Source organism: Schistocerca gregaria, chromosome 2, assembly GCF_023897955.1.
Source record: "Schistocerca gregaria isolate iqSchGreg1 chromosome 2, iqSchGreg1.2, whole genome shotgun sequence".
In the NCBI taxonomy this organism is placed as follows: Eukaryota; Metazoa; Arthropoda; class Insecta; order Orthoptera; family Acrididae; genus Schistocerca; species Schistocerca gregaria.
This window is the reverse complement of record NC_064921.1, coordinates 299,617,309-299,689,397: the sequence shown is the minus strand read 5'-3', so window position 1 is coordinate 299,689,397 and position 72,089 is coordinate 299,617,309.

The window sequence follows — 72,089 nt, the reverse complement described above, 5'->3', positions numbered from 1 at the left end:
ACTTCTCTTCTCCCCAATCCTATTCAATACTTCCTCATTAGTTATGTGATCTACCCATCTAATCTTCAGCATTCTTCTGTAGCACCACATTTCGAAAGCTTCTATCTCTTCTTGTCCAAACTATTTATCGTCCGTGATTCACTTCCATACATGGCTACACTCCATACAAATACTTTCAGAAATGACTTCCTGACCCTTAAATCTATACTCGATGTTAACAAACTTCTCTTCTTCAGAAACGCTTTCCTTGCCATTGCCAGTCTACATTTTATATCCTCTCTACTTCGACCATCATCAGTTATTTTGCTCCCCAAATAGCAAAACTCCTTTACTACTTTAAGTGTCTCACTTCCTAATCTAATTCCCTCAGCATCACCCGACTTTATTCGACTACATTCCATTATCCTCGTTTTGCTTTTGTTGGTGGTCATCTTATATCCTCCTTTCAAGACACTATCCATTCCGTTCAACTGCTCTTCCAAGTCCTTTGCTGTCTCTGACAGAATTACGATGTCATCGTCGAACCTCAAAGTTTTTATTTCTTCTCCATGGACTTTAATACCTACTCCGAATTTTTCTTTTGTTTCCTTCACTGCTTGCTCAATATACAGATTGAATAATATCGGGGATAGACTACAGCCCTGTCTCATTCCCTTCCCAACCATTGCTTCCCTTTCATGTCCCTCGACTCTTATAACTGCCATTTGGTTTCTGTACAAATTGTAAATAGCCTTTCGCTCCCTGTATTTTACCCCTGCCACCTTCCGAATTTGAAAGAGAGTATTCCAGTCAACATTGTCAAAAGCTTTCTCTAAGTCTACAAATGCTAGAAACGTAGGTTTGCCCTTCCTTAATCTAGCTTCTAAGATAAGTCGTAGGGTCAGTATTGCCTCACGTGTTCCAACATAACTATTACATAACTATTACTATACATAACTATTACTGTTAAATATCACTTAAGTGAACCACATTGGTGAAAATATTGCGCTTCTCAAATGAAGTACATCATTATCGTAAATTATAATGTTTCTAAAAAAAAATTGTTTACGGCCGGCCGCAATAGCCGAGCGGTTCTAAGCTCTTCAGTGAGGAACCGCGCGACTGCTACGGTCGCAGGTTCGAATCCTGCCTCGGGCGTGGATGTGTATGATGTCATTAGGTTAGTTTAGTTTAAGTAGTTCTAAGTTCTAGGGGACTGATGACCTCAGATGTTAAGTTCCAAAGTGCTCCGAGACATTTGAACCATTTTTTTATTGTTTACGGCGGATCGTGTGCATTGGTTTTAGTATGACGTATGATAAAGGAAAATTTGCTTCTCTTAAATTATTATTTGTGCTCGGTGAAAATTTGAAGCTTTCGGTCAAACAGAATATTTGCTTCAGCACCTGGTCGCCGGCCTTTGAGATAGTGCAATTCCGTAGCCAAGTAGCAGCATGAATGCCATTGTTAAACGTAAGCGAGTGTATAAGCGACATCTATGTGAAGCAAGCCCGCATCTCTTGGTTGTGCGGTAGCGTTCTCGCTTCCCACGCCCGGGTTCGATTCCAGGCGGGGTAGGGATTTTCTCTGCCTCGAGATGGCTGGATGTTGTGTGATGTCCTTAGGTTAGTTAGGTTTAAGTAGTTCTAAGTTCTAGGGAACTGATGACCATAGATGTTAAGTCCCATAGCGCTCAGAGCCATTTGAACCATTTTTGTGAAGCGAGATCACGGTGATAGTGACTGGTGTCCGTTTGGTAGTACTCTTTCTTTATGCCATTTGGACGAACTGACGCTGTAGAGATGACGTGTGTTTACAATCTCAGGCCGAGGGAAAGGCTTTTTCTCCTACTTAGAAGATACGAACGTGAGTGTCAGGAGAGCTCACGTACCTTCCCCAATTAATTCCTTAATTAACTTCCTTTTTAGTTACCGTTTCGTTTAGCTTTTGACCTCCCGCTGTACCTGTGCCTTGACGGGTCCTACCACCCCACTCTCTGGGTACAGCCCTATCCCAAGTTTTTGTCTGCATGTATGGAAGGTAGAAAAGATAAGTCGACGGAAAGTTTAGCTTTTCTAGCTTCACAGGTTAGAATTGTGCATGACCTTGGTGGTGAAGGCGGGCTGCGGCACCTTCTCACGCCTCGAGCAGTACTCGTATACCTGTGAAGCGGTCGGTGACTCCGCATGCCGGCGTGGGCGGCGCGTCCTTGCCACGGCTGGCCTGCCGGAGGTGCGGCCTGCACCAAGGTCGGCAGCGCTGCGCCTGCGCGGTTACTCACTATCCTGTGACGTCACCACCTTGCACGTGGCCCGCAGCCTTACTCTACTCCAGTTTTTACTGCCGCCCCGAGCTCTCTTTATCATACTAGCGCCGCCAGGAATAGGACACAAGTGGCGTCTGTTGCCCCTCCGCAGTGATTGCTACGTAGTTCTCCATCGCGTATTTCTAGGGGCACTGAAAACTCTTAGCAGTTTCTTAGTGTACAAGCCCATTATTTTCTGTTTGCTTGCATCCATAGGCTTGCAATATCTTAGAAAGAGCAACTTTTTTTACTGTTATGAAATATATTTATACACTACGAACGCGATTTTTATCTATAATGGCATTGACTACGAAGTCTTTCGCGACGGAGTCCTTGCATAAAAAGTTCTCGGTTTACATGCCGCGCCAAATTTGGATAAAATCCCAAGCTTTCGATGACTACCTCCGTAGACTACCCCTGACGAAGATGACGGGGGTAGTCATCGATAGCCTGGGGATTTTATCCAAATTTGACGCGGCAAGTAAACCGAGAACTTTTTATGCAAGTATAATGCCATTGTCAAGTGATATCTCACTATGAATGCTTCAAAGCATTGTTTTCTCTATGAGGATGCTGTTCTCGCTATTGGTATAATAGCGATTATTACACGAAGCATTACGCTGCGACCACCACTGAGTGCGGTGCGTGGGTGTTTGTCAGCTTGTGCGGAAGAAGGAGCGAGTTAGGCCGGCCGTGACCAGAAGATGAAAGATGTCGGCTGTCAACTCGAGCCCACACCAACATCGAGCACTGTTCGATGCATCGCGCCGACCCTTCATCTGCCTCATATGCCTTCGTGCAAAACTGACACCCTCATCTGGCGAAATAGTCCATTCCGTCCCCTGTATGCCCAATTACCGAGTGTGGTCTATAGTCCACACCCTGTCAAACCGGCCCTGAAATTTTATTTATACTATATTCAGATCGTTGAACGATCGGGCGCGCGGGTTAGCTGCGCGGTCTAGAGCACCTTGCCACGATTCGAGCGGCTCCCCCCATCGGAGGTTCGAGTCCTCACTTGGGCATGGGTGTCTGTGTTGTCCTTAGCGTAAGTTAGTTTAAGTTACATTAAGTAGTGTGTAAGCCTAGGGACCGATAACCTCAGCAGTTTGATCCCATAGGAACTTACCACCACCACCATGAACGATGGCGGTTCGTGCAGCTCGAGACAGGGAGACAGGGACGGGGATTGCATTGTTGCTGGTTCGAGGCGATGGTTGCGGTAAGCACATACAAGTTCTCTGCGCCTGAAGAAAGCGTGTATTCTACAACTCATGTCTCTCGTTTGCTTGCGCAGAATATGTTGCTTCCCACCACCATCAGCCATAACAACTTGCAACAAATGGAACAAAAAAAAATATCACGGAATAATTTGCTACGATCACTTTTAATGCTCGCATTGATCACGACATTACCGGCCGGTGTGGCAGTGCGGTTCTAGGCGCTTCAGTCTGGAACCGCGTGACCGCTACGGTGGCAGGTTCGAATCCTGCCTGGGGCATTGATGTGTGTGATGTCCTTAGGTTAATTCTAGGCGCTTAGTCAGGAACCGCGCCACTGCAGCGGGCGCAGGTTCGAATCCTGCCTCGGGCATGGATGTGTGTGATGTCCTTAGGTTAGTTAGGTTTAAGTAGTTCTAAGTTCTAGGGGACTTATGACCATAGATATTGAGTCCCATAGTGCTCAGAGCCATTTGAACCATTTTGATTACGACATTCACAGCGGAGAACGGTACTGAACGTTCGCTGGTTGTCGGTGTATGCATGACGTAGATGCGCAGAACAGGTCTAAACCCACCATCGTTCGTGACTCGACCTATGGCGAGGGTAACAAAGTTTCAGGCGATTTAGATTCCACGTTAGTATTCTAAACATAAGTGATAAGTACACCTTTCTTGTATCTATAGTACCGTCGGCAAGGCAGATAGCAAAATAGCACATTGTTTTGTACGCAACTTTTGCTTGAAATTATATATAAAGAAAAAGAGTATGTATGTGAGAAAAAAATCTAATGGTTTACATGCCTTGCTATCGTAGTTGAAGCTGACTGCAAGAAAGAAAACGAAACTGCACATTTTTGGAGCACATTATTTTCTTTCTCGCAGACGGTGTTAAAAAACTTGTCCAATGTCGTTTAAAAAATTATACAGGCTATGACAGTCTGAATGTTGATTAGCGTATCGTCTACTAACTTGAAGTAAATCTGTCTAGAACTTTGAGACTTTTGATAATAACATTTCTTCGTTATATTACATACATATTTATGTATTATATGTATTAAAAATGTATAGCCTACGTCAGTCCGAATCTTCATTAGAGAATTGTGTAAGAATTTGAAGTAAATCAGTCAAATAATTTTCAAGATTTTTGGTAAAGACGTAAAACAAAGACTTATCTTAATACGCTGATCAGCCAAAACATTATTACTACTGCACACTGCGGCGTTGGATGGCGGCTGGTTGAGTTGATGTCACGTGACGCGCAACAAAAGCATGCACGTGTAGCAGACACGGCCAGAGAATTACCCTAGCGAAGATACGGGCTGCAAATGGGGAAATTCATTAAGATAAGCGGCTTAGACGAAGGGCAGATTGTTATTACGCAGAGACTGCGAATGAGTCTCTCGGAAACAGGGAAGCTGGTAGAATGTTCGCTTAGTGCTGTCGTGGCTGTCAACGGAAAGGGGCAGAACTACAGTGAAACTATCAGTAGGCGCCAAATGGTTGGACGTCCACGACTCTTCACAGAACGTGGGGCTCAGGGGATTGTCTGTCCTGTTAAGTGGGATAGATGGTGAACTGTGGCATCTCTGCCAATTCTGATGCATGCACAAGTGTTTTGAAGCATATCGTTCATCGCAATTGTTGAACGTGGAGCTCCGCAGCAGACTACACCAAGTGTTCACATGTTGACCCAACGACACCGTCAATTACGATTCCAATGAGCACGGGATCGTCTGGACTCGACAGTCGATCAATGGGTTTCTTCGGGTGAACTACACTACTGGCCATTAAAATTGCTACACCACGAAGAAATGCAGATGATAAATGGGTATCCATTGGACAAATATATTATACTAGAACTGACATGTGATTGCATTTTCACGCAATTTGGGTGCATAGATGCTGAGAAATTAGTACCCAGAACAACCACCTCTGGCCGTAATAACGGCCTTGATATGCTTGGGAATTGAGTCAAACAGAGTTTGGATGGCGCGTACAGGTACAGCTCCTAATGCAGCTTCAACACGATACCACAGTTCATCAAGAGTAGTGATTGACGTATTGTGACGAGCCAGTTGCTCGGTCACCATTGACCAGACGTTTTCAATTTGTGTCAGATCTGGAGAATGTGCTGGCCAGGGTAGCAGTCGAACATTTTCTGTATCCAGGAAGGTCCATACAGGACCTGCATAGTGCGGTCGTGCATTATCCTGCTGAAATGTAGGGTTTCGCAGAGATCGAATGAAGGGTAGAGCCACGGGTCGTAACACATCTGAAATGTAGCATCCACTGTTCAAAGTGTCATCAGTGAGAACAAGAGGTAACCGAGACGTGTAACCAATGGCACCCCATACCATCACACTGGGTGATACGCCAGTATGGCGATGACGAATACACGCTTCTAATGTCCGTTCACCGCGATGTCGCCAAACACGGATGCGCCCATCATGATGCTGTAAACAGAGCCTGGATTCATCCGAAAAATGACGTTTTGCCATTCGTGCATCCAGGTTCGTCGTTGGGTACACCATCGCAGCCGCTCCTCTCTGTGATGCAGCGTCAAGGGTAACCGCATTCATGGTTGACTCAGGGATCGGGACGTGGCTGCACGATCCGTTACAGCCATGCGGATAAGATGCCTGTCGTCTCGACTGCTAGTGATACGACGCCGTTGGGATCTAACACGGCGTTCCCTATTACCCTCCTGAACCCACCGATTCCATATTCTGCTAACAGTCATTGGATCTCGACCAAAGCGAGCATCAATGTCACGATACGATATACCGCAATCGCGATAGTCTACAATCCGACGATTATCAAAGTCGGAAACGTGATGGTACTCATTTCTCCTCCTTACACGAGGCATCACAACAACGTTTCACCAGGCAACACCGGTCAACTGCTGTATGTGTATGAGAAATCGGTTGGAAACTTTCGTCGTGTCAGCACGTTGTAGGTGTCGCCACAGGTGCAAACGTTGTATGAAAGCTCTGAAAAGCTTATCATTTGCATATCACAACGTCTTCTTCCCCTCGGTTAAATTTCGCATCTGTAGCACGTCATCTTCGTGGTGTAGCAATTTTAATGGCCAGTAGTGTACATTTTTTGTTGCAGGCTGGTGGAATGCTATGGGAGACATTCTGCTGCGCTTGCTTGAGACCTAAGGTAGTAATCGAAGATACGCTGACAGCTGCGTACCATCTGTATCCCTTCATGCTTGAGGTCTTCCCCGATTCAACAACATAATTGTACATGTCTCGGAGCCAAAAACCATGCTACAGTGTTTTGAGGAGCATGATAGTAAAATCACATTGACCTCTCGGCGACCAAATTCGCCAGATGTAAATCCTATGGAACACATCTGATTCGCTATCGGGCGCAGTTACCGAGTTCGTACACCAGCGGCCCTTTACTTACGCGAGTTACATGACTTTTGCTTAGACATCTAATGCCACATACCTCCACAAACCTACCAACAAACTGTCGGATCCCTCTTACGCGGGATCAGAGATGTATTACGTTGCAAAGACGGACAAATAAGGAATTCATTATGTGGTCATGCTTTGCCTGATCAGTGTACAGTAGCACAGATTAATGATGTCTCAATAAACGTGAATGTTCCCATGTTTCAGTTAGTGTTGCCAACGTAGTGAGTTTTCCACAAAAACTGGTGGTTTCTATCCTCCTTTTAGAGGCGAAATATTGATTGTAGTGGTTGGTGGATTTTATAGTGGTTTAGTAGAATTCCGTTTCAGTTACTGAAAATACGATCTCTCAACCGCTAAGCTACTTATATGTTTCGAAATATGTTATTTCTACTTCAATTGATTTCAGGAGTATTTAACTTTTACTGCGAAGACAACACTAATGCATTACAATGTGTCATCAAACGATCAGTCACACTCGATACACTACACGGGGATTCCCTGTAGAATGATCAGTGTTTAGAAGCACCTAATTACAGTTCATTTGACGAGCGGAGGCGACTTGCGCAGGTGCAGGGAGCGCAGCAAGCGGTTTCAAACAATGGGTCCTCACTTACTTAATTGTCGCTTCGAATAACCACTACGCGCTTGTTGGCTCACGCAGGGTGCGTCACGTCAGATGCGCAGAAAAAGTAACTGGACTTTCGTTTTTTATTGGTGTGCACTATACAATTGTAATTCTCAGTGTATTATACTATTCCACGACTTCGAACTAAAGAAGACACTTCAACGATTCGATTTAATGGGCATTGGTACAGATAAAAACTCTGTCACGCTTGTAGTAAATAATGTAGTATTTACGAAATTTAAAGAAGAGGTACCACACCTGATTTTAGTAAGTTGTTTATGCTGTTCCTTGCAACTGGCTGTTTCAGCAGCTGCAAGGAAATTTTTACAGAAAAAAATTGGGAGTTTTTAATTAAACAAACATATGATTGGTTTAGTCGCTCCTCTTCCAGACAGCCTCTCTATAAGGACCTATACAATACCATCAACAATGGACAGAAACCGTTAAAAATACTTCAAGCGTGCCAGACAAGGTGATCATCAATAGAATTTTCTGTATCAATAATATACACATTTTTCCGTAGCTAAAGTGCGTGAAAAGTGTCACATGGCAGAGTTATTGCACGCCCTGTGTGCGAACGCATATATTTCATTTCTATTTCCAATTTTAATAGAAATAAAAAGAGCCAATAAAATGTTCGAGAAGAAAGAAACATATCACACCAAACTCTTTGATGAGTTGACGTACCTGATCGATATGCTTGTCAGCAAAGTAACGTTACCTGCAAATAAAGTTAACATTTTTACTCAAAATATTCGTGATTTCTTCGATCGAAGATGTTATCTGGGATTCCGCCTTGAAATGCTGTTGCGTGAAATGAGAGAAAAAAATTTACCACGTGAATAAGAAGAAATGTTGCGTAATTGGTGCATAACATTTGCAGTAAATCTGATTGAAGATAGATGGAAATTCAAAGGATGAAAGAGGATGGGGCCAGCCGAAAACCAGATGGATACATGGAGTCATGGAGGACCTGCAGAAAATCGGTTGTAAGGAATGGAAAGCTCGACCACTGCGTCGTGAGAACTGGTGAAGAAGTCAAATTTCGCGATGAATTATAGAGCCACAGAAGAAGAAAAGAAGAAGAAAAACGTAATTAGCAGGAATGAAAATTAAGTGGAGGTGAACAGGACCTGTAGGCGGACTTGTGGATGTTATTTGGACTAATGAAGTTCTTTTCTGAATTGGAAGAGACTAAAGAACGGGAAAAAGACCAGCGACAGATGTGCCGATAACATTACAATACACGCTGTATCAAGTTGTATGCGGAGAGCTGAAAAGTAGAATGAACACAGAAGTCTGAAGGATGCCTTTATCCGGCCGTGGATGTGAAATAGCTGATTATTTTTATTATAATTAAATGTTTCCCTGAGACATTTAAGCCTCTTTTTATTATCTACCATAAGGATCGAAGCAGACGAAATGAATTAAAATATATGTTGCGGCCCGGACTCGAACCCGGGTCTTCTTGCTTGGTAGGCAGATATGCAATTTTTTTTTTTTCGTTGCGGACGTCACAATGACATCCTTTCAAGTTCATTTTGTTGATCCTTCCACTCAATTTTTTTATTACAGAGACCAACCGGCTCTCGGACCGAAGACGCTGAGCTACCGTGCCGGCCCGTTACGCCACTACAGGACGATGATTAACTTTCCTGCACGAAGTACCTAAAGTAAGTAAGGGAAAATGGATTGAAGTTTCAGTTGGGGACGACACTCAGCATAAAAGCAAGAAGACCCGGGTTCAAGTACCGGCCGCAGCACAAATTTTAATTCATTTCGTCTGCTTCGATCATTATTATTGTTGTTATTATTATTATATTTTAATTTCACATGAAAGTAAAGTGCAAAATTCTGTAGCACAAGTTTTCAATTACATGCCTCTACACGAGTTTGACGCTGTTAGCAGCAAACCGCAAGATTCCACCACAAACTAATATTTACGTCTCGTTGATTTGTTACTCTTATTAGCGCAAGCATCCTCCGAGGGCAGTGTGTGAATCCGCGCCAGGAATGTCAGACTCTTCACGTAGGCAGTGACGGAAACAGACGGTTCCTCTTTTGCGAGCGTTCAAAGGGATGAGTTGGAAACAGGGCTGTGGGAGCTTTTAATTACCCTACAAATATTTCTGGCGCTCGGAGGTAAACCTCGGGCGGCGAGAGGGCTTTTTACTGCCGACACCGGCTGTCGGCGGTCGTCAGCCGCCACAAAACAAACCTTCCGGCAGCTCCGACGCCGGTGCTGATAGTCACACCACGCACTTTGCTGTGTGTGTGTGTGTGTGTGTGTGTGTGTGTGCAGTAACAGGACCAGGCACACACGGAGGCGGGAAAGGACCACTCTGTCTGACAAACCTGCAAGTAATTGACGATAATACTGCAGATATTAACGGTGCCTTCTTTGATGTGGTGCATAGGAGTAAGGCCGCAGTATGATAGCAGTACGATGGACTGATGTTAGAGCAGGAGGATGTTTTGATCTTCTGATTACACTACCAGATCGTCTTTTGTAGTTTACACTGCTTGCCAGGCCGCAATGAGGAATAATATTTATCGTAGTCGTTGTGGTTTTTGAGGCACCTTGGGATGATCGTGTTCAAATACAAATGATTAAAGCAAGATGTATATTGACACAAAAAAAAGAATTACTTTCATGCCTGAGGACAAAGGCCATTTCCCAAAGCTGATGCTTCAGTCATTCTAGTTCAGAAGCCAAGAATCAGGTAAGGCATAGAAAAATGCAGGACTTTTAACTTCCAAAATGTGCAACAACTCGCGTGTGTTAAAAAAGTATCGGGAATTTTGTAATTTCACGCGATTTTTCATTGTTGTGTTGGTAACATGAATGACACGTATCTGTACGCTGGTAGCCATCTTGGATGTTTGGTGTGTCGTCATTTGTCAAGAATGATATATGTGCTTGATTACGAGTGCCGATCACTGATTCGTTTTAAAAAACGGATCAGAGAATTTGCATTAGATATTGCTTTAAAAACGAAACAGAATTTACCGGAAGTTAGAAATGTTGAAAATTGCTTGCGGTGAGTCTGATAGTAGTGAAACAAGGGCTCACGAGCAGTACAAGTGTTTCCAGGATGGATGTGAAGAAATTGAAGATGATGAACGTTCTGGACGCCCCAGCACATCAACAGCCAATAAAAACGTGGAAAAAGTGAAGGAAATGATTATGAACGATCGCCAAATCACAATCAGAGACGTTGTGGTGATGTTGGATATTAAACACATCACAGAAAAATCTGAACCAAACGTGTTCAATTTCGAGCAAAAACCGCAGCTAATGGGAGTTGCTCAGTAGTGGCTAATGGAGTCAACAACGATATAGAACTACTGAAACGTTTCATAACGTGGGGAAAATAATGTGTGTACTGGTGTGTCGACGAAACTAAGGCTCAATCATCGCGGTTGGAGGCATTCTGGATCGCCATGACCAGAAAACGCTGGGCAAGTGCGGTCGATTCTGAAGATTCTGTTCACTGTTTTCTTCTTTTTTAACGGCATAGTGCATCACGATTTCTTTCCGAAAGTCAGATGATCAATAAGCAATATATCCTACAAGTTCAACGCCGTTTGTGAAAAGCAGTCGCAAAAAACGCCCGACTTTGTGGCGAAACAATTCACGGCTTTTGCAGTACGATAATTCAGTTGCTCACACATCATTGTTTGGTCGTGAACAACGCTGTAATGATGCCTCAGTCTTCACATCCGCCAGATACATACTGTTGTGAGATTTTACGTTCCCCACAATAAAGAAAACAGTAAAGAGACTCGTTTTAGAAGCTTAGATGAGATTAAAAGCGCATCGTTGAAAGACTTAAGTGCTGTTCCACAGATTTAGTTCCATAAGTGTTTGGGGCGTTCGAAGAAGCATTGACAAAAATATCTAATGGAGACTACATTTAAGGCGAGAACATTAATGTAGACGAATAAATAAACTACTACACTACTAGCCATTAAAATTGCTACACCAAGAAGAAATGCAGATGATAAACGGGTATTCATTGGAGAAATATATTATACTAGAACTGACATGTGATTACATTTTCACGCAATTTGGGTGCATAGATGCTGAGAAATCAGTACCCAGACCAACCATCTCTGGCCGTAATAACGGCTTTGATACGCTTGGGAATTGAGTCAGACAGATCTTGGACGGCGTGTACAGGTACAACTGCCAATGCAGCTTCAACACGGTACCACAGTTCATCAAGAGTAGTGACTGGCGTACTGTGACGAGCCAGTTGCTCGGCCACCCTTGACCAGATGTTTTCAATTGGTGAGAGACCTGGAAAATGAGCTGACCAGGGCACCAGTCGAACATTTTCTTATCCAGAAAGTCCCGTGCAGAACCTGCAAAACGCGGTCGTGCATTATCCTGCTGAAATGTAAGGTTTCGCAGGGATCGAATGAAGGAGGGTAGAGCCACGGGTCGTAACACATCTGAAATGTAACGTCCACTGCTCAAAGTGCCGTCAATGCGAACAAGAGGTAACAGAGTCGTGTACCCAATGGCATCCCATGCCATCACGCCGGTCGATACGCCAGTATAGCGTGCGTTCACCGCGATGTAGCCAAACACGGATGCGAACATCATGTTTCTGTAAACAGAACCTGGATACATCCGAAAAAATGACGTTTTGCCATTCGTGCACTCAGGTTCGTCGTTGAGTACACCATCGCAGCCGCTTCTGTCTGTGATGCAGCGTCTAGGGTAACCGCAGCCATGGTCTCCGAGCTGATAGTCCATGCTGCTGCAAACGTTATCGAACTGTTCGTGCAGATGGTTGTTGTCTTGCTAACATCCCCATCTGTTGACTCAGGGATCGAGACGTGGCTACACGATCCGTTACAGCCATGCGTATAAGCTGCCTGTCATCTCGACCGCGAGCGATACGAGACCGTTGGGATCCAGCACGGCGTTCTATATTAACCTCCTGAATCTACCGATTCCATATTCTGCTAACAGTCATTGGATCTCGACCAAAGCGAGCATCAATGTCTCGATACGATGTACTGCAATCGCGATAGGCTACAATCCGACCATTATCAAAGTCGGACACTTGATGGTACGCATTTCTCCTCCTTGCACGAGGAATCACAACAACGTTTCACCAGGCAACGCAGGTCAACTGCTGTTTGTGTATGAGAAATCTGTTGGAAACTTTCCTCAAGTCAGCACGTTGTAGATGTCGCCACCTGCGCCAACCTTGTGTGAACGCTCTGGAAAGCTAATCATTTACATATCTCAGCATCTTCTTCCTGTCGGTTAAATTTCGCGTCTGTAGCACGACATCTTCGTGGTGTAGCAGTTTTAATGGCCAGAAGAGTATATCTGATTTCCCTCATACAAACTGGGTATGCTGGGCAGTAACAAATGATCCGTTTTCGTGAATAAGCAGGAAACGCCTCTCAGCGACCTGAGAAAAGTCTTAACACTATCTCTTTTTCATCCAGTGTCTGAGGCTTTCATTCCACCAATGACGAAACGTTTTACGAAGTTACGTAAACTCTGCAGATATTTCTTGGAAAACATTCTTCACGGCCAGCAAATTGCTTTCTTCTCACGTTAATGAAATTACAAAGGAGGGGTGCCGTCAGACGAGCAGAGTGGCAGGTAATTAGTAAAGTCAATAAGGCGGATGTCATTAAAAACGCGACAGCTCCTCACAGGACATCGGCGTCTAAGCGAGAGCGCTGCTGGTGTCAAAGTTCCGGGATGCCGGCGTCTGTTGCAGGGGAAAATCCTGGTCCGTGATACGAAAGCAGACCGCACTGAGCCACAGTAAACGCTAGATGCATTCGGAGTGAAACTATTAAGTTGTAGATAGAAATAAAAGTCAAAAATTAAAGACGTTACAAGGGATTCTATACAGGTTGTAACCAAAGGATATGATCAAATTTTCAGGAGACATTCCTCACACGTAGTGGAAAAAAATATGTTCTATGGTTATGGAGTATTTGTATATTTTCCATTTTAGAGTTCAGTTTATTCGACTCTTCAACACATCAATCATGGGAAACTGGAAAATTACGTATTAGGGTTGGGCCGTGTGCGGCTTGCGTTGGTGCCGTTGGTAGGTTGGCATCGTGTAGTAGGGATAGTGGCGTCTCGTTTTCTTCTTGTGTTTACTGGCGCCACTACATTACTAGCATTGTCTGCCCTCGAGTGGCAGCAGCAGCGTTTATCGATATCTAGTACTGTGGTACGATCTTTGGAAGGACGTCAAGTGTTTTCTAAGTCGTGTGTGTCGACAGTTCGGTTGGGACGGAGCAGCAGTGAGGTCCGGCAGCGCGAGGACATGCAGGGAACACTGGCGGCATGCAGGCACTGCCGGATCTTGGGGCTGTAGTTGCGAGGGCCACAACCTCGTTGTCCAGAGGACCAAGGACGTTTGAGCTGAGTGAACATTAACCCAGTAGTGAAACCTCCACTATTTTGAGATCACGCCGTTTGTTCGTGCGTTGTTGCTCGCAGGGTCGCTGAGACGAAGAGCAACAAGTAGAGTGTTTGGAGTTGGCGAAATTAAGTAGCCATCCTCCACTTCTTAATTTTTAATCATTGAATTCCTTGTGTTTACTGATTAAGTTCAACCAGCGGTATTTTTCTGCCTAGTGGCTGCTGACGCCCCAGTTACCTGCCCTGGAGGTTAGCGTCAGTGTACCTTTTCCTCGCCTTGCCGCTGCTGTCCGGTAAGGCGTGTAGTTCGACAGCCTCCTTGATTGTGGTTCGGATATTTTGTTCTTTGGACTACCTTGGTCTTAGTGGTTCCTTCTGCTTCTGGATGTTCTAAATACCGGATTCTGAAGACTCAGTGCTGTCCGGCGGTTCCGCTTCGCCTGGGTTATTCCATCGTTATGTTGGTTACCGTTTAAACTGTCACTAGTTTGAGTTGCCATCCGGTTAAGTGAATACAACTGTTGGCTGCCGGTTTCATCACTTACGAAGTTGAGCGACTTTCCCAGGTCTATCCTTGGAGCACTCTCTGAGGCCCACTTCTCTCTTGGTTTGATCAGATTGTGATGATTGTTTTCTTTTAATTAATTTTGAGTTATTACTATTGGGGCCTTCAGCTGACAAATAATTTGAATTTCTGGTCAATAAGGCCTTCAGCCGTGAGCTTACTTCAGAATTTTTTATTAGACATTGTGTCTTAATAGTAAAATTTGATAATTGTTCCTTATTGTCAACCTCATTTGCATTTGGTTCCAAATAAAGAGTACATTATTTTTTTTTTTTAAAAAAAGAAACTGGCCAACCAACGGTAACCGAGTAAGGCCCCGTCCACACGAAATCTTGCCTTATGTCCCACGTCTCAAGGGTAATATGAAACAATCTCTATAATAAAATGTTCAATATGTCCTCCGTTAGGAAGGATACGTGCATCAACTCGGCGTCACATTGGATCGCTTGAGAACTGCATATGTTTTCACAGCCTTCCACATTACAGGCACGAACATTCTGTACATCTTGTACCAGGGTTCCGTTCATAAGAGCTTTCAAATGTTCCTACGGATAAAAGCTAGTGCGTTTGGGTTTGCAGAGGGTGGAGGCCAAGGAACAGATCCGCCTCTACCTATACGTCCGTCACGGAATCTGTTATTTTGAAGTCTTCGAACATTAACACTGAAGTGAGGAGGAGCTGCACCGTGCGTGAAGTGCACTGTTCGTCGCGCATGTGAAAGCACGTGTCGTAGCAGAATGGACAGAGTGTTCTCTAAGAGAACGTGGTAACTTTCCCCGTTGACGCTGGTTGGGGGAACTGAGGCCTTAGCGAATAGTCACCAACTACGCCGGCTCAAACGATAACAAAAAATCTTTGCTGATGACGTGACAGCGGAATTTTAAGAGGATTCTCGAAAGCTCATACCTACTAATAGCGAAAATTTACTATCTGATCAGGTTGAAACGAAGCTTGTTGTGCGAACAGCACACTTGGATTAAAGTGATAGTGGACATGTTGAATTAAAAATTCACTGAAATGTACCCGTGCAGGAAAATCGGCTGGTGATAGTGTCTGTACACGTTGTACATGGTACTGATACAACAGGTTCTCGTGTGAAGTAGGTTGACACTAGGGTTGTCAACAGCACGATGAATTTAGTTCTTCTGTTGAGGTGTCCTCGACCTTCTACACGTTCTCCAGTAGCGAGTAGAAGATTTAAATGTCCCATGTTCCCGAGGACGACGACCAGTTACCGGTATTTCAAACGTCCTCCTGCCGGGGCACCGTCGTTCTGGAGATCTGTCCCGATATGAATGTTGAGCGTCACGGCCATTACCACCTACTAACGTGTAAAGCAAAAGGGCATCTGGCAACTCCGCATTTGAGCATACTTCCATTGCACTGTACCGCAAACCAAGTCCATCTACATCTTCATCCATACTTCGCAACCACCTGATGGTGTGTGGCGGAGGGTACCCTGAGTACCTCTATCGGTTCTCCCTTCTATTCCAGTCTTCTGTGTGGACTCTAATCTCTCTGATTTTATCCCCATGGTCTCTTCGCGAGGTATACGTAGGAGGGAGCAATATACTGCTTGACTCTTCGGAGAAGGTATGTTCTCGAAACTTTAACAAAAGCCCGATCCGAGCTACTGAGCGTCTCTCCTGCAGAGTCTTCCACTGGAGTTTATCTATCATCTCCGTAACGCTTTCGCGATTACTAAATGATCCTGTAACGAAGCGCGCTGCTCTCCTTTGGATCCTCTCTATCTCCTCTATCAACCCTATGTGGTACGGATCCCACACTGCTGAGCAGTATTCAAGCAGTGCGCGAACAAGCGTACTGTAACCTACTTCCTTCGTTTTCGGATTGCATTTCCTTAGGATTCTTCCAATGAATCTCAGTCTAGCATTTGCTTTACCGACGATCAACTTTATATGATCATTCCATTTTAAATCACTACTAATGCGTACTCCCAGATAATTTATGGAATTAACTGCTTCCAGTTGTTGACCTGCAATTTTGTAGCTAAATGATAAAGGGATCTATCTTTCTATGTATTCGCAGCACATTACACTTGTCTACACTGAGATTCAATTGCCATTCCCTGCACCATGCTTCAATTCGCTGCAGTTCCTCCTGCATTTCAGTACAATTTTCCATTGATACAACCTCCCGATACACCACAGCATCATCTGCAAAAAGCCTCAGTGAACTTACGATGTCATCCATCAGGTCATTTATGTATATTGTGAATAACAACGGTCCCATGACACTCCCCTGCGGCACACCTGAAATCACTCTTACTTTGGAAGACTTGTCTCCATTGAAAATGACATGCTGCGTTCTGTTATCTAGGAACTCTTCAATCCAATCACACAATTGGTCTGATAGTCCATATGCTCTTACTTTGTTCATTAAACTACTGTGGGGAACTGTGTTGGACGGCTTGCGGAAGTCAAGAAGCACGGCATCTACCTGAGAACCCGTGTCTAAGGCCCTCTGAGTCTCGTGGACGAATAGCGCGAGCTGGGTTTCACACGACCGTAATTTTCGAAACCCATGTTGATCCCTACAGATTAGATTTCTAGTCTCCAGAAAAGTTATTATACTCGAACATAATACGTGTTCCAAAATTCTACAACTGATCGACGTTAGAGATATAGGTCTAAAGTTCTGCACATCCTTTCGACGTCCCTTCTTGAAAACGGGGATGACCTGTGCCCTTTTCCAATCCTTTGGATCGCTTCGCCCTTCTAGAGACCTACGGTACACCGCTGCAAAAAGGGGGGCACGTTCTTTCGCGTACTCTGTGTAAAATCAAACTGGTATCTCATCAGGTCCAGCGGGCTTTCCTCTTTTGAGCAACTTTAATTGTTTCTCTATCCCTCTGTCGTCTATTTCGATATCTAACATTATGTCATCTGTGCGACAATCTAGAGAAGGAACTACAGTGCAGTCTTCCTTTGTGAAACAGCTTTGGAAAAAGACATTTAATATTTCGGGCTTTAGTCTGTCATCCTCTGTTTCAGTACCATTTTGGTCGCAGAGTGTCTGGAGATTTTGTTTTGATCCACCTACCGCTTTGACATAAGACCAAAATTTCTTAGGATTTTCTGCCAAGTCAGTACATAGAACTTTACTTTCGAATTCATTGAACGCCTCTCGCATAGCCCTCCTCACGCTACATTTCGCTTCGCGTAATTTTTGTTTGTCTGGAAGGTTTTGACTATGTTCATGTTTGCTGTGAAGTTCCCTTTGCTTCCGCAGCAGTTTTCTAGTTCGGTTGTTGTACCACGGTGGCTCTTTTCCATCTCTTACGACCTTGCTTGGCACATGATGATGCTACGCGCTTAATGCTCCGATAACGACCACGGGAGACCAAGTACAATAATACCGTGGCGGTCCGGTAGTAGCTTCTTTCCACTGGAACAACAAACACTGGGTGTGAAACTAAGAATTATAACTTACTGTACGTTCTAACCAAGCGTAATCAAGAGAGTATTTCGAAACTTTCACCTAAAAAACTGTTCGTTCTGTTTCTGTGAGGTTCTCATGGTTAATGTTACTGTGAAGATGAGTAGAGAATGACCTCTAACATGGAAATAAAGCAAATCCGATCGATGTTCTTGTAACACATTTTATCCCTATGTGGTGTAGAAAGTTTCCTGGCAGTTTGGCTACACCTTTTTTTTTTTTTTACACCAAAGTCATTTAAGCGAGATATGTCGCGATCACGTATTTCCGACGAATTGGTCGTGCATACAGGGAAATAGTTTCTACTGCTTTCATCGTTGTCAATAACTGTGTTCCAGTAAAATACAAAGAAGTTTTAACTTTGCAGAAGATAAGAAGTTATCAGGTAGTGAGACAGGGTTATAGCCTAATGCTACGTTATTCAATTTCTGCGTTCAGCATGCAGTGCAGTAATTAACGATGAGATATGGAAAGGAAATTAAGAGAAGAAATTGAGAATGAAGTATAGGTTTGTCGGTTACATTGTAATGCTGTCAAAGGCGGTAATGGACTTGGAGTAGCAGATGAGTGGTATGGGTAGTGTCTTGTAAAGCTCTTGTAATATGAACATCAACGTAAGTGAAAGGTGCTGAAAACGAGAAAACTGACAAAGTAAGTAAACGGTTCATTATTTTATAAATAATCGCCTTAACTGTTAATACATTTATCTGAAAGTGAGCCAAGATCATCAACGAATACATGGAAAAATATTTGCGGTTGCCTGAGCCATGATTGTATACACGTGTGCACCTCTTCGTCCAAAGCAAATTGACGGCTGTGAATGTTTTCTTCGGGGCTCTAAAAATATGGAAACTGCATAGGAAACATCGGGACTGTATGGAGGACGTGTAACCTAATATTCTGCAGCGTACTCGGAATAACTTTGCTAACATGTGCCTGGGTATTACACTACAACAGAATGATGCCGTCCGCTTACATTCCTGAGCGTTTGGACTTGACGGCACGCTTCAGTTTTTGCAAAGTGTTCACGTACCGCAGTGCGTTAATTGTGTTACCGTGTTCCAGAAAGTCAATGAGCTGCGGACCCTTGCAGTGAAAGAAAAGGTGGTCATGACTTTCCCGGAGCTCGCATGCCTGTTGTTTCGACTACGCTGCAGAAGTTTCGCTGGGAAACCCTTACACATCCTCCATAAAACAATTATACATCCGCCATACAGTCCCGATCTCTTCTCATGCGATTTCCGCAGTTCTAGAGCCTTGAAGAAATACGTTCGTGGCCGTCGGTTTGTAACATGGTGGGCTTCGGTTTCACAGTACAAGTAAAGGAAAAAAATCTGAAAATTCTTAATTTGTAATTATTTTGCCATCTGATGTGTGTCTGACTGTCTGTCGCCCCCTTGTTAACGCATTTTTCCGCAAGAAAGAATAAAGGTATCAAGCTGAAATATATGTAAGATTCTCTATCGAGTTGAAAATATGTAAAACACAAAGGTCTAGGCTCCTTTGAAGGTGGATAAAATTTAGGCTTACAAGTTAGTGAAACCAAAAGCTGTGGCCCTATTTGTCACATATTTTGATATTTTCACACTCACTAATCAAAAACTATTGATGGCTATCTGTATACAAATCGGGCCTGTTGGTTAGCGATAAAAACGCGTACCTGGGAACCTAGAAGCAGCGGGCTAGAATCCCGGTCGGTCCAGGGATTCTTACTCCTTCGTTTTAACGTAGCCTTTACCTCTCAACGATGTGATGGGTCGCCAGAAACAGCATGTGGTTTGAGTTCCACGTTCAACTATAGCTCCTGTTTCCCCAGTTGGATACCTGGCGTAGGTTAGGGACACGCAAGTTGCCGAAATAGTGTCCAATAGAAAGACTTGCACCAGGCCACTGTACCACGCGGAGTTATTATTATTATTATTATTAGTCTCTCTCTCTCTCTCTCTCTCTCTCTCTCTCTCTCTCTCTCTCGGGCTGTATATCTTCTTACTACATACGTCTCGTTATGATCATAGATATAAAATGAGATAAATTATGGATTACACTATGGACATATACTGATGGTCGTTCTTTTCGGGCACCATCTGCGAATGAAAGAGGAAGTATCTAATATGTTCCTGGCGCAGCACGCATCATTCCATACAGGCTTACACAATCTGTATGGTTTCTAGGGTACAGATGAAGGTTGTGGGAGAGGAAGTAAGTCTGTGGAGGACTGTCAAGGGATGGAGAGACTGACAGTTTGCTCAGCCATGAGAACACTGCCTTTTAAAAGAAATACAAAAAGGGCAGCCATAAAACTGCTTCAGTGCCTCAATCAGACAAGATGAGTTTTAACTTTAACAATATCCTTTTAACTGGAGGGACTTCTAAACGTAATGAGAACTGCAGGCCGCGTATTGCTCCCGAGGAATTCAAGGATAGAGAAATTAAGAATAAAAATCATTTGTTAAGGAGAAATAAATGCAAAATTAGAGGACCTTCACGCTTATCTTCCTCAGATATAAACGAGAAATAATCAAAATAAAGAAGTCTTCAACCATTAGTACAAAGCGGAGAATCCGAATGAAATATAATGACGTTGAAACGTTGAATTTCACGTACAACTACTAAGACAGTTATCGGTTACGAGGACTGGAAGAAATATTACAGACCCGTCACGGGAAGGCACAAGTACCGTGGTAAAGGTCTCCGGTAGAGTCTGTTGGACATCTGACAACACGTATTGAATATTGAACATAAACTTCAACTATTAGGTAAATAACTGCGTAGGGTCTAATGAATACTCATCAAACGCCATGTCAACAAGTGCTTGTGTAACATTACTTGCACATCCTATAATCGCGTATTAAATAGAGTAACTTCGCCGTGAGTGTATGTTGCAGTGTACAAAACCCGTCCCGGAAGCGCCGTGAGGTAATAATCGCGAAGCTTGTGCAATGTTTGCACCACCTCTATCTCTGGAGCTTATCTCCATGTAATATGAACGGACGTAATGCCCTGCTATCGACATTGCCGGGGCGGTAGAGCTTCACGAAGAGGGATGTTCTACAGTCGAGCTCTAGGCAGCTAGTAATTCTACTCTAGAAACTAGAAGTCGTGGAAGGAATTGACAATTTTCTCACTAGTCATGACGAAGCGTCGCCCATGACAATACAAGGTCGCACGTTTCGCGGCAATGTCACACGTGCGTTAACACCGACTGTGTGAAACATTACCGGGTTACTTAACGTGGTGCAATCACCGCATCAGTATCAACACAAACATATAACTTAATTTTGTCCACTGTTATCAGCGTTGTTGCCTGGAGGCTCATTCATCACGTCTCTGATCTGTGAAGGGCAGTCAAATGAAAACCGGGCACCCGCCACAACGGGGCAATGCAATGGCTCCATTCAAAAGTAATCTCCACACGTGTTAAGACAGTTGTTCCAGTGGGAGACGAGACGATCAGTTCCTGGTTCATATAACGCTGTCGGCCGCTGACGGATCCACAAGCGCACTTCCTCGTCCGACCGAAACCGACGTTCATGGACGTCTTTCTTCAGGTCGAGAAAGATGTGAAAACCACACTCTGAAAGATCTAGGCTGTACGGAGGATGTTGCAATGTTTCCCAACCAAATCGCTGAAGCGTAACCTTCCTAGAATTGACAGTGTTGGGGCGGGAGTTATCGTGCAACACGGTGATTCCGTACGACAGTATCTCGACAGCTCAAGGGTGAACGGCAAATACAACAGTGGAAACGTCCCACATCTTCCACGCCAAAGAAATCCAATACTGCTCACACAAGTTCCAGTTCGGTCACGATGACCTTATTCTTCGACTGTAGGGGTCCTCTGCTCGTCGAGTTACTCGAGCGTGAAATCACAATCAATGCAAGAACTATGAAGGTACTATGCAGAAACTGCGACATGCCATAAAGTTAAAAGGCCCAGAAATACTGTCGGACGGAATCATCCTGTCGCACGATTACAGCTGCCCCTCCACTGCCAATACTCAGCAAAGATTGCAACATCCTCCGTACAGACCGGATCTTTCCCCTTGTGATTTACACACGTATGTCGACCTGAATAAAGAAAGTCTGCTTCAGTAGAACGAGGAAGTGCAAGAGTAGATGAGGTTGTGGATCCAGGAATTGGTCGTCTCGTCCCTCTGTAGGATAAATGTCTTAAAATGGTTCAAATGGCTCTGAGCACTATGGGACTTAATATCCGAGGTCATCAGTCCCCTAGACGTAGAACTACTTAAACCTAACTAACCTAAGGACATCACACACATCCATGTCAGAGGCAGGATTCGAACCTGCGACCGTAGCGGTCGCGCGGTTCCAGACTGAAGCGCCTAGAACCACTCGGCCATTCTGGCCGGCTAAATGTCTTAAAGCGTGTGGTGATTACTTCTGAATGCAACTACTCCATAGTCCCATTGTGGCGGGTGTTCACTTTTCATTTGACTGCCCCTTGTACATCATGTTTTCAAAAATGATTTAGATTTGTCAAACTCCTTAAGTCGACACCTGGGCTTAAGACGATAAGAACGCACTCTGTAGTAAAAGTCTACTACACATATTACTAAAACTAGACGGTCAGGTATAAGGAAAGTTTCAAAGATCGACCGAGGTGGCGCAGTGGTAATGGCACCGGACTCGAATGCGGAAGGACGCAGGTTCATATTCCAGCGTCAACAGCCAGAACTACGTTTTTGTGGTTTCCTCTATTCGGTTATGCAAATGCAAATTGTCTATTTGAAATCAACACGACCGATTGTATTCCCCAGTCTGAGTTTGTGTTCCGTCTTTAACGATTCTGTTGCCGTCAAGGCGTTAATCCCTAGCGTTCATTCGACCAGAAAACGAATTAATCCAGCAGAATATCGATAAGGAGATGCGTTAACATCATGGTACTCAAAATTTTATGTCCTGATTCGACAAGCTGAAAAACTGCTACAACTCAATCAATGATTGACCACCAGTGCATAGAAAAGCAAGTGAAAATTTCACTTCTTCTTGAATAAGCATTAAATATTTCGAAGACGGATGAAATGAATAGGCAGTTCGTGACTAAATTCAGCGATCATAACGATGGAGAGTATCAGACGGGTGATTAAGAACTAAACATGGAAAGTAAAAATTTTAATGAAGACCTAATTTAAGATTTCTGCTGTGTGGAAAATAAAAGTACATAAGATGGCAGAATGGTGCAGGCGAATAAAAGGCCTACTGTTTGTGTCAAATATTTTCCTATGGTTTCTGTTACTTTTCATAAGGAACACAGAGTTATTTGAAATTAATATGTGAACTGTGCATAAGGAAGAAATGGAAGCATGTGAAATGGGGTGCTACAGGAGTCTGCAGAGCAGAATGAATGAAGATATGCAAGAAAAGAAGTGTATCAAACACTTAGAAGAAGAAAAGATAAATAGATGGGCAGAATAAGTTGGGGAGATTGTTACACCTTGGAGCGATTTTCAGACATTCGCCTCTAGCCTACCCTTTAATATAAGTTTTATATATTTTCTTGTTCCATTTTGAAATGATAGTATTCACCTGGCCTGTATTGCAGTTCTTTTCTGAAGTTACAAAAATTACTCCGAAAAAGAAGCGTTATTCCAGATGTGCAAAACAGTTCCAAGGTACTACATGGACATGTACCTAGGAGCACGTATTCTGTTCTAATTTGAAGGTCTTTCAATCGGGGAAAATCTTGTCAGTGGTGTACATGCGGTACATTATTAAACTACTATACTCCGAATATAACTGAAATCAAGTTACAAGTTGAAAACATTTTGAAACAAAACTCACTGGTAACTAACTCAAATTTCCATTTTCAAGACAGCGAAAATTGTTAAGACATTTAAGAAATTCAGTTCATTTGCAGATATCACGTGTTCCATTTAAAGGTATAAGATGGCTTTAAAGTCCAAAAGTTATGTTACTAGTTTTAAATATACACTCAATTTTATTGACCATGAAACTCGGTAGCCGAGGAATTAACACTAACGTCCAAATAGCTTTAATACATTGTACAGTACTTAAATATGTAGAACTCGTAGTATCTACAAAACATAACCACCGGCAGGGGTGGCCGAGCGGTTCTAGGTGCTACAGTCTGGAACCGCGCTACCGTTACGGTCGCAGGTTCGAATCCTGCCTCTGGCATGGATGTGTGTGATGTCCTTAGGTTAGTTAGGTTTAAGTAGTTCTAAGTCTAGGGGACTGATGACCTCGGATATTAAGTCCCATAGTGCTCAGTGCCATTTGAACCATTTGAAAACATAACCTCATGTCTCACAAAAACAAAATCTGTAGAAAATACCGAAACTGCTTAAGCCAGTTACTAGTGGTGCGCATTCGATCAGGTGCTGAAATCAGTTGCTACGCTGGAACACCGACAAGGATACATCATGTGTTCCTAGGTACATTGTCCACCAGGAACAACACCTCACCTACTAAAACATCAGAAGTTCTTAAACAGGGTATGGAGGGAACAGCGAATGAGAAAAAAAAATACACGGACTAAAAGTACTGGAACATTTACTGCATATTAGAAGGGATGCTGGATTTAGCGCATACGAAGGACTTCATCAAAGCATTCAATAAAAACAGTTACCTATTGTATCTACTCATTATTCAGACTGTCTAAGCTTACTGTCATAAGTAACATTATAATTATTACCATTTCTGTTCTTAAATGTACCAATTATCGGAGCTTTAGCTAAAATGCAGTCTGTAAGTAGGCTGTTTAGGTTTTTATATTGGTAACGCCACGTAGCGCACTGTATGAAAATAACTGGCTGTGCTGTCTGCAGTCTGTGGCTGGGTGGCATTGTTGTAATATTCGCTATTTTAGTGTTGGGCTGTTGGCTGTTAACAGCGCGTAGTGTTGCGCAGTTGGAGGTGAGCCGCCAGCAGTGGTGGATGTGGGGAGAGAAATGGAGTTGTTTTGAGAGCGGATGATCTGGACAGTGACAGTAAATTTGTAAGGATGGATGGCATGAACTGCTATACATATTATGACTTTTGAACACTATTAAGGTAAATACATTGTTTGTTCTCTATCAAAATCTTTCATTTGCAAACTATGCCTATCAGTAGTTAGTGCCTTCAGTAGTTAGAATCTCTTATTTAGCTGGCAATAGTGGCGCTCGCTGTATTGCAGTACTTCGAGTAACGAAGATTTTTGTGATGTAAGTGATTCATGAAAGGTATAGGTTATTGTTAGTCAGGGCCATTCTTTTGTAGGAATTTTTCAAAGTCAGATTGCGTTGCGCTAAAAATATTGTGTGTCAGTTTAAGTACAGTCATGTACAATTTTTCTAAGGGGACGTTTCAAGTCTTCTACAACAAATATCTGTGCCAAGTTATCCATCGTTGGGAAACATGTGCCGCACTGAATACGTAGAGAAAGGCTAAAACCACACCATGTTTCACGGTCACAGCTTGATTGTGTCGAGGTTATAATTAAAACATTATGACTTGTCTCGCACTTTATTCTGTCTGGGCTCTGGAGTGGGTCTCACACTACCTTTGCAACCGCTAATTATGTCTACCGCATCCAGTGACAAAGCTTTCTACGTTGTTGGTCGTCAAAGCTCCATTAGTGGCTGCACTGCCGAGTGAAACTCGCAGTGCTGCATTCCACGCGTCAGCTGTGGTGCGTGGGCTGTATGTACCCCGTCACCCAGCGCGATCTTTGCTCTCAACTGTCGTGGTAGACTCACCACCGCGATGAAACGTCATTGCGGATGAATTGCTGCTGGTCTTAGACATCTCGAAGAGACACACCCGTATTAACGGCTCTGTGCTCTACCCTTTAAATATCACATCAAGCGGCTTATGAGTACTTTTCTTTGGCGCAGTCACTGAGTTCTACTGATAAGAGAGGCATAAATTCAACGGGTCACCGACTTTGCTCACCGTTCGAACGGTTATAGCACGTACTTAGCTGCAACAAATGCTTCTCTACTACAGTGTGCTTTACGAGGTTCAAAGTTTTACGAGCTTGTTGCGCAGCACGCTGCAACGACATCCATCAAGCAGCGGTGATACCGCAGCCTAGAAGTCTCCCTGCACAGCGTTTGAGACTCGTAATTTTTTCCTAAAGCTTCCATCAAACACCTGTATCGCTACGATGAATACGTTTCTTCGAAAGGGAACAACGACACATGGAAGTAAATTCGTGGTGCGGTATAATCCGGGTATTCTCAGCTGAGGCGCCATTCGCTAAGCGTCCCCCTTAGTTGTTGATATCGTGTTTAAGAATGCTACAGATCAGAGAAAAGATTCTTGTTCTGTAGACCGATTTATCTCTTTCTCGAGTAATGGATATTATTATAACAAATGTAAGTACGCACTGATCAAAAGTGTCTGGACAACACTATGTAATACGGAACTGACCGAGAGGGGGCCCGCTGATGTAGAAGGAGGCGGGGAATACAGTGTTGTCAGTAGAGAAGTAATAAAGAGTACAATGGTTCAGTTAGGAGAGCTAAGCGGCTTCGAACATGGACCATCACTGAGTAATGTGTCCATAACGAACATTCCAACCCGTCTGAAACTAACCACATCGATCGTTTGTGACGTGATTGTGACGTGGTAACGCGAAAGAAAATGCGCATCCAAAACAAAACCAGGTATACCTCATGTACAGACGGACGACAGCCAATTTTCTTTTTTTGTTTTAAAGAAAACATGAAATCGGAAGAAAGTACTGTGAGGCAGCACCCAAGCTTGCATTATGTCTCTTCGTAGGGAGTTAAAAAGAATGGGGTACAAAGGTCGTCATCAGTCGCATATTTCTGTATTTTGTGCTAAGAGAGGCTTGATGTGGTTTAAAGAGCGATACCACGGGACAGTGGATGGCTGGAAACGAGTGATTTGGACTGGTGAGTCACGCTATATCCTGCGGCAATCAGATGGAATGGTTCGAGTTGGGTGACTGCCAGGCGAACGTTAGCTGCCATCACGTGTAGTGCCAACAGTGTAGTGTGGAGGAGGTGGAGTCACGGTATAGGAATGCAGAGGTGTTTTTCGTGGTTGGGATGTAGTCGACTTATTGCCTCAGAGAAAATGCTGAATGCAGGAAGATACGAGCGCGTTTTACAGTAATGTGTATTGCGTAAATTAGAGGAACAGGTAGTCGACGATAATTCTATCAGTAGTGCAATGCATCCTGTCATAAAGCGGCATCTGTGAGGCGGTGGTTTGTGGACAATAACATTCTTGAAATGGTCTAGCCTGCTCAGACTCCCGGCGTTAACCCAAAGAATACCTTCGGGATAAGTCAGAAAGTGGACTTTGTTCCAGACACTAGCGTGAAACATAAATAGCTTCTCTGGTTTTCACAAAAAGTTGTAAGTAGGCTGTTTAGGTTTTTATGTTGGTAACACCACGTAGAGCTCTGTATGAAAATCACTGGCTGTGCTGTGTGCAGTCTGTGGCTGGGTAGCATTGTTGGAATATTCGCCATTGTAGTGTTGGGCAGTTGGATGTGAACAGCGCTTAGCGTTGCGCAGTTGGAGGTGAGCCGCCAGCAGTGGTGGATGTGGGGAGAGAAATGGCAGAATTTTGAGAGCGGACTATCTGGACGTGTGTCCATCAGAAATAGTAAATCTGTAATATTGGATATCATGAACTGATATATATGTGATGATTTTGGAACATTATAAAGGTAAATACATTGTTTGTTCTCTATCAAAATCTTTCATTTGCTGACTATGCCTATCAGTAGTTAGTGCCTCCAGTAGTTAGAATCTTTTATTTAGCTGGCAGTAGTGGCGCTCGCTGTATTGCAGTAGTTCGAGCAACAAAGATTTTTATGAGATATAGGTTATTGTTAGTCAGGGCCATTCTTTTGTAGGGATTTTTGAAAGTCAGATTGCGTTGCGCTAAAAATATTGTGTTGACCAGAATAGGTAAAGAACGAAATGTCTGAGTACGTTCAGTTCTGCTCAGCTGTTTGAAAATAAAATTATGTAAGAGGTTTATCAGCACTGTAATTCATTAATTTTTCTAAGTTGACGTTTCAGAGTCAGAGACGTCTCTCCAGCAAAGTACAAGCCGTTGTAAAGGCGAAGGATGGACACACTACATATTAATGCCCACTGGTAAGTGTCCGGATATGTACATATGGAGACGGGGATAGTGTCGCGTATACAAGAGATATAAGGGCAGTTTGTTGGTGGAGGAATTAGTTGTAACGTACTCATGTAATTCACGTGAAAGGTTTCCGACGTGATCATGGTCACACGAAGGAAATTATCAGACTTTGAACCTGGAATGGTAGTTGGAGCTAGATGCTTGCGACATTTTATTTAGGAAAAGAGTTAGAGAATTTAATATTATAAGATTCACAGCTTCAAGAGTGTGCCGAATATACCAGTACTTAACGACCGAGAGCAGCGGCGTTTGCGTAGAGTTATAGAGTTGTCAGGGCTAACAGACAACACTGCGTGAAATAACCACAGAAATCAATGTGGGACTTTCGACGAACGTGTCAATTAGGACGGTGCGGCAAAATTTGGCGTTTATGGGCTAAGGCAGCAACGACCGACGCTAGTGCCTTCGCTCAGATGAATCCAGATTCCAGTTAGTAAGAGATGACGGTAGCGTTCGAGTGTGCCGCAGACCCCATGAAGCCACGGAACCAGGTTGCCAACAAGACACTGGGCAAGCTGGTAGTGGCTCCATAACAGTGTGGGCTGTGTTTACGAGGAGTGGAATGTGTCCTCTGGTCCAACAAAACTTATCGACTGGAAATGGTTATGCTCCGCTCATTGTAAAATACTTGCAGCCATTCGTGGACTTCATGTCCAGACACAACGATGGAATTTTTATGGATGGCAATTTGGCATGTGACTGAGCGACAGTTGTTGGCGATTGTTTTGAAGAACATTCTGGTGAGTTCGAATGATCTGGGCACCTATCGAACTTTTATAGGACATAATCGAGAGGTCAGAGAGTGTGCAAGAGTGGTGGAAAATAAATAGTACTGTTATAAGGAAGTCTGGGGAGGAAGTGTTTGGGTTAACATCTGGGAGAGTGGTTCCAAAAGATAAGGAAGCATGGTGGAGGAATGAAGAGGTGCAGAAGGTTGTGAAGGAAAAGAAAGATGCTAAGAGGAAGTGGGATATGTCCGGAAGTGCTGAGGATGGGCAAGCATAAAAAAGTGCAAAGAAGGTGGCAAAACGAGCCGTGGGTAAGGCTAAAGCTGAATCAGTAAGAGAGGCATACGAACAACTACAGAAAAATCAGGATATGAGACAACTGATACGGATAGGCAAATCAAGAGATAAAACTTCTAAGGATCTAACAGCAATAAAACAAATGAAAGATGAAACAGGAATAATTCTGCATGACCATGGAAAAATAATCCAAAGGTGGGTGAATTATTTTGAGAAATTGCTGAATGAAGAAAATGTAAGAGTGAAAACTGAGGAAGGAGGGGCAAACAAAGGATTAACGATGGATATAAGTAGAGATTAAGTCGAAAGGGCAGTTGAAAAGATGAAAAATGGGAAGGCAGATGGCCCAGACCAGACCCCCGTTGAGGTATGGAAGTGTCTCGGTAAAGAGGGAATTGAGCACCTTTGGGATTTAATGAAGAAGATTTGGCGACAGGAGGAGATTCCAGACGAGTGGACCAATAGTGTACTGATCCAAGTATTTAAGGGGAAAGGTGATATGCAAGACTGCAGTAACTATAGAGGTATTAAACTGATGGCGCACACGATGAAAATTTGGGAAAGAGTTACAGAAGCAAGATTACTAAAGGAGCCTGTGGTGTGTGAAGCACAGTTTGTGTTCATGGCAAATGGTTCAAATGGCTCTGAGCACTATGCGACTTAACTTCTGAGGTCACTAGTCGCCTAGAACTTAGAACTAATTAAACCTAACTAACCTAAGGACATCACACACATCCATGCCCGAGGCAGGATTCGAACCTGCGACCTTAGCGGTCGCTCGGCTCCAGACTGCAGCGCCTAGAACCGCACGGCCACTCTGGCCGGCTTGGCTTCATGCCTGAAAGAGGAACGGCTGATGCAATACGTACTTTAAGGCGGATAGTGAAGAAACATGGGAAGCTACAAGCCGATCTACACATGGCTTTCACTGATTTGGAGAAACTGTACGACAGAGTCCCAAGGGACGAAATATAGAGATGCATGAGAAAGCAGTGCTTGCCAGAGAAGTATATGAGGTTAGTGAAGGAAATGTACATAGGAGCAATGACACAGTTGAGTAGTAGTGTGGGCATGGCAAAGGAGTTTCCAGTAAAAGTAGGGTTACATCAAGGGTCTGCGCTTAATCCCTACCTCTTTGAGCTGATTATGGATCTGCTGGTGAAACATGTGAAGAAGGAAGCGCCGTGGAATATGATGTTTGCGGATGATGTGGTCCTTTGTGAGCAGAGCATCGACAGACTTGAGGAAAAGTGGAGGATTGGAGAAAGGCACTAGAAGAAAGAGGGATGGAAATTAGGAGGACAAAGTCAGATATTTAGCACTGAAGGTGCTGAGGTGGATGTGTGGGAAGAACAGGATTAGAAATGAATTTGTTAGAGGAGCTATGAAAGTGGGACACATTGGGAAAAAGATACAAGAGATCAGACTAAGGTGGTATGGACACTTACAAAGAAAAGGGGAACAGTATATCGGAAACAGAGTTGAAGATATGAAGATTGAAGGAGCGGGAAGGAGAGGAAGCCCGAAGATGTGGTAGAAGGATAAGGTATCCGGTGACCTAAGGGAGAAAGGATGGAAGAAGGAAGAGGCAATGGATAGAGTACTATGGAGAAGAAGGATCCAGAAGAGCAACGCCGACCCTACGTGACGTGGGACAAGGCGACGATAAAGGAGAAGAAGAAGAATCGAGAGATCAGATCCTACACCGGCACATTATCAGCTTTAGAAGGAGCATGGATCAATATTTCTGCAGAGGACTTCGAACGACTTGTTGAGTCCATGTCGCGTCGAGTTGCTGCACTACGCCTGCAAAAGGACGTCCAACACTATGTTAGGAGGTATGCCATAGTTTTCTCATCTTAGTGTACTGACAGTGTGGGGAAGAACGGAGTGGTCTCGAGGAGGAATCTGGACGGCATGAAGTGGCGGATTGAGCGGCGCGAGAGGAGCGGGAGAGAACGAAGAGCGAGCGAGGACCAGTCCCGGGCCAGAGGCATGCGGCTCGGCTGCCTTTAGGTAGCGGCAAGGACACGCCGCGAGCCGGCGCGGCCATTACACAACGCCGGCCGCCGGCAAGGCAGTCGCGCACACCCGCTGCTTTCACTGCCTCTCAGCAGATTCCCCGCTGTCTCGCTGCTCAGGATCCTCTGACAGCAGTCAGTCCCGTCTGCTGGCTGGAGCCGTATTCGTGCATGCACCTGCCTCCTACCTCGCTAGCTGTGTCCAAACCAGGCGATTCTGTCCATGTCTCTCGTGTCAACGACGTGGTCTCAGTTTCAGATACCAACACACACACTTATATACAAAAAGCATGGACGTTCACACGGAAGAGTGCAGAAAGCTTACGAACTTTGAATGAGATCGTAGATCCTAGTCGGCTCAAGTTCATCAAAATAAGGCAACGATTCGCGTACTTAAAAGGAACCAAGGCTATTAAGGGGACATTTCTTTGTTTTTTCGTCAGTCTTTTGATCCATTTGATAGAGCCTGAGACGATTTACTCCACTGTTCCAATCGCTTTGTCTTAGAGTAGCACTGACACCTAATGTGACCAACTGTTTGTTGGATGAGGGAAGACTTATACACTACTGGCCATTAAAATTGCTACACCAACAAGAAATGCGGATGATAAACAGGTATTCATTGGACAAATATATTATACTAGAGCTGACATGTGATTACATTTTCATGCAATTGGGCGCATAGATCCTGAGACACCAGTACCCAGAACAACCACCACTGCCCGTAGTAACGGCCTTGATACGCCTGAGCTTGGATGACGTGTACAGGTACAGCTGCCCATGCAGCTTCAACACGATACCACAGTTCATCAAGAATAGTCACTGGCGTATTGTGACGAGCCAGTTGCTCGGCCACCATTGACCAGATGTTTTCAATTGGTGAGAGATCTGGAGAATGTGCTGGCCAGGGCAGCAGTCGAAAATTTTCTTCATCCAGGAAGGCCCGTACAGAACGTGAAATATGCTGTCGTGCATTATCCTGCTGAAACATAGGGTTTCGCAAGGACCGAATGAAGGGTGGAGCCACGAGTCGTAACACGTCTGAAATGTAACGTCCACTGTTCAAAGTCCCGTCAATGCGAACAAGAGGTGACCGAGACGTTATTTCCGCAGAGAGGTTATTTCCGGAGAGTGTGGGAGTCCTAAGGATGCCTCTGATGTGATCGGACGTATTTTTGTGCGAACAATTTAATTTCCGCTTTGTTAATGTGAAAAATCAAAATACTGAGTAATTTACTAAAATGTGAAAAAATTACATTTACGTAAAAAATGATGCTACACAAATATTCACATTTATTTAGTTCAAACCAACAGTGAGGACCTGATATGACATTTTTCAGCTTCAAGATACAGACCTCTAGACAAGAAGAACTGGAGACAACTCAATATGACAAGCTGAGTAGACTAGAAAGTTTATTGTAACCTTCGCTCCTCTCATTGCTTAATGTGGACAATAGATGGAATCGGGAAGGACGGAGGTGATTAGAGTCTCCTTATGCAGGATTCGTTTCACAAGACACACGACACCGTTATTTGCGGAAGCTGAAGTTCCCGGCATGCTCGTTTTGTGGGCTCCCGAGGGCCCCGCGTGAACACATCTCGGTTACGCCCGACATTTTCATCGGACATACGTGTCCGAACAGGGCTCTTCTCTTCGCACATGCAACCAACTTCCAAGAATTTTGTATGCCAGTCACAAATCGGTCTTTGCGAAGCCGGCTTCTTGCTGAATCGACGGCGGAATGGACTTCGAACTCGAACGAGGATTGTCTTCGTATAAATTCCAACATATGAAATGATTTCTCTTGTGGTGTAGTCTCCATGTTGCTACACAGAATAGCACAGCTGTATCAAAACCTAGAAACTTTCTCTATCAAGTACATCCGCAATATTTTTCTATCTTTTATAGTTGGTCTGTAATAGACGATTGAATTCCGTTCTTTCTTTTTGAAACACCCGACATACAAGTGGAAGAGCTCATCAAAGGAAAGAAACGAGAAGACATGGAAAGAGAAGGTGAAACATATGAAGACGAGAAAATACTTTGAGAAGGATTTGTTGTAGCATTGAAAGACATAAGTGGAAACATCGAGTAGACCTCGGTCTTTCGGAATAGATTGGGATCCTTGGGAGACCTATCCATGAAAAGCAACATATGCAAGATATATGAGAGAAGCCAAAATGCGCGCAGACTTTAAGAAGTGTGTAATAATTTCGATTCCAAAGAATACACGAGTGAATATTTGTGAACTACCAGTTTAATAAGTATGGTTGTGAAATACTGATATAAATTATCTACAAAATGAAATACCTACAAAATGAACGGAATGACTGGTAAAAGATCTCGGAGAAGACAAATCTCAATTCCGGAGAAATGTAAGAAGACGGTGTGCCACCTTATCTGAGTGGTCAGCGTGTCTGACTGTCATGCAGCGCAGCCGGATTCGATTCCCGGCCGAGTTGGAGATTTTCTCAGCTCGGGTACTGGGTGTCGTGTTGTCCAATTCATCATTTCATCATTGAGCAAGTTGTTCAATGTGGCGTCAACTGAAAAGACCTGCAACTCGGCGGCCGAACTTCCCCAGTAGGGACTCTCAGCCAGCAGTGCTATACGATCATCATCACATCGTAGGGACACAAGAGGCAGTACTATCCTATTACTTCCCTTAAAAGATAGACTGAAGAAAGCCCATTTAAAGTATATAACATCTGTATATCAACGGAAAGCTATTGATAATGGTATCTGGACTACACTCTTTGAAATTCTGAAGGTAGCATGGATAAAATAAAGCTAGCGAAAGGATATCTACAAGCCGTATAGATCGTCTGACATGAGATATCCTGAGGTGTCAAGTAATCGTCAATTTAGTAATGGACAGAACTGGGGAGGGTAAAAATTGTAGAAGAAGACGAAGGGTTGACTACAGCAACCAAATCCAAAACGATGTAGGTTGCAATAGTCAAGCAGTTATTAAGGATCTTGCATATTATACACTAGCGTGGAGGGCTGCATCAAAGTAGGACAGTCTTCGGTGTAAAGGAAACAACGTGTTTGGTCATTGTAATCTTTGTTTATTTTTCTGTCTTAGTTGTGTTCCTATCTGAGTTAATGGTGACTAGTTTCTAACATAAAAAGTTTCTTTGCGTGGCCATCATCCCTAGCAAGCACAGCGATATTCGTTTTGTAAATAAAAACTGCCTTTTCTTGCTACAATGTATTTTATCTGATCAAGACGCGTTTCGCCTTTTACTTTGAGGCATCTTCAGTTGAACCTAGAATGATGCAGTTTTATTTTGATAAGCGATATTTGTAGATTATGAAACAGTTCACGTCTTGTTTTTTACGTAAATAAATTATTACTTACTCTAGTTTTTGGCTTGTATCTGCATTTCATCTTATCTAGTCACATGCTGGAGGTCGCACTACAGCTTCACTTGTGAAACATAAGCACATTTTCAATTTACGAACTTTTTTCTTCATAATTTTCGTGTTCTTTGGGCTAACTGCTGTGGAGCATTGGTCTCCTGTTACTAGTTGTAGACATTTTGCCGAAAACCGTGATTTAAAGTCGTAACTAGTGTGTTTACATTTTATGCCTCTTCCTGTTTGGTTTGTTTATGTACATGTTGCCTACATAACGAAGTATATGCTGAAGACTTACGTCTGTTCGACATTCATACACAAACTCACTGAAGAGGTTGAAAGCAACGCTTCAGTTGTAAATTTCTTTATTTTCACTTGACCGGTTTCGGACCGTTATAAGACCATCCTCAGGTGTCGTACTGGAAATAGCAAAAGACGGGACTCCCTAAAAAGTTTTAAAATCTTTTAAAAACAACTTCGAAACCGCCGGTCAGGCTAGCTGCTATGAAACCTATGTTAATGCGCAAGTGGCACGAGAGTACTACGGCTGACTGCCTGGGTAGGGAAATATACAAATGATACCACGACACTTACGCAGTGATGTGGTCCCCGAGCGCCGTGTGTGCCAGGCGCGGTGTGCTGCCTATGAGCGCAGAACAGGGAGTAGCGGATGCGAACGAAGAGGCAAATTAGTAAACCAGAATGGCAAAAGTGCTGCCATATATTGACGGAGAGATGAATGCGGGCCCACTAGCCCGGCCATTCACAATTTGCATTTAGTGGGTTACATTTAAAATGAAGAAAAAACAATAAAAATACATAAGAAATACACGATAGAAGTTAAAAGTGCAATATGCGTAGTAAAGGAGCGCATTGAACAGGTCCATACAGAACTGTGATAAAACTGAGTGGAAAGTGCGATATAACATTATTATATAAACCGTTAAGTGCAATGAAAATTTCCTTTTACATGAGTGGCAAACACGTTTTAAATTTAGTGGGGGTATATAAGTGGCAACGTGGAACAATGCGCCACAGTCATCAGTTAAAAGAACATGCAGATGTGCCACTTCTATTTACAAGCTCTCGTAACTGATCAACAAGGAAAGCAGCGAAAGCTTACAGACTATACTGTCAGAAAGTAATATGCCAATCAGTAGCTAGCAGCAATAGCATTAAAAGGACACATTAAAAGTGGGGTCAATTTAAAACTGCCAACCAACAGTCGACAACTAATCGAGGCTTACATTAGATAAGGTACGAGACGCACTTTACATAATGAAATACTGGTAAATTTTTAATTAATGAGGGCACAGAACTCACTGGTATGTCTCCGGTAATTTTCAGTGGTACCTGTACGAGTGTACCTCTCCAGATGTGACAATAACATATGTAGATAAATTTTACAATGACAGTAGATAAAAATGTTTTACACAGTATCTATTAAGTTCTTTTAAGAACCTCTAAAATCTTTATAAAATTCATAAAATTCGATCGAAAGATTTGCTGCTAGGCGTACTGCTATTGTACCTGGTCGAATGACATTTCTAATTGTTTCAATTAATACTATGTACCTTTAACTCAAACGTGAACGCTTGACACTGCGATGCACAACACCTCTCTTGTAGTGTCTGCCACTAAAGATCACCTTGATTTTTCCGTGTTTACTAAACGAACCTGCGATGAAACGAGTTGCTCTTTTTAGGATCTCCTCTATTTCCCCTATCAGTCTTACTAGTAGAGGGTCTCATACTGACGAGATGTACTCAAGTATCGGTCGAACGGGAACCCAGGTAAATGTTAGTCCCACTACTGTTATTAGAATTTTGTTTGTGAACGTCAGTAGTTTTGTCTGTGTCCGTAATGCTTGAATCTTTACCCAACTTATATTATTATTTCTGTAAATCTCCTGCTTTTCTTTGAATCTTCTATGTTCTTCTATCAAAGCAACTTGGTAAGAGTCCCAGAATGACGAGCAATAAATACCGGCCGAACCATGGATCATGCGAATGCTGCTCCGACTATTGTAATTACTAGAGTTTTCTTTAGGAAAGCGGATAGAAATTTTTTTCATTTTCGGGGTACAGTAATGGTTGTATTCGTACTGAATTTATAGTACTATCATTCAGTTACATGCAAGCTTTTTACTATATAGGTTCGCGAGCGGCACGCCCCACTTGCTCTTAAAATAAACGTGTGCACCGCGTCCTAATGTCCCCTTTGCGTGCGCCATGTTTACGTTATTTCATATTGCGTTAGAGATACCCCAGAAGCAGAGATGTTGCCGTCGACCTGCTGCAGACTGAAGAGTCGTCCAGTGGAGGAAAACCGGCGAGCTTCCTGCACACGTGTTGTCTGCAAAGCAAGCAGACGCGGTCTGCAAACATCCTCGCACGGACGGTGGGCTGCTGCAGCAGTCCTGTGTGTTAAAGCAGTACCCGTGCGTGCTCGCAGAGAAATAGGACGCAGCTCTGTTGGCTAACACTCTGATCGAGTGGAATGAGGCAGCGTAGAAACCGTACTCCTGTTTTCTTTGTAAGTCGTCGGTCTTTAATGGTGCCCTCCATCTTTTATTATCTTGTACTAATCTTTTTAGCTCTACGTAACTATTACAGCCAGTGTCTTCTACAACGTGTTTTACTTCAGACTCCATTTCTTTTGGTCATTTCAGCGGCAGATGAACTGTTGCTTGATAACAGACTTTTGTGCTGTACCACTGAAGAAATGGCCGCCTACACGATGTATAGTAAAATACGACATACGATGATTCGTTTGCTAGTGACAAGGATTTTTCATAGTAACAATTATTTAAAATAAAACTAGAAAGTGTTTTTTATGTGTGTGTTTTCTTTGTTGCAGAAAGGTCGCAGGGGTCAGCGAGCGAGGCTGTCCAAACCAAGGAGATGCTCTAGGCTACACAAAATCTCCTGAGGCGGTTATTAATCAATAAAAATTGTAGGATGAATGATGGACTGTCATGTTGTACTTGCTTCTTCTAGACACGATTGAGTCAATTACTATGTCTTGCTACATGGCATTGGACTGTATGCTGTAGTGTTTAATAAACTAAGCTGAAGCGAGCTTGAAGTCAAAAAGTGATATTTGAGTTTTGTATCTTTCATGAAATAATCATAAAGTATATTCATAAATTGTTTCTCGATGGAAGTTTAAATTAATTGCTCAAAAATATTCAAAGCAGTATTTAAATAGTGAATAGAATTAAAATTAAGAAGTACAACATCTGGTTTTGAAATAGTTTGTGGAGATACGTTTGCATAAGAGTATTAGGTGTTTAAATAGGGTGAGCTATCAAATGAACGCGAACAAGAAAATTTTTCCAGTCGATTGAAAATAACTAAGAAGTATTAAAACAGAAAATAGTTAATTTCGTATTCGAATGTTAAAGTAAAAACCAGAGATTAGCTAATTCAACGAAGTGCAATTTTACGTATTACCTTTGGGCCTCTAAAAAAACGCGGATAATCACAACTAAATTTACGACATCAGACATCAGACGAGAACTGACATTTTTGTGCCCCATTCCATCTCCTAATGAACCTGCAAAACTTTTAAATATTCCAGTGTTGTACGCGTAGCAATACCTGTTCCAAGAAAAGTTCAAATTTATTAATTATTACGACGTCGTAACATGCAATTTGCTCTACAAGAAATATCACTCCGTTATTCTCGTAAGGGTCTTCCACGGATTTGTTCCCTCGCCTATACTATTTATTATATCTTCATTTCGTTTTCGTCATTTGGATTTGTCCTCTCAGTTTTTAACGTCCACTGACAGCTCCAATTTCAAATATTTCCAGTTTCTCCTTTCCCGGATTTCTATCAGTCCATACAACGTTGTGCAATAGAAGCACACTTTCAGCAACTTCTTCCTCATTTCCACATATCTGATATCCAAAGAGTATTTTTACTGAAGAAGTCTACCCGAATCTCTGCCTGTCAGTTACCAATATCTTCCACGCTTCGGCTATCTTGATTGGGTAAACAGGAGAATCAATTTACTTGTTTCACTATTGTGTCATTTCCTCGTTCGATATTAAGCAAGTAGTTATTTTGCTTTCAATTTCTTTTCACTTTCATTTCTGTATTTCAACATCGTTCGTTTCATCTATCACTTATTTTGAGAATGATTTCATCAGTGAAAAAGGCCTTGCGCATAATGATCCCATTAGGTACGCTGAAGGCGATAGAAGTTAATAAAGCAGTGTCTTTGAGAAAAAAAATCATAACACGGAAAAATAGTTAATGTAGACTAATGCAATTTCTGAAAAAATTTGTCTAGGTAACAGCGGGTGGCGCACGAAATATATTACCAATTGTTTCTTTCACAATTGACGACGCACATCAGATATCCCACTGGGATCTCTACAGCACTACCACAGCAGTGTGATTCAAGATATTGCAGCTAGGAGACTAGTAAGCAGCAATGGCTGACAATGGAAGACTGATCACACAGCAAAGGCCGGCAATTGTGTTACTTTTTCATGAAACGAAAAGCCTTGTTGTTACTCAGACGCGTTTTCGACAACAGTTTAACACACGGTGGGTCCCTTGCGAGAAGACCATTCATAGTTTGTACGATAAATTTGTACAGGAAGGAACAGTATTGGAAGTGAAGCGACCTCGGCCTAAGCCTGTTTGTTCGCCGGAGAATATTGAAGGGGTACGAGTTGCTGTACATAGAAGTCCCGGGAAATCGTGTAGAAAGGCAGCAGTGCAACTGGGAACATCCAGACGCTCCGTTCAACGCATTCTTAAAAGTGATCTCCATATGTACCCATACAAGATGACCTGTGCACAGAAGCTCACTGAAGAACACAAGCAGCAGAGACTACTGTTTGCTAGTGGGCGGAGTATAGGGAAGAAACTCTCAACAACGTTTGGTTTTCAGACGAGGCGCATTTTCATTTAGACGGTGTGGTTAACAAACAAAATGTACGCTTTTGGGCCACTGCAAACCCACAAGTATTTCATGAACGACAACATTATGCTCCGAGGATTACAGCGTGGGCAGCAATTTCCAGTCACGGACTTATTGGACCCTTTTTCTTTGAAGAAACTGTGAACAGCGTGCGTTATTTGAGCATGCTTCGCAATAGCTTCAGTCCACAGCTTCTTGCTACTGCCTTGCCCTTCAACACGCAGTGGTTCATGCAAGATGGAGCAAGGCCACATACTGCAAACACTTTGTTGGAGTTTTTACACAAACATTTCGATATGCGGATCTTTTTACTCAGGTTTCCAGGTCGCTTCAATGACGGACAAAATTGGCCCCCCAATAGTCCAGACCTCAATCTTTGTGACTTTTTTCTTTGGGGGTAACTAAAGGAAAAAACTTTCCCGAAACGTCCACGTGATTTCATGGAGCTCAGAAGACTTATTCTTCAAGTTCGCAGTGAAATTACGGAAGACATGTGCCGTAGGGTAATCACTAACTTCAGTGTTTGTATGAAGGACGTTGGGAGACGAAATGGTGGACATATTGAACAAGTGCTGAGTTAGAACAAATCTCCATGGACGGCTGTTCATTGTAGTATATGTTCCTTTCAGATTATACTGACAATAAAGTTTATATTCAAAAACAAAATGGTAACACATTTCGTGCGCCACCCTGTATTTAAGTGATTAGGATTGAAAGATCAAGGGTTAATTTTTAAACGCGAAATAGGCCGCTGCAAATGTGAAGTGCTGGTAAATTAAATACTGGTGTAAACACGAGAATGTTGAATACTTAGACGCAAACGTGCATGAATTGTATCGTACAGGTGCCGGATGTCAGTTTGTGGGATGGAGTTCTGAGCCACTGGCACTTCGTCGGTCAATAGAGGGACGATTAATGCTATATGTGGATAACGGAGGAGTCGTCCGATAATGTCTCACATGTGGTCGAGAGGAGAAAGATCTGGTGATCGAGCAGACCGAGGTAACATGTCGACACTCTGTAGAGCATGTTGGGCAACAGCACCGATGTGTGGGCCAGCGTTATCCTGTTGGGAAGCACCCTCCGAAATGGTGTTCATGAATCGCAGGACAACAGGTCGGATCACCAAAACTGGAAATTTGTGGTAAGGTCTTATAGGACCAAACTGATGAGGTCATCGGTCCCTAATCTTACACACTACTTAATCTAACGTAAACTAACTTACGCTAAGGACGACACACACACATCCAAGGCCGAGGGAGAACTCGAACCTCCGACGGGGGGAGGCGCGCGGACCGTAACAAGACGCCCTAGACCGCTCGGGGATCACCAGATCGACGTACAAATTTGCAGTCAGGGTGCGTGGGATAATCACGAGAGTCCTCTTGTCATATGGAATCGCACCGCAGATCGTAAGTCCAAGTATAGGTGCAGTGTGTCTAGCACGCAGATAGGTTGATTGTAGGCCTTCAACCGGCCTGATGCTAACCAACGCACGTTCATCAGTGGCACCTGGGAAGAACCACCTTTCATTAGAAACCAATGGACCAGCAACCAGCCCTCCATTAAGCTCGCGGTTGACACCACGGAAGTCGCAAATGGCGGGTTTTGGGGACAGTGGAATGCACGCTACAGGGCGTCTGGCTCTGAACTGTCCTTGAAGTAACCGATTTGTAACAGTTCGTTGTATCACTGTGGTGCCAACTGCTGCTGAGATTGCTGCTGCAGATGCGGTGCAATAAGCCAAAGCCACACGCCGAATACTATGACCTCCTCTATCGGTAGCGCCAGTGGCCGGTCGTGTATTTAAAGCAAACCTTATTTGCATCCTCAGAGTGGAACTGTGTGACTCTTATGTGACTGGCGCGAAATCTGTGTACACGGCATCTTGCAGATGTAGAAACACGCCTACCAACTTCTGTTCTCGTCGCACAAATCCTTCTTGGTGATATGATTTTTTTCTATCAATGTATATTACGTCACACAAAAAATCTGATAATTATCAAAATGTTGTCCCATTATACTTGGAAATGACGTACAGGAAACTCTTTTCGGTGTACATGTTGCTCTGAGATTGGCAAAGGACAAAGGTTAGGAAAAGGCGGCAGGCTATATCAAGACAGAAGATAGATGAAAAAAAAAGAAAAAAAAGCAAGCTTGACCAGTATCTCATCAAAATGGTTCAAATGGCTCTGAGCACTATGGGACTTAACAGCTGTGGTCATCAGTCCCCTAGAACTTAGAACTACTTAAACCTAACTAACCTAAGGACATCACACACGTCTATGCCCGAGGCAGGATTCGAACCTGCGACCGGAGCGGTCGCGCGGTTCCAGACGGTAACGCTTAGAACCGCTCGGCGACTCAAGGCCGGCAGTATCTCATCAGTCTGCGACATTTTCAGCAGATTGCTTCGTAAAATTTTACAATTCACTGTAAAATTGTTATTGCTAGCACAAGAGACGTACATTAAAATGGAAAGCGCTAGCAGAAGGAGCACAAGGTATTTTTCTCAAATTGTTATCACCACGACGTTAAGTTTATTTTGAGGGCATGTGCTATTCTGCGATTGGAAAAGATGGGAAACGATGGTGTCATATCAAAACAGTCAGAAAGCTGATGAAAAATAGCATGGTTAACCCGCATCTATACCAGCCGCTGGCTTTTGGGAAAAATCGATTATCTAAATACGAAAAAGTATTTCAAGGTAGGATGGTCATGGACCCAGGAACAAATGTGCTATCGAAATTTAAAAGTGTTGCATCGAGAAAATATTGTCAATACTGAATTCAAGAATCTGTCTGTTACATTATTACTGTGCTACACGCTAGCAATCAGTAAATGAAATCAAATTAAGCACGAATATTGTCAAAAACCAGGTACAAGTTAAATACTTTCCGAAATAAAACCTGTGGAAACTAACACAAATTTCCACTTTCAAGCCAGGTGCAATTGTTAAGACGATAAAGAAGCTGTTCATATGCAAATCTCATATGTTGCATGGTAAAAGAGCTTCTTCTGTTTTAAGGTGTTCCACCGTCCGTACATTATACAAAGTGGTACAGTTGCCCCTACCGCTGTCGTTTTATGCAAGTTGTAAATTTGTATCGGACCTTTATTAAGTACGCGCGAGATTTTCATATTGTCTTCGCTACGCACAAACTGTTAGTCCTGCAAAAAAAAACCAACATTACCTTTTTGTAGTAAACTTAATGTAGTTAAATTTTATACTAGGATATATTTTCACTGGAGGCCACTCTTTTCGAGTTATTCCAGAAAAACGTACAAACTTGACCTTCAAGCACGTCTCCGCTTTCACACTTATCCCTCACCAGTCAGGATTTATGTTACGTTGTTCATGGAACTCCTTCCTATCACTTTACTAAAATTTTCGACTAAATGAACTATTTTCGGTCTCTATTGATTGGGCTATTACGTCAGCAGTATAGCCAGCTATGCACATGCACAGTAGTTTCGTGATCAGAAAGTCTTGCGAATACTGTTGCTTATTTCATGCTATTATACTTCACAAAAATGTTTGGCAAAACGTCAGTTTTACAATTTGCAAGTGCTCAGCTAAGCCGGTGGGGTGATAAGGAGGGTCATTGAAGACCAGAAACATCGAATGTGGCAAATAATTTGTGCAATCGGAAATTTTTGTACAGTGGTAAGAGGAGTGCCATGAACAACATACTAGAAATCCTAAATTGTGGAGGCTGAGTATTGGGATGGATGTGCGTTTAAAGGTCACTTTTGTACGTTTTTTCTTGAATAACCCTAAAACTAGGCCTCTAGCGAAAACGTATCCCGGTACAAAATTCAACTGCATTATATTTCCTACAACAAGGTCCGGTTCATTTTTTCTGCAGGACAGACAGTTTGGTGCTTAGTGAGCGAGAGACTATGAAACTCTCGCACACGGTTTCTGAAGGCCAGATATAGCATTGCGGGTTGCATAAAACGTCATCAGTACGGACAGCTCAATCATCCTGTATTACAAGTTTCAAAATTATTGCCACAAAACGCAGTAACTTAAGAATTAGCTATATATTCCAAGTAGCCTTAATATATGAACGGTACTTAAATATGAGGAACTCTACGTAATTACGATTGCCGCATGAAATGAAACGCCGCGCAGGGTAGCCGCGCGGTCTCAGGCGTCTTGTCACGGTCGCGCCACTCGCCCCCGTCGGAGGTCCGAGTACTCCCTCTGGCATGGGTACGTGTGTTATCCATAGCGTAAGTTGGTTTAAGTTGGATATTAAGTAGTGTGTAAGCTTAGGGACCGATGACCTCAGTAGTTTGGTCCCATAAGATCTTACCACATTAAAAAAATAAATAAATAAAACCTCGTGTCTTAGAGCATCAAACACTGCAGAAAATGGCGGAAACTGTTTATGGCGGTCTATAGTGCCCGTTGATTCATCTGATTCTAAAATTGATCACTAGAATTATATACCGACCAAAATTATTGTGTGATACTATGTACACTATACTTGCAGTACAATATTTGCCGTATTGGATTGCAAAGTGCCAGTAAAGGAAACAGAAGATACTTGGATCAGAACTGTTATTACCACTCACGTGTCGAAGGAATGAGGAAACATTTTTAGAGCTGTTATTGCTTCATCTGTAGGGAAGAAAAAGGCACGATAGGAGCAACCCTTGCGACACCTATGGGAATAAAGAGCTCCCGTATAAAAAGCAAGTGTGTGTATGAGAGAGAAAGAGAGAGAGAAATTTTATTGTCAGGAAAAAAAAAACAAACAGAATGAATGCACTAGCAAATGAGACATGAGACTGTTGGAGCAGACTCCTTATATTACTCGCACGCCGAAGAAATGGAAAAAACATTACAAGTTTTATTATTTTTGTTTCATTTGGAGAGTGGAAAGATACTAGGGAAGCACTGCTGCACCAGCGTGAGTAGGCATCGCTATGGTAGTGCTGTGCCTGTGTTGCTAAAGAGAACGATGCAATGTTGCTTCGGATGTAAAGGCACCTCCGAAAGAACAGGCACTACGGCGACTACAGCTTTCACGAAATACATGAAATGCATTCGTAGATGCAAATACGGGCAACCATGGAATGACGACAATGTAAATTTGTGCGGTACCAGAACTCGAGCCCGGATTTCCAGATTATCGCCTTCACCGCTTTGACTATCCGCGTACGCTCCACGGCCAGACCCCAAACTTCCATTATGTCGTAGTTCCTGCGTCACAACCTGTACTCGTACACACACTATGTAATTCCCGTACAGGGCAGGACATCTTAACCAGAAAGTGACTGTCTGGTATCGCCCGGTAAATACGATATTGCAGTGCCTGTGTTGTTAAGAAGAAGGATGTAAAGTTTCTTCCGAGATGCACGCATGCAGGCATGCAGAAGCACCACATGTTCTTCTTAACAAGACAGGCACTATTTATCCTGCGGTATGAGACCACCGACTTTCAGTTAAAATGTCCTCCCCTGTACGGGAATTACATAGTGTGTTTTGTATCCCGCCAGGATAGGCGGCGCGTGGATTTTCTCCTGTGAACTGCTTATGCAAAATAGGCTGAGAGTGAAGGACGCGAATAGGAGGAAAAGGTGAAGTACTTCAAATGGCTCTGAGCGCTATGGGACTTAACATCTCAGGTCATCAGTCCCCTAGAACTTAGAACTACTTAAACCTAACTAACCTAAGGACATCACACACATCCATGCCCGAGGCAGGATTCGAACCTGCGACCGTAGCAGTCCCGCGGTTCCGGACTACAGCGCTTAGAACCGCACGGCTGAAGTACTTCCGTACTGCGTATAGGTTACAGGCCTTTCACTGGTGTATGAAGATATACAAATTATAATATTTCTTAACTTTGCGTACAGATGAGCACGTAGGTGCGAAGCCTTTCATGTATCAGAGCTAATAGCCACTACAAGCTACAAAAGCACATCTGTAATGGCTCGCCCAGTATGAAATAGAAACAATATGGTTGGACGTCTGCTCGGAATCAAATGGGCAGAATCTGGAGCGGCGCTAGTAGAACTGCACAGGGCGCTGTCATCAGTGTCGTAGTGCGAACCTAAGAACTTGTACCTACACTGTGGCATCGTAGCTATCGATACCACAGTGTGTGTAAGAGTTCAGGTTGTAACACAGGAACAACGACTTATGGAACTTTGGGTCTGGTCGTGATAGCCTAAAGGTATGGCAACCGCTCGCGGTAAGCAGGAAATTCGGGCTCGAGACCCGATGGGGCACAAATTTTCACTGTCGTCATTTTATTATAAATCTGGTGGTTGTGTGAGTAAGCAGGGTCCGAATTCAAAACCAAACGCCGTCATTAGAGAGAGAGAGAGAAAGAGAGAAAAGACGTGGTTTGCAGTAAAGATGAGGAGACGCTTCACGACCAAGAGACAGGAGAGAGCACTGTACGTTACCAGTAAATAAGCTGCTCCTTGCAGCAGATACGAAGTTGACGGTGTTGAGTCACCCGAGACCGCAGCCAGCAGAAGTTTAGCGCGCGGTCCGCCACACGTGGACGCTTATCGGAAGGGTTTTTTCCTCGCTCCACCGGCAGAGCAAGACTGTAGCTGGCGGCTGGCACTGCAGTGGCGCGGCGCCGCTGGTCGTTACGGTTTTAGTGTACGCTTTGCGGGGCTATAAAGTCAGGAGCGCTCCGTGGAAGCACGTCGGCAGCAGCAGGAGCCGCGCGGCCCGGCCAAAGCGCGGACATAAAGCGCTTAAAAGTTTTATTCCAGCCGCGCGCATTTGGGGGCGGGCCTGCGCCTTTTGGTGTGTCAACCGTACCGCGGGGCACGCGGAAGCGCGTAACGACTCAGACGCCGTGGATGGACACGTGAGGAACGCTCAACGACGTCCAACTGACCTTTACTGGCAAAGGGCTGGAGGATGGCGAGCAGTTGTCCGTATTTGCAAAGGCATTCCGATCCTTTCGACTCTGCTTGAAGGGAGACGTGAACAGATAAGGCACTGCGGGTCAATGGAAGCGTCCGATTCCACCCGTCTGCTTTGACCCATGGCGTAATGGTTTTATGGTGTGTGAAATCATTAAGTCGCGTACTTTATGAGTTGGTTGTGTTTGTAGATGTCGTCTTGTTGTGTTTGATGGCGCCCTGTGTGTGTGTGGTTTTGATTTTCGTAGTTGTAGGTGTTTATTTTTTCGTATCGGTACCTATGGTTAACCAATGTAGGTCAAAGGAAATGACAGATCCTAATTTCGTAGTTTTATGTGTAGGTATTGGTGTTTTGTTATCGTCAGCTGTCGCCAAGGTAAAGGTCTGATTCCAATGCCCGTAGTGTTTGCCACAGGCGTTGGTGTTTTGGTATCGTCGGTTGCGGTTGACTCCTGTAAACGAGGTATGGAGAGCTTTGGAATCGACACAAACAGATGGGAGGCAGGGGCTAGCATGAGACCAAAGTGGCGTGATGATATATCATCTGGAATGTCGAAGCATGATGAAGGCTTGTTAGACAGATTAAGGCAGAAAAAGGTTCGCAACGCTACCACTATTCCTGCCTCAGCAGCCAGATACACTTGTGACAATTGCGGCAAGAGATGCCGTGTTGCCATTGGCTTGACAAGTCATATGAAAAAATGCAACCCATAAACACACAGACACTGCCACAATCATCTACCAAGATGTCGTGGCCAATACAGGGAAGTGTCCGAATCCTGTAGATTTTGTAATTTTTTTGTTCGTAATTTTGTGTGTTTTGAGATCGTAGTGATTTTTTTACTGTTATATTTAACTTGTCCCCTACCGAAAACCCCTAGTATCCGCGGTTGTCCCGTTAGTTTGACTGTATTTTAAGAGGAAGATGTTATTGTCTTATATATACGTATTTTCGTGTTTGTTGCCGTGTGTATGTAATGACATCATTGGCGCCATATTGGAGACGCTTAGAATAGCCATTTACGCCGTATTGATGACGTCATGGGTCAAAGCAGACGTGTGGAATCGGACATTTCCGTAATCCCTGCACTGCAGACCCGGTTGTAGGCGATTCCCTATCAGGACCGCATTTTCACGCAGTGTATCTACAATGCAGCCTTGGCAACTGCACTACAAAGGTACCCGCGACAGAAAAAAAAGTTTCACAAAATTCATAAGAAAATGCTTTGTTTTGCTGTTTTATTCTACAATCGGTTTCGGTTACAAACCATCATCTGGTGCGAAACTCGAACAAAAACACCTTAGGTATTACGAAAACGGAAATAGCGAAATGCATCTATTGTCATATTCATTGACAAAAATACGTCAATCAGATTCAAGCTGAAAAGTAGAATTGTATCGTGTAATAAACCGACAAGAAGACATTCGTACATGTAGATGAGGTATAAACAGTTCAACTGTTGGCAGTTGGAATCTTTGGCAGTTGACTTGTTTATATCTCACCTACACATATGCAGCTCTTGTTGATTTATAATACGCTGTAATGTTGGTTTTCAACCTGAACGTGATTGACGCATTTTTGTCAATGAGTGTGTCAAAAGCTGGATTCCTATGTTTCTGTTTTCGCAAGACACTGGCGGAAAAAGTAGTGCAACTGGAAAGACACCATCCGATGACGGCATATGCCACCTGGGGGATGATAAATGTACTGAAAATGGTTTCAGCGTCGCTTGCCAACATTTGGCGTAATGGCACAGCCGGCCGCTGTGGTCGAACGGTTCTAGGCGCTTCAGTCCGGAACCACGCTGCTGCTACCGTCACAGGTTCGAATCCTGCATCGGGCATGGATGTGTGTGATGTCATTAGGTTAGTTAGGTTTAGGTAGTTCTAAGCCTAGGGGACTGATGACCTCAGATGTTAAGTCTCATAGTGCTTGGAGCCTTTTTTTGTAGTGGTACAGCTACTAGAGCGCGATCTGTGTCTACCCCTTAATTGGAAATACTCATAGTCAGAGGGCTCAGTGTTTTTCAAACGTGTGGAGCAAGCAAGAAATTTTGGAAATTTGTGGTAAGGTCTTACGGGACCAAACTGCTGAGGTCATCGGTCCCTACGCTTACACACTACTTAAGGACTTTAACTTACGCTAAGGACGACACACAACCCATGCCCGAGGGAGAACTTGAACGTCCGACGGGGGTGAAGCAAGCAAGCAACCAAGCCACGGAGACATTAACATCTACACGGATGCTCTGCAAATCACATTTAAGTGCCTGGCAGAGGGTTCATCGAACCACGCACTAGTGCTTCCTACAACCAACTGAGCGAGTTTCAGAATGGTCAAATTGTCGTCTTCCGAGGGGCGGTATGGTCCTTTCAGACTACCGCTACACAAGTTGGACGTTCTGCGTCAGTCATGCAACGGTGCTCGTATCAGTAATCAAGCGAACATTCTCACATCCGTTCTGGACGTCCACACAGCACAGACGCTCGGCAGTATCGTCGTTTTGTAAGGACAGCAGAGGCAGATTGTACAGCTATTATGGCACAGATAAGACGGTTTGTGCGCCCAGACGTGTCAACACCAACTGTGGCGAACCGGTTATTAACAGCGGGACAACGGGCACTCACACTTTAGCCCATCTACCACTCAAGCCACGGCATCGACGTGCACGGTTCAGCTGGTGCCGCAGAGGATCACTTGGAAGACAAAAGACGGTGTTCAGCTATGAAAGCAGATTCTTCCTGCACTCAATTGCACGTACGACGTATCCCTGATGAGTGCATTCGCCCAAGACACACGCGACTCTATCTTTGGTGTTTCTAGAGGGGCCGCTAACCGGCCCACCAGCCCTCAGTACCTGCAGAATATTGCTAGACCCGTTCTTGTGCAGTTCTCGCTGCAGGAAAGTAATGTGATGTTCGAACAGGATAATGCCTGCCCACACACTGCCCGTGAAACTCAACGTGCTCTGCGAGATGTGCTGCAGCGTGATCTCCAGACATCTCCAGTCGAGCACGTGTGGCATGTGATGGGAAGAGAAGCGCCTCGTGCGACTCGTCAAGCAGCAACTCTTACAGAACTACGTGAACAGCTCGAGTAGGCGTGGCATAACGTGTCCCAGGACAGTATTCACCATTTGTACGATCGACTGGATGGCAAAATCAGTGCCTGCATTGCTGTCCTTAGAGGCTATACAACAAACTAATGTGGATGTTTCAGTATGGGCCGATACCTGGTCTTTCAGTATCGCTTGTGCGATTGATCTGAAAACAATCATTTCGTGTATACCATACGCACTGTTGCAACGATAAATCTTGAGTTAATTGGAAACCTCTGAATGGATGTACTAATTGTCTTCTTCCGGTAGTGTATTTAAGGTCTTTTTATTCCAGTTTCGTACCATATGATGATTTGGAACCCAAAACAGTAATACGACAAAAGAACTAAATATAGATTTTTGTTATGAATTTTGTGAAACATATTTGCGCTGTTGACAACTGCCCAAAGAAAACGTTTGGAAAAAGTATTTGTTCGAATACTATGGTGTGAATCCTCTCATAACCATATATCTCAGTAAGAAATTACAATGAAATCCAGACCTTTAGCTGGGTACAGGCGTTGATAAATATCAATGGGGACCACTGAAAGTGTGTGCCCCTACCGGGATTCGAACCCGGGAACTCCTGCTTACATGGCAGATGCTCTATCCGACTGAGCCACCGATAACACAGAGGATAGTGCAACTGCAGGGACTTATCTCCATCGCGCTCCCAGTGAGACCCACATTACCAACTTACTGTCCACACACTACATTTGTAGGGCCCCTGCCCACTATACTCATTACTCGTGACAGTCAATCTACCGATTCCCGTAAGGGTTAGGGCAATGTGAGTGCATCCTCACTGAAGAAGATCGTTGGCCGGTAAGCCTTATCTGTATGAAGATGGTATTTGTTCTTTCGGACAGGGGCACTACAAATGTAGTAGTAGTTGATATTTACCATCGCCTGTAAGCAGATAAAGGTCTGGATTTCATTGTAATTTCATTCTTCGAGAGCTGCAAGACCTTCAATGGTATCTGTTCTTTCTGATACAGCGAGAAAATTAAGTAACAATTATATTTTATTCAATTTATATATAAATGACACGATTGAAACATAGACTAAGGAAACAAAAGACAGCCTAGGAAAAAAATCTATATAACGACCAGTATACAAAAAGATAAATGTATGCCGACGAACAGACTAAAACACCCCGCAAGAAGATGAATGACAAGGAAATATTTTTAAATTAGTCAAGATTATAATTTCGAAATATCTGTATCAGCGTCGTCAACAAACGGCAGGTCGTTACGGCCCGGAGCCTGGGAATGAGCGCAAGGAATCGACGAATCTAGCAGGTTGTTCGCGTGCTACTGTCGTGAGCATATACGAGATGGAATGTGGTTGAACTCCTGTGAAACCACGAATGGTCTAAAAGGCGTTGGCCGTCGTTAATCGGTTAGCATACTAAAGCGTGCGTACATGATATGTTCCAAAACACCGGGAATAAAACAGATTTTCCGGTGCTTATACCTCGGGTTCAATTGGTCATAAAAAGATAGCGTCAATTGGTCTGGATAACTCTTGAACTAGGGACCTTTTGTGTACCCAACAGAAGGATCTTATTTAGTGTCACTGTCTTACAGGGTCAAAGTATGAATATTACACACATTCTCCCACCTAGGCAAATGGAGCAAATCGGTTGGTTCTTTACGCATTTGACGTTGTCTACGGTGGGTTTCACAGAACTTATGGATGGTTCCTCGGGAGACCGAACAACATTTTTTTAATTATTTTTTCGTCGTCACCCGTGGACCAAAACCCAGCTGAGAATTACAAGACTACTATGAACAACAAATGTCCGACATTACGTACGATTTATTCCTAAGACTTCGATCTCGAAACAGTTTTGGAAATTTTCTTGATACCTTTATCCTATTCCAAGATACAGTGGTTCGAAGTTACACTAACTCTAGACGTAAAATCCGGTAAATGAGGTAAATTTATAAAGTGACGTAGCACGGAGAAATATGCTGCAAAGTGTCTTTGTTATGATTTGGGAACCTCATGGTGTGATACTGAAGCACACGCAGAATTTTTACAATGTAAAATTCGAACTGAGGTTTAAAATTAGTTTTGGTTACTTTAGTTTCACCTAAGCAGAGTAACTAAGTTTCACTGATCAACATATTTCTTTTCGCAAGAGTTACATGCCGTGCTGCAGAATGGAGAAGAATGGAATCAGTGGAAAAGTGCTCCTATAAGATCACAAAAAATGCGAATACGTTCCTCTTTATTTCTGAGTCTCTGACTAAAAATTAGGGTACCCGATGGCTTATTCTACCTTCCTCAACGCATTTAAACTTTTCACAAAAAAGTTTGCATACGTACGTATTCGCGCTTTTTATGCTGAGAGAGAAGAAGATAGTGGCTGTGGTAAAGAGACAGAAAAGTATTAATTGCTGTAAGACAGAGACAGTGGCCGCGTTATAGAAAGAGTGATGGAGACAATGACCGTGTGAGAGAAAGCGATGACACAGTTGCACAGAAGCATAGTTAACCGTGATTGAACAGCGCTAAGAAAAAAGTACGGGTAACAGTGCGATTGTGAGAGGAATAAAGAGACGGTAAAAATGGAAAAATGTGAGAGCCAGTGATAATGAGAGACAAATAATATGACAATGACAACGAAGAAGAGAAAGATAGCGACAATGAGGAGAGATAGCAGCATTAGGAAGGAAATGGGTGAGATATTAGCAGTAAGAGAGACTAAGAGAGAGACATTGCCAGTAAGCGAAGAGTATAGTGACAAGACAGAAGATAATGACGAAGAGACACAAAGAGATAATGGCAGTAGTTCGGCTGATTGAGTGAGGAAGGGCAACTGCGAGCAGATGGATATGAGCGACTTACGTGATGGATTAGTGGGTGTGAGTGACTTACAGTTAGGGGAGGTTGTGGGAGTCCGATGTGAGTTACATATTTGAAAAAAGCGCGAATAAATTCGCATAACAAAATTTCTGGGAAAATTTTTAAAGGTGCTGAGGAAAATATACTGGAGTAACTAGTACCCGACTTTTCAGTCAGAACCTTTTAAGTAAACAGGAATACGTTCGGAATTTTTGTGCTCCTATAGGATCATTTTTCCGTTGTTAAATTAGGACTGAATCACGGACGAATGGAAACATTTAGCATGCGCGGACGAATCACGTTTCTTGTCACAACATGTCGATCGTCGCGTCTGGATATGCCGTCATCCAGGAGAATGCCTGCTCGAAACGTGCGTTGCGCCACGGTCACAGGCCGGTGGGGTCACTATTATAGTATGGGGGAGATTTCCCCAGGCTCCCTTGGGACTTGGTGGTAATAATCGAAGGTACTATGGCAGCTGGGGAGATCGTGAATATCAGGGCGTTCCAACATTCTCCACAATCCGTTCGTCACCTGTAGTTTCAAAACAGCGGCCACCTTCCTCTTTACGCCGAGTCGCTGCAGTGTGCAGTGCGGATCAATTGCGTCAGCAGCGGTGATGCTCCACAGCTGGCCAGGAACTTCTGGCGCGGCCTTCCTCACGGAGGAATACCAACCGGTCAGGCTCCCTTAGCAGTGCAAGTATTCCAAGCTTTTCTCCAGAAAACCAGTTCAACACAACATGCATCCACGTAGAGTTGTTGTCGGACGACAGCGCAGTAGCTAGTACCATTAGACTTAAGAACTAGAACTGGACTCCAGTACGGAAATCGATGTGGTACTACTGGTAATCGGGGGGATATTCCTGGTACAATGCCTTAGCATCTGGAGCGAGAATATTGTTTGGATATACCTTACAAGATTACCCATCGAACCGCTCAAATTTACATCTACACCTAGTGGACGACAAGATAGTATCGGGCAGTTTTCAAAAGTGTAATATTTTCTGAGGGTTATATTGGAAGTTTCTTTGGAAGCTTCTTCATATCAAACAATATTGCGACATGTTATTCTATAGAATCATTAAGTTATATTTCATAAGAATATACTGTTATAGATATTTTAATATTTTTCCAACCCTTTGCATTTTGGTCTTTTAAATTTTTGGAGGGTTGTATCGAATATGAAACTGCAATGTGTAAAAAAATCATTATTGTTGAGAAAAATTCTTAACCTGATCGTAAATGGCTACAAATTCAAACTTATCCATTAGCTCGCCTAGTTTGTCAAAGAATATGTGTAAGTAGGCTGTTTAGCTTTTTATGTTGGCAAAGCCACATAGCGCACGGTGTGAAAATCACTGACTGTGCCGTGTGCACCCTGTGACTGGTTAGACTCACTGTTGGAATATTCGCTGTTGTAGTGTTGGGCAGCTGGATGTGAACAGCGCGAAGCGTTGGGCAGTTGGAGATGAGTCGCCAGTTGTGGTGGATGTGGAGAGAGAGATGCCAGAGATTTGAGAACGGACGATCTGGACGTATGTCCGTCAGAAAAAGGAAATTTGTTTAATTGGATGTCACATATAAGGTAAATACATTGTTTGTTCTCTATCAAAATCTTTCATTTGCTAACTATGAATGTCAGTAGTCAGTGCCTTCAGTAGTTAGAATCTTTTATTTAGCTGGCAGTATTGGCGCTCGCTGTATTGCAGTAGTTCGAGTAACGAAGATTTAAGGTAAGTGATTCATGAAAGGTATAGGTTATTGTTAGAGCCATTCTTCTGTAGGGATTATTGGAAGTAAGATTGCGTTCGCTAAAGTATTGTGTGTCAGTTTAGTGATGATTAGAATAATTAAAGAGAAAACTAACTAAGTACGTTGAGTTTCTGGTCCAGGCGGAGGTTCGAGTCCTCCCTTGGGCATGGGTGTGTGTGTTTGCCCTTAGGATAATTTAAGTTAAGTAGTGTGTAAGCTTAGGGACTGATGACCTTAGCAGTTAAGTCCCATAAGATTTCACAAACATTTGAACATTTTTACGTTGAGTTTTGCTCAGCTGTTTGTAAATCAAATAACGTAAGAGGTTTACCAGCACAGTAATTCATAATTTTTCTAAGGGGACGTTTCATATATGTAAATGTGTTCGTTGCTGAAACCCGCTGCTTGCTGCAAACTCGTGGTTTCACCTGTCCTCAACCCTACGTTTCCATATCTGTTTTTATAAAATTTTAGTAAAAGCGTTTTCCCTTTCCTTTTTTGTCTTATTGGATCGATGCTTTTATTTTCAGTTGCTCTACATATTTGTAGACTAGATTGAAGACATCTATACCCAATGGCCTGAGCTAGCTGTATAAATTTTTAACATGATCCTACTATACTTTCCCTGTTTATCACTAGAAAGAAACCTTACTATTACCTAAAGCGGATTACATGAGCACCTCTTTGTTTATCCGTAAAGCTTTAAGCTTGGAAGTGAATATATCACTCACACGTTTCTCTTTTCTCATTCCAAAGTTGACTTTTTCTACGAATTCCTTAACGTCATTTTCATCCCATTTATTTCCTGACTTCGCCATCTTTGCATGTTAAGGAAAAAAAAACATAAAAATAAGATTTTATGCTATTTGTTTCGTATGGTAATACGTAAAATTGCTTTGTCCGATACTACGTACCCGATCTGCCCCTAAAGTCTCCTAATCACTGTGAAATGCGCGGGAGAATGTATTTTGTATTGCATCAAATATTTCAGCCTCTTCCACATCGTTTGACTCACTTTATCAACGTGAACTTTACGGGGTAGACTATCGCCAATAAAACTAGCCTAGGATAATTCAAACTGTTCGGTACTATCGGTCCCACATACTTCAGCAGTATTTATGTATAGCACTACAAGTGTTTTGTGTTAAAATTTTTGCAAACTGTATGGAGGATGGTACTTCGCAGAATTATTTCATAACTTTCTGTTCTATGTGAGTATGGAGCACGGAGAAGTAAAGTCTGTCTGAGTATGCTATTGTGCGCACAAATCACTCCTATCTTGTTTTTACGGTAATCACGTGAAACATACAAAAATATCATTAATAATGAATTTGGGAAAACAAATAACAGCCACTAAACTATTAATAAGTAATATCATTTTATTGTTCATCGTCATTCCAGGGTTAGAGCTGCTATATTCAGTACATTTATGAACATAAGAAGTCATTTTTAAGCGTTTCTTGTAGATTTGTAGACATTGTGTTAGGAAACCGTCCGCGTTTTTGCGCTTCTCTGGATAAGCAAATGGCAACATAAGGCCAGTATGTGATATCGATCTAGGCTTCGTTGATTAACGCCAAAAGATAAGTTTTAAGGATTTGCAGAATTTTATATATGACTACATGTTCGCCAAACTTTTATTGTGGTTTAAAAATCATTATAAAATGGTGTGCTCTAAAAACGGAGGTACATGTTGCACAAATAGCGTGAACTGCGAAACAGATTTTCACACATATTCTTAAACTACATAGGCAAAGGTTGCGTACAATGTACGTAGTATAGAGTGCGTTGTATGTGACAACGTTAATATTCGTTGATACGGCACAAAACGTAGAGCTTACGTTGGTGTCCAGGCCATGTAACAAATTAGTTGATTGTGTAACCATATACTGTCCATCTCCGCAGGTCAGTGGCCAACGTATCTGGCTGCTAGGCGGAGGACACGGATTCGCTTCTCGATCTTACCAGGGACTTTTCCTTGGCAGGAAGACTGGAAAGGTGTTCACTCAGCCTCGCGATGGCAATTGACGAGCTACGTGAGTGATAGGCTCCAAGGTTGAGAAAGCCCATAACGACTGGGTGATCTGTGTGCCATCTCCACTCCCTTCTGCATACAGCATTCAGCGGCACCTTTGGCAGAGCATGGCACGGCGTCGTCCGGTCCCCATTGGCCCATCAGGGACAGAACGCGTAGCTTTACTTTTCTAATCATGGGCTCGCGAAACCCTACAATGGCCAGCAAGGTTGCCGGACCTCTTCCCAATTGCTGGGGAATTTTGGGAAAGACCTTCCAACCATTCCCTGGTTTTGACGATCTAACGCGCCGACTGGACACAATTTGGCACGATATCTCCTATGAGGACGTCAATGTGCCAAGACGGATAACTGCTTGCATGAGGGCCAGAGGTGGACCAACACGTTATTGACGTGCTCAATTTGTGAAGCTTTTTCTTTTGAATAAACCATCTAATTTTTCTGAAATTCTATGCCTTTGTTTCTCTCTACATGTACATCACATCTACCAATTTCCGAACCATTCGGATAATTCCTTCGTGGTGGTTCACGAAAACCAGTTTTATTTTACCTATTTTACCCACTCTGTATAGGACATCTAAAGAAATGAAGTGTACAATGGGGGCCGATACTGAACGGATTTATTAGTATAAAGTTTGGATTTTATTTTTTCACTTGATGTTTGTCAGTGCATTCTGCCTGGCGGTAAGTTGCAGCGTCTCAGTCACGTTGCCCATAACCGGATAGAACCAACTTGAAACTGACGTGTTGAACCATCAGCAGCTAAACTCACGTGTTGCTGACGAGGTAACGCTACCGAACCACGCGTCTTACGATCTGACCGACCAATAGGGAGGCTTTGAGGAGGTCAAGTGGGGATGGAATCACGGCCGGCTGCCTGGAGCGGACACGCCGTTCGCTCTCTTCTGCTGGCAGCTTCCAAACCGATCAGACGCCATCCTCACCTGCTCTCTTGGACGGAGCTCATTCTGTCTCGGCGTCTTCTCCGCGCCTGCCTTTCTTTACGACATTAAAACTTCATACAGTTTAAATTATGTTTTATTATTCACCTCGACGGGTGCCTACTGCTTTCCCCTCCTGGCCTACCCAGACGCATTAACAGAAGCCATCAGAATCGATATGAAACTGAGGGATAAGTTGGTGACAGTGCGTGTCTGAGTCTCAAGATTCTATGGAAGTCAAACACGTACCATGGAAAACAGAGAGGAAGAGGAACTCTAAGTATTTGAAATCTGCCGCTACCGAAGAATGTTAAGAATTAGGAGGACAGATAAAATACGAAATGAAGAAGTACTGAAAAGAATATATGAGTATAGAATACTCCTATCAAATGGTTCAAATGGCTCTGAGCACTATGGGACTCAACTACTGTGGTCATTAGTCCCCTAGAACTTAGAACTACTTAAACCTAACTAACCTAAGGACATCACACACATCCATGCCCGAGGCAGGATTCGAACCTGCGACCGTAGCAGTCGCACGGTTCCGGACTGCGCGCCTAGAACCGCGAGACCACTACTCCTATCAGGAGAAGGGATAAACTAGAGGGAGCTTTGCTACGTCATCAACAATAGTTAACTAGGCACAGGAAGGGACAAAGTGGAAACACTTTGGAAGCAGTCCAAGAAAAGAATACGTAAACGGGCTATAGAGTACCTTTGATGCAATAATTGTACTGAAACTAAATTAATAATTCAAAATACGAAAAGATGGAGGGCAGCGTCAAACTAGTTGAAAGACTGACGGTAAAAGCTCCTTCTGTGGTGACCTTATGCAGATAGGACGTTAAAATAACACGTCGTTCCTTCTGACAGAATGGCGATACAGTCGGAAACTCTGTCCTACCTGTTGGTTTTCTGCTGTTCCCAAACGACTTTTCGTGCACTGCTGCCGTACGCAGCGGTAACCTTTTACGCCAAGCGTAAAACAGGCGGCTGCGATTATTAAATCGCCAAAACAGTTTGACCTAGTACACCTAGGCATCAGTTCTCAGAGTCCGTGGAGCGGGAATGTTATTCAAAAGCAGTCCTTCGGTTAAGTGCCTCATTCCGCTGCTCGTTCCCTTCCTCATTTTCTGCCTCCGTTACACGGGAAAATGCATTTCACCTGAACCGGCAGGTAAATGCCCAGCTGCAGGAAGAACACTTCGAAGGGTGTGCTCGGGCAAAACAAATGAGATTATACGTGCGCAGTGGAAATTAGCTACAGTGTTAATGAGGAGGCGTTATTGAGTCAGTGCATAAAAAATGCTTGATGACACGCTGTGGACCTCGATTAGACACAAACAGAAGTTGTTATTTGAAGAAATGTGATAACCAAACTTTTTGTAAAGTTTTAGTTATGCGTTTCCGGACTTCATCCATCTTCAGCTGGATTAAAAAATTTATGTCTTCATCATTACAGCGTTTCTGTCCACAGCAGCTCCCTTCTATTGTGTAATTCCAGATCCTTGTTCTGCAATTATATGCGTGATACACACTCTTTCAGCTCCACTGCTGCGCTGATGCACTGCATAATTTAACATCAAATGTTTTATTCCGGTTTACACTCACCGGTCGGAAAACATACGCTATCATAAACACGAAGTCCTTAAAGTCCTACTGGTTGCAATAGATAACACGAATAAAACCCTTTTTCCCATGTAGGTATGCACGTTCGAGCAATGCTCTTCCTTTACAAGGTATTTGGTCCGATGGCTTTTTTATGAATGGCAAGGGGAAGATAGGCAGTGCCTAAAAGCTGCTCATCACCTGACCGTGCGCCAATATTGTGAGCTAAAACTAAAAGGTCTTTGTAAATTATTGTGGAATGATGACCCAGAAAACTGTTCATTATGATGCGTCATCAGGTGGAAACCTGTTTCTTTGGGTTTTTAATTCAACTTTAGGCTACACAGCCAATTAGTCGGCTCAAAGTATTGTTTTAATCAACCATTGTACTACAGCGAAATCAGCGATTCTTCTTGCGTAGCTGTTTATGTGTCCTAATATATTAATATCCGACATTTTCCGGTCTTAAAATTTGTCAATAGCCTGTGATAGGTTTCGCTGAAATACAGCGGTTTAGTGCCAGTAAACGAGCAAATCGCGACACCGAAGAAACTTGTAACTTGTTGGCCATTTTGACTTAGCTGTTGCGCCACAGTACAACAAAAATTTTTACTCAATTTAAATTTCATTCTTGGATACAAACTGGCATATTGATTATTTTTGTATCTTTTTTAGTTTTTGGAGGTATGACATAATTAAACTGTTTAAATTTATTAGTATCGCCGTTGTTGTAACTTGGTGCTGTCTGCCACATGTCTAACCTGTACAGCGGAAACTGGGAGGGGGGGGGGGGGAGGAGGGGGGAGTTAAGCATCATATGCCCTCGCTTTTGGGCACGTGGTCGACTTCTGTGAAGTCAAAATTAGATAGGTGCCTGTTGATCATCGAGACGACGTTCACAGAATTTTCTTTGCGTTGTATCTGTTTCCTCATATAGGAAGTTACGCTGGGCCGTGTAGGTAACAGTTATGACGTGCGTTCTACAGGGTTCGATTACTGACCTACTACGTCGTACGACCATTTTTTTTAATCGGGAGAAATAATTATTACTTTCTACGAGAACTGTTTCCAATTGGAGTAAAGAAGCATAGACAGAAAAGATTAAATGCTGCTTTTCTTAAGTTCAGTACCAATTCAAAGCGGCCAATATTTTCAGGACATTCGTAGGTTCAACGTCTATACAGTTAATGGATAAGGTACACCGTCTGACGAAAAAAGTGAAGCACATGGAAGACATGATCGAAAGTCAGTGTAACTTCTTATACGAATACGCCATGCTTTGCTGTGTAAATGATTAGAGCTGCAATTATCTCTCGAAAAGGAGAAGAACCACGAGGGTTCATTGGTGCTTTTCATGTTTAGTGCTGTTATTTTTATCAGGCCTGATAACATAAGCGCGCGGAGTAAGCCGCGTGGTCTCAGGCGCCTTGCTACGGTTCGCGTGGCTCCCCCCATCGTAGGTTCGAGTCCTCTCTCGGGCATGGGTGTGTGTGTGTGTGTGTGTGTGTGTGTGTGTGTGTGTGTGTGTGTGTGTGTTGTCCTTAGCGTAAGTTAGTTTAAGTCAGATTAAATAGTGTGTAAGCCTAGGGACCGATGACCTCAGCAGTTTGGTCCCATAGGAATTTACCACAAATTTCCTAAATTTCCTGATAGCGTATATGTAAGGGGCATGAACAACTTTAGATATCGAATGAACACTGTGAAGGATGTGGAAATGTAAGGTATTCGTGTGATACAGCGTTATCAATACCCGATAGAGTTTGAAAAGGGCTTCATTGTGGGTCTCCAATTGGCTGGTTGCTCAACACGTGCAATAACCAAATTTATGCTGCCTTAGAACGTGAGGACTGCCTGATGTTGGAGTGCATGGGAACACGAGGACTGACATACACGTCATCAGGCATCCGGTGGACCACATCTGACCACGACAAAGGAGGATCACCGCATTGTGGCCGGCCAGAGTGGCCGAGCGGTTCTAGGCGCTACAGTCTGGCACCGCGCGACCGCTACGGTCGCAGTTTCCAGTCCTGCCTCGGACATGGATGTATGTGATGTCCTTAGGTTAGTTAGGTTTAAGTAGTTCTAGGGGACTGATGACCTCAGAAGTTAAGTCCCATAGTGCTCAGAGCCATTTGAACCATTTTGAACCGCCTTGTGCAACAAGAACATCATAACTCCCACATAGCCACGCCTCCCATGGGAGAACCAGTAATGGACTCTTTGCAACATTCTATGTCATCCCTTACCATTAGAGAAAGACTGGCAGCACAGCCGGACTAGTGGATTACCGTTCCGTGCGTAGGCTGCCGTTAACACCGCAACTCAAACTGCTGGTTTTGGAATGCTGTTGTGAGCGGGAAGTATCGACTGTTGATAAATTGCATCGCACTGTGTTCAGCGATAAATGGCTGTTCTGTACTACCACAAGTGCCCATCGTCAGCTAGTATGGCGGCGATCTGGAAAGACGTTCCATTGTTCTAATGTTCTTCACAGGCACAGCGGTTTTATTATTGCCTTCGTGGTGTATGGGGCCATCGGGTATGGCTTCAGATCACGTCTGGTAATGATTTAGGGAACTCTGAAGGGACGACGGTAAGTCAGGGACATCCTTCATACTCATGTGTTAACACTCAAGCAAAAGTATCGTGCTGTCCTTTTTCAACAGGACAATGCTCGTCTGCACATTACTCGGGTCTCTGTGAAGTGTCTGTGGGCTGTTGAGGCACTCCTATGGTCAGAACAAACTACAGATCTATCGCCGATAGAACATGTGTAGGACTAGCTCTGACATCAACTCAGTACCCAGGATATCGAGGACCAGTTACGACAGTTGTGGTCCAGTTTACTTTAGGAGAGGATACAACGGAAGCCGCGCCGGATTAGCCGAGCGGTCTGAGGCGCTGCAGTCATGGACTGTACGGCTGGTCCCGGCGGAGGTTCGAGTCCTCCCTCGGGCATGGGTGTGTGTGTGTCTGTCTTTAGGATAATTTAGGTTAAGTAGTGTGTAAGCTTAGGGACTGATGACCTTAGCAGTTAAGTCCCATAAGATTTCACACACATTTGAACACATTTGATACAACGGCTTTATGACACCTTCCCAACCGAAGCAGAGCCTGCATCCAGACCAGAACTGATGAAGCGTCAAATGACAAGGTGGGGGTGTAACTGCCGTGTTCTTCACAAATTTGACTCGATATTTTCATCACTGAAATAACATCACTTACCATCTCAAACCGCACAGTTTCATTTCGGTCCTCACGCCCTTCTGGGAGCTTCGCTTTCCAAAGTCAGACTGTGTAAATTGAAGCTATAAGTAGATGTGCCGGCAAAATGATAGAGCCCGAAAAGTAACTGCAGACGCAGAGAAATGGCGGATTGGTGTTTTGCGAGTCCCCCGGCTGGCCGCCGCGTCGGCAGGCTGTCCGCGGCCCGCAGTGTGAGGCTGTGCGGACTGGGAAGCCAGGCCAGTGACACGCGACTTGTACGGCGACTCACTCCGCGCTGACTCACGCGCTTCTCACAGCCACAAGCCAAGGCGCGCCGGGCCGTATTGCGTCCAGGGGCAAGTTTCACTGGCCTCTGCAGATCACTAATGCCCTCGGCTAATTTGCTACCGGCATCCACGGTAGCGCAGCCTTTTGCGACAACCCAATTATTTTCATTACGCTCTTGTTTGACATGCCATGCTGCTGCACTTAATAAAATCTGACAAGGCCAAGTTACGGAGCGCACGATCGGAATGGTCAGTGTAAATTTTAGATGTCTGGATCGAAATGTACATTTGTGAAGGCAGTTTTAGATTCCTAATGACGTTGTGTAGAAGTCGAAACCTGTGAACAAGATTGTACGTAATTAGAATTATATATTGATACCTTCAGCTGCTGACGGGCGTTGATATATATCAAGAGGGACAGGTGAAAATGTGTGCCCCGACCGGGACTCGAATCCGGGACCTCCCGCTTATATGGCAGACGCTCTATCCATCTGAGCCACCGAGGGCGCAAAGGATAGTGTGACTGCAGGGAATATCTCGCGCACGCCACCCGCAAGACCCACATTCTCACCTTATATGTCCACACACTACATTCGTAGTGTTCCTACCCAACGCACACATTACTCGTGGAAGACATTCTCACCAAGTCCAGTAAGAGTTCGGGGAATATATGTGCATCCGCACAGAAGGAGGAGGTAAAAGCTGGTATTGCTAGAACTGATAATTATATGGATAGATGTCTGTTCTTTCGGACATGTCTGAAAGAACAGACGCCAAATCCATATAAGTATATGCGATGTACGTGGTGACCTCAAAAGGTAAGTTACATATAAGGAGCAGTCAAACGAACACGGTTCCATTCAAAGGAAATCACCACATGCGTTAAGACGTCTATCCCAATTGTAGATGAGATGATCAATTCCTGTTTCGTAGAACGCGGTCGGCCGCAAACAGCTCCACATCCGCGTGCACTGTTTCACTTCCTCGTCCAATTGAAACCGATGTCCATCCATGTCCTTCTGCAGCTGAAAGATATGGACGCGTCGCAATTTCTGCAAAGCGTCTTCACGGCACTGAGCATTGACTGTGGTTCCACGCTCGGGGAAACTGACGTGCAGAGGGCCCCGGCGGTCGAAGGAGGTCATCATGATGTTACCGGAACTTGTGTGAACAGCTTTTGATTTCTTTGGCGTGAGATATGCGATGTTTCCACTGCTGCTTTTGCCGTTTGCTCTCGGGCTGTCAGAATGCTGTCTGACGTAATCATCCTATTGTACAATAAGCCCCCCCCCCCCTCCCCACCCCCCCTCTCGACACTGCAAACAAACGAAGGCTACGCCTCAGCGATTTCGTTCGGAAGCACTGCAACTTATTCCGTACAATCCAGTTCTTTCACCGTATGATTTTCAAATCTTCGGTGACCTGATGAAAGAGATGCGTGGACGTCGTTTCAGTTGGACGAGGAAGTGCAAGAGTGACTGCAGTTGTGGAGCCATCAGCGGGTGACCGCTCTCAACGAATCAATAACTGATCGCCTCGTCTCCCAGTTGGCTAAATATCTTAACGTGTATAGTGGATTACTTTTGCATGGACCCATTGCACTGCCCCGTTGTGGCAGGCGTTCAGTTTTCATTTGACTTCCCTTTCTATTATTACAGGCGAAATAACTTTCACTGAACTTCCATTACACTTGAAAGTGAAAGGGATATATGGTACTACCTTTCAGTGTAGTTACTAAGTCTCTTTAAACAACCGCCGGAACGTTCTGCCTATTCCTCGACGTTATAAATCCACTCCTTGACCACTCAGCCGCCGGCCGCTGTGGCCGAGCGGTTCTAGGCACTTCAGTCCAGAGCCGTGCGACTGCTACCGTCGCAGGTTCGAATCCTTCCTCGGGAATGGATGTGTGTGATGTCCTTAGGTTACTTAGGTTTAAGTAATTCTAAGTTATAGGGGACTGACGACCTCGGACGTTAAGTCCCATAGTCCTCAGAGCCATTTGAACTATTTGAACCACTTGAACCACTCAGCCATTTGAGAACCGCTACGTAAACGTCATCCTCTTTCCCCTCCAGATGTTCTTTCACCTTTCCGAAAGCATGAAAACTGCGTGGTGTAAGACCTTCGTGGCTTTCCGATCAGTATCACCCAAGTCTGTGAAACTTTGGTCAAATTGGTGACACCATTTGATTACCGCTGGTCGCGACATTGCATGTGGTCCACATACCAAAGGCATTTCACATTGAATCAGTGTGTAAAGCCGGCCGCTGTGACAGAGCGGTTCTAGGCTCTTCAGTCCGGAATCGCGCTGCTGCTACGGTCGCAGGTTCGAATCTTGCCTCGGGCATGAATGTGTGTGATGTCCTTAGGTTAGTTAGGTTTAAGTAGTTCTGAGTCGAGGGAACTGATGACCTCAGATGTTAAGTCCCATAGTGCTTAGAGCCATTTGAACCATCAGTGTGTAATTTAGACGTTTTGTTGACAAGAATTTTACTTCCCTTCGTTCTTTGACTTTGCAGTACGATCCTAGTTGCCGCGTAATTTCAGTCACACATTGTGCTTAACGTGTTACATACACGTCTGATTATAATGCAAGATTTACGTACAAGGATTAAGTTTACGTTTTGACATACAGCGATATATAGCCCATATTGATACGTAATTGTAGCAGAAATAATAAAAGAAGCCGCGCGGAATTAGCCGAGCGGTCAGGGGAGCTGCAGTCATAGAGTGTGCAGCTGGTCCCGGTGGATTCGAGTCCTCCCACGGGCATGGGTGTATGTGTTTGTCCTTAGGATAATTTAGGTTAAGTAGTGTGTAAGCTTAAGGACTGTAGACCTTAGCAGTTAAGTCCCATAAGATTTCACACACATTTTAACATTTCAATAAAAGAAGAAATAAAGTCTCAAGTTGTTTAGCCGAATCTAGTCTGGCTGCAGGTAGAGGGGAGCCTTTCGTTCGTCGTGCCATCAGAAGGGGGAAGGTGGTGAGCCCATCGCCCTGACAGCCATTCACTACCGGTAAAGATTCCCATTTCTCAACCTGAGTGGACCTAGGGCCATAAGGGAGAGACTGGAACGAGGAAAACTCCACGCTCCTACTCTGGGCTCAATCCGAGACTTCCAGGGCCGGAGGTACTGCTCTACCCGCTAGACCACAATGGTCACGCCTTAAAAATGTCATTTGTAAACAGGTTACTAAATATAATGCATCAAAATAAATCTGAAAAATCTTCAGATCCGTATTAAAAATTGTCAGCAGAGTTTAAATTTGTTTTAAAATTAAAATAATTAACTTTATGTTACTGTAATATTATGCAAAAAAACTGTATTACATTAATATATCTGAGTATTAAATTAATATATCTCAATATCTCACGTGTTTGTGGCAGCTTACATCTACTGAGCAAGTGCCCATAGCTCTTAAGTTGCGCACTTCTGACCGCACTTTTACGGGACATATTTTTCCTTGTTTTGGTGTATACCACCACCTCTGAAAGTGGCCAACCCTACAGTACTGGTGCGTGTATCCTACTGTCAGAGATATCAGAATGACCCTACACAGGGCAATGTTCTCCTCCATATAAAATCTATGTTTGACAGTCTGAGTCCTTTCCCCCGTGTTGTAGAGATATCCAAACCATTTTGATTATTTTAAAGCAGTCACAATAGGAAACTATACTACTGGTATCTGTGGCGGGGAAAATGGTTATGTGCTATTAATATATTAGTTTCCTAAGATGAACGCAGACTAAAAATATAGTGCAGAAAGTAACAGAAATACACACATCAACAAAAGTTTTGCATCACACCGGTTCCCAGAACTCATGAAGATAGATGTTGACTGTGGATATTGTATCACAGACACAGTCCCTCTGACTGTTTAGAGATGTCACTAAACCCGCCCAATGATGTAAACAACCATGCATAATCAGCGGCTATAAGACGGAGGATGTCCAGCAGCTGATCAGTTCTAGTCATTCTACCAGGAAGGAGGTACACGGCTCGTGTTGTCTGTAGTTTAACCACGACCAGACGGTCAATACCGCGGTTCGATCGCGTCCGCATTGTTATTATGTGCCAGGACGGGCTCTAAACAAGGGAAGTGTCCAGGCGTCTCAGAGTGGACCAAAGCGATGCTGTTCGCACATGGAGATACAAAGACACAAGAACTCTCGATTACATGTCTCGCTCACGCCGACCAAGAGCTAGTACTGCAGTGATAAAAACTTCTCGCGATGACAGCCGAGTCAATGTGTTGTTTTCCAGCTCGGCTGTCAACCCGAGAAGATTTTATCATCGAGATTCGCCGAGAAAGCCTGCATTCTCGTATAACTTCTGCAGTGGATGACCGCTACCTGTGGATTAAGGCTCGGAGGAACCATGACAGCAACACCACCATGTTGAATAAGGCTTTTCGTGCAGCCACAGGATGTCGCGTTACGACTCAAAACTTTGCGCAGTAGGCTGCATGATGCGCAACTTCGCTCCCGACGTCCAAGGCGAGGTCCATCTTTGCAACTCCGACACCATGTAGCGCGGTACAGATGGGCCCAACAACATGCCGAATGGACCGCTCAGGATTGGCATCACGAACTCTTCACCGATGAGTGTCGCATATGCTTTCAACCAAGCAATCGTTGGAGACGTGTTTGGTGGCAACTCAGTCAGACTGAACGCCTTAGACACACTGTCCAGCGAGTGCAGGAAGGTGGAGGTTCCCTGCTGTTTTGGGGTGGTATTATGTGAGGCCGACGTACGCCGCTGGTGGTCATAGAAGGCGCCATAACGGTTGTACGATATGTAAATGCCATCCTCCGACCAATAGTGCAACCATATCGGCAGCATATTAGCGAGGCATTCGTCTACATGAAAGACAATTTGCGCCCCCATCGTGCACATATTGAGAATGACTTCCTTCAGGATAATAACATCGCTCGATTTGAGTGGCCAGCGTGTCCTCCAGACATGAACCCTATCGAACACGCCTGGGATAGATTGAAAAGGGCTGTTTATGGACGACGTGACTCACCAACGATTCTGAGGGATCTACGCCGAGCAACCATTGAGCAGTGGGACAATCTGGACCAACAGTGCTTTGATGAACTTGTGGAAAGTATGCCACGACGAATATAGCTGTGCATCAATGCAAGAGGACATGATACTGGGTGTTAGAGGTACTGGTGTGTACAGCAATCTGGACCCCCACCTCTGAAGGTCTCGCTGTATGGTGGTACAACATACAATGTGAGGTTCAATAGGAATAAAATGGTCAGAAATGAAGTTTATGTTGATCTCTATTCCAGTTTTCTGTACAGATTCCGGAACTCTCGGAACCGAGGCGATGCAAAACTTTTTTTTCATGTGTATATTTATAATTGTTTTAAATCGAAGTCACTTCGCGATGGTATCGTAGTAAAATTTATTAAAAAGATAGCTGGCAATACTATCAACCACGGCGGAAAAATAAAAATAGTGGCGGCTATCACTTTCCTCCTTAAAAAGAAATAAAAAAATACTATTAATATCACACCACCCACAGCTGCTACGTAACGTAATCCGTTTGGATTCGTACTTTTTAGTAGCATCAAGCAACTTTATTTACTACTTTTACGTTAATGTCTCTCGCATTCGATTAGGAGCTCACCCGAGCAAAATGTATCTCTGCCGCTGAGTCGATTTTATTCACCATCCGCTAGGGGTAAAATACAGAAAAGATTATTCGCTTGCTCTGTCTCTTGTCTGGTAGCACTCCTGTAGAGCGAAAGCAAATCAGCTCGCATTAGTGTCTAATTTCATTCAGAGTAGACGTATATACCGGAATTTCGTGGCCTACATTTCTGTGAATACTTCAGTCACATTCATATACTGTCAGTGATAGCCATCTCAGCTGACATTGAAAACTGGTCGAAAGCAGGAGACGATGTGATTATTTTAGATATATTACGAGGGGGCTTCATTAAGTTAGTCACGCAGTACAGTGGCACGCCAAGTAAGTTTTATGGAATGCTGCACCATAGTTTATTATGACACAGATACATGGCACAATATTACAATATAGTCATCAACGCTCTGTAAGCAACGGTCAGAAAGTTCTGTCAGTCTTTCAAATTCCTCGACGATAGAAATCCGCCCGTTGGCCACAGAACCATTCGAAAACAGCTGTATGTACCTCCTCATGTTTTCGGTAAGCTGCAAATATGGACTTCGCTTGGTGCTAGCACTGACTGAACGATGGATCGCAGCATCACCCACGTGTCTGCGGCCTTGGTCACACTGTTGGCATCATTTCACTATCCTCGGATGCGCCACTGCATTTGGTCCATATACCTCCAGAATTTCACAGTGAGTGAGTGTGCAATTTAGATGTTTTTCCCATCAGAACCTTATCGTCCGGCGTTTTCCATTTCTGGTGTATATTTCCAGTTGCTGCACTCCCACACTGTGTACACCTGTTATCCGCAACGCAGCAGAACTGTGTCTTGCAGGTACCCGGAACATGTAATCACCTCTGACAATGTGCCACTCTTGTTGCGCAATGGTTTTAGCGTGGGACGGCATCTGTAACTTACTTCGTGAAGTCCCTACGTATAACGAGCTGTGACACGTCGTCATTGCATTTACCAGTAGAAAGATTTGTGCCAAATTCATTGCAGACATCGAACGTAAATAATTAATACGCATGTGGAACGTGTGTAGAAAATAGACGGTGCTTTCCTACGGTGTGTGTTTAATAATGTAATAACATTCAGAATGATTACAGACGAATCTTATACCGCACCATAGCCACTGAGTTCGAGAGTAATTGTATGTTGCCGACAAAAAATTACATTCTGCCGGTCTGAATGATGACACCGTAGATATTGTAAATGTACGTTCTCAATGGGCGCTGCTAAGTTTGTGCGATTCGGTGAGTACATTTCCACGCGAAGCCATGGTGGTTACAGTCGAAGCCTACATTTTCATAGAGAATTAAAGCTTCAAGTGAACTGAGAACAGATTATCCAAGTAATCCACTACAGTAGATAAGCAAACATCGGCAGTACATGGAACTCACTATAATTTCAGGCTTCCTGCGAAAGTAATGTACTATTTCTAAAGCATACATGTATCGAATTTATAATGAAAGTTGTAGATACACGTAAGACATAAACAGTCATGACGGAACTACGTAGTTTCTTTCGTAACACAAATAATGAAAAAATGACGAAATACTTTTGCATTTCCTGGATGGAAACTGATACAAAGGCACTAGCTCTCCTATTGTGTTATTGCACTGTTAGTACTTTGCCCAACCTCCGTTGTTCCTAATTATCTCAAAAATTCTCATGGCTCTGATTTTGTTAGGATTTGTAGTTCTTGCAATGAAGCTGTCGACCACCATCCTCGTATCGCTCTTTTCAGCTTACATATGGCCATAAATTGCCTTCCACTGCGGCAAATGCGCTTTTAAAGTATTCCCCAAAGGTTTCCCACGAGATGAAAATCCAGGCTATGTGCAAACCAAGACATTGGTATCTCTATCTTCAAACCCCTGTTTTGTTGCAGCAGAACCATGCACAGATGCATTATCTTGTTGCAACATTAAACTTTCGCCCCTAGGCCCTCACACATTCTAATCTATTCTGTCGCTGTATACAATTTAGAGCTCATTCCAGTATTAACCCAAGCAATGCGTGATTTTCCTTTACTGCAGAAGGCTGCCCAAACCATAACACTTCCATCACAAAAATTTTTGGTCATTCTTACCTGCTGCTCTGTTCTCAGATTATGCCAATCATATTCAAATCCAACCATACCATTTGAATTAAACTTCTTCTCATCACTGAAGTTCGCTTTAGCCCGTTCTCAAATCCATAACACATGTTGTCAGCAAGCAGCAATTTAGCCTGATTATGTTTGGATGTTAGAGTAGGTTTCTGCAGTCGTTTCGTGAATGCCAGATGTTCGCTATGTGACAGAATTTGTCGTACTCATCTGGTAGTTACTGGCAACTGTAAATCAGCAACAAGTTGAGAAGAATAGCAGTTTGTAGCCCCTGCTTCTTTGCGAAAATAGCCGTTTCAATTCCTCAGACAATTTTCTACTTTCCCCATATTTTCCGCTTTGTCCATATCACCCGCCCTATCTAACGAAACTGTAAATCGCTGCACTTGAACGGTTATACTTCTTGGCCGTTTGATGATTAGAGTCCGATTTCCTCCTGCGCACCCACGATTGATTTTTCATCATATCATAAACGTTTTTCGCTTGGCAATGTCGCAATCGTGGTTTACACACACATTACGCTTTGTCACTACGTTTCCTGGCTGCAGGAAAGGCACGTCGTACGCACACAAGAACACTGCACAGAGCCCACTGCCTCTATACCGAGTTCCATCATCTACCTGCAGTACCAGGACGGCACACGCTCCGACAACATACTGGGCGCCTCGTTGCATTTGTTGTCAGCTGATACGATTAATATGATGGCGGTGACAACCACACAAAAACGTGTCAACTACCGGACCCAATACTTTCCCGTTTGCGAGGGGCATCGTCTGTTGATTGACGCAAACCCACAGGAACATATTTTAATCGGTAAAGTGATTCAGTATCCATGATAGTGTTTTTCAGTTGAGGAAGGCTGTGAACAGTCCCCAGCCACGCAAAATGTTACTCTGTGGCATTCTGTAATAAGTCTCTATGCCAGGTTACATAGCATTTCTGTACACCAGAAGATGCAATTTAATAGTTCCGAAAGCGGTTGTGTGGGCCGCTAATCGACTTTAATAGATACAGCGAACTACTGGACTTTTTAATCAGTTTTCTATTTTGATAGTTCAAACAGCTGTATTTAAACACCTATTTTACTGTATGAATGGTCAGTCAATCATGCCGCCCTCTACCATCTGAATCGTTGATGTCTTGTTATGTACTGTACTGTTAACACCAAATGAGATACGATTTAACTGCGTTTATCAGTATACTGGAGCTCATTTCACTGCATATATACTGTGCACAGATATTCCAACCGGCAATGTTAATTTTTCTACAAATATCCATGCCTTTGTGCTGATTTCCACTACTGTGTATGCTACACAGGATGCGTTAGCATCTTCACAGTCAATTAAGCGTTGTTAAAAAGATCGACGATGTTAAGGAGGGATTAGAAACCACAAATATCGTCATCATCATTATCATCATATTCTGCTTGATTTGGTCTGTCACTTCTGCTTATAGAGATTAGTCCGTTCTTCTATCTAGTTTTGGGTACCAAAACGAGTACGTTGAAGACTGAACTAAAAACCGTACAAGATCAAACAGTCGCAGCGCACACGGTACTGCGGTCTGGCGTGGCACACGCAGGGAAGGCTCGAGTGAGGGGCGGCGAGCGCGCCCGCCGCCACGGTCAGCTGACGACGACACCCGAGCCGCGCGGCGGTGGGGGCGGGGCGGGGGTGTCGCGGGTGTCACGTGGCCACTTACCGGTGCGTCGTGACCCCCGCGGGGGGCCATCTCGTCCAGCAGGTGCGAGAAGGAGCGCAGGCGCACGCGCCGGCAGTACGTGACAGACACGTGCAGCGGCGGCGACGACAGCCGGCGGCGGTCGCCGGGGGCGGCCGAGGGTGGCAGCCGGGGCGGCGGGGGCGGCGGGGGCGGCGTCCGGCGGCGCGGCGGCGGCGGAGGGGGCGGCGGCAGGGGCAGCGACCCCGCCCCCGCGCCCGCGGCGCACACGATGTGCAGCGCGCAGCGCGCCGCGCGGCCCACGCACGCGCCCCCGGCGTCGCGGTCGGCGTCGTGGCGGCGCGCGCCGGCCGCCAGCGGCAGCGACCACGCGCTCAGCGCCCGCAGCAGCCCCGCGCCGGACTCGCGCTGCTGCGGCCGCGCCGCCCCCGCCGCCGCCTTCCGGCGCCGCCG